The 72089-nt window shown below is 41.6% G+C and overlaps 1 long non-coding RNA gene across 2 annotated transcripts; it reads right to left on the bottom strand.

The window, feature by feature from the left end:
* Positions 1–25457: 25457 nt before the first annotated feature.
* LOC121135406 lies at positions 25458–55582 on the bottom strand. 2 transcript variants are annotated; one of them, XR_005872543.1, is made up of 3 exons: positions 55316–55582; positions 26781–26889; positions 25458–25882 (listed from the first exon to the last, which is right to left on the bottom strand). It is a non-coding gene; the product is annotated as an uncharacterized LOC121135406 (long non-coding RNA). The 2 variants fall into 2 exon arrangements; XR_005872544.1 differs by lacking the exon at positions 55316–55582 and adding an exon at positions 27580–27811.
* Positions 55583–72089: the final 16507 nt, after the last annotated feature.

Here is a 72089-nt window from a genome sequence, read left to right as displayed (position 1 = left end):
CAATAGCTTGGGGAAGTTGAAGGGTTCAATCCACAGAGGCATCTCTCAGAACATTTGGGACTGTTTCTATCACAAGACACTTGCTGACAATAACAGGTATTGTCAACAGGCCTGTCTATCAACTGTTTCCACTTGACTTTGACCCCTTCCACTTGATACCAGCCTGTCCAAACTAAACTAACTTTGAGACTCTGCTAGAAAAGGGATATCCTATCCTTTTTGTTCTCCGTAGTTCATGTTTTCCTATGCTTCTAAGTTATACTGTCTTTCTTCTCTCTTCTTTATAGAACTAGAGCAACAGTTGGTAAGTATCCCAGTGTGCCAAGGACAGGAGATGTTCAGTGTCAGCAAAAGAATGCTCTTAGCAAAAGCCAGAAGTTTGATCCATTCACTTGGAGACAATGCTCTATCCTTTGGTCTTCAGCCTATATGATAAATTGAGAACCAAGAATCTGTCTCTTCATGACTTCTGCTCAGCTATTTACATAATTGTTCTATTGCAGCTTGGAGCAGAGATTCTCACCCTTGACCTAGAGGATATACTTCAGTGTAACACAATAAATAAAAGACCCAGTGACTGATATTGGGGTTCAAGTTTCAAGATGAAGATCAGAAAAGCAAAGCATCTGGCCACTAGTTCTACCTCACACTGGAAGGCAATCCTGACTCCAGCAAACCACAGACTGCTATGGGTCTCCTCAACTTGGCTGGAGAATCCCGAGTCTGAATGCCAGTTATGAGACCTTGCTCCTGTCTAATGCTGGGATTAAGGACATGTTATCCCAGGTGCTAGGATCAAAGGAATGAGCTCTGTTACCCTTCACTCTTGTATAGGCCATGGTTGCCTTGAACTAACAGAGATCTGTCTACCTCTTAATCCTGAGTCCTGGGACTATAGGTGTGTACCACCACAGCCTGACCTCTATAGCTTGAGGCTGACTTTGCTTTCTGAATACTCAGGCAAGTTTTAATAAATCATAAATATTATATCATCACAGTTCCCCTTTTTGTCTAATACAAAAAGAAAGACTACTAACATAAGAAAAACTAGGTACAATAAATATATACAATATATACTGGCAAGGAGTTTGTCAACAATATCTCAACCATTTGCATTTGACAAATTCAGGGAAAATGTTTCATTATCTGTTCTATCTTGGTGAATCCAAAATCTTGTATGTAATTTTTTCTATTCTAATTTGTATTATCAAATTATATTTTGATGTCTCTCAACTTTCTATACTTTAAATTTCTTTAGTGAGTTTCCTTTCTGAGTCTGGTAAACAAAGAAAACTAAAACTATGTATTCTTCTACTCTCTCAGAGACCCAAGAAGGAAATAACAGTAGCTAAGTAAACAGGAAGTGCAAGCAATTGACTTCCAAAAAATGTGAGAAATGATAAAACAGTTTCCTGCCTGGAAAGTCACCCAAAGGTTCCTCTGCACTTCAGCAGCAAAACTTTCATGAAGGTAACTGCTTTAGCTACACTCTACAATGACTGCATCAGAGTCTCTTGGAGTAGGAACAGGCATTAATATTTATTGATTTTTCGAGACAGGGTTTCTCTTCATGCCTGTTCTGTAACTCACTTTGTAGACCAAGCTGCCTATGAATTTACAGAAAGATCCACCTGCCTCTGCCTCCTGGATACTGGGATTATAGGTGTATGCCTCTACCAACCCAGCTGCATCCATATTTCTTAAAATTTCAGTATACATATGTAATCAAGGCGAAAAAAACACTGGCTTAGAGCACCAGTAGTGTTTATAGCCAGTAGTCATTTACTGACACTAACTCATAAGCACTGTAATTTTATAACTTAGATGGTTCAAAACATAAGCCCCATAAGTAGGGTTATTATTTCTGCATTTTGTAAATAATTTGTAAATCAGAATCATCAAATCAAGTTAAAATGTAATAGACGTTAGACATAAGGCTCTTCTTCCTAACATCTAGAAGACCTTGGTGCTTGTCTTTTCAGTGTTTTGACAGAATCAAGGGAGTGGATATATTGGCTTGCAATTGGCTGAGTCAAGTGAGAAATTTGATTTAAATCAGCCCATTACACTCACAAAGAACAGTTCAGCACTATTCCCAGCTGGTGGACCCCTCTGGGGCTTTGTGAGTAATCTCTAATCATTTCCTCCCTACCCTTTCCTGTGGGTGGGATGGTGATCATGTGCAACTCCTGCCACTGAAATAAATTTTAGAAATGAATTAATTTACAGCTGAAGTGCAGATGCTTGGAAAAATACTAATTTTGAGAGTGGCTACAAAACATTACGTGGGCATTTCATTGAAGTGAATTGCACATTCTGAGCACCTTTCATAAAATCAACCTTCTTAACAATTTTATTGTTGCTGTTGTTATGATAATAGTCGCTATTATCTAGTGATAACCTAAAGTAAATTACAATGCAGTAACTTCAGTTCCTTCATGTTGTAAATATATGACATGAAGTTGAGTCTCACATAAGGCTAATTTTCAAAAGTTTTTATTAAAGGGCTTTACAGGGAAATAAAAATGATTGTGCTTTTTAAATAATTTTTATTGAAAGTTTCCATATAATCTACATATTCTGGTTATGGTTTCCCCCACCCTACTCCTCCCAGTTCCTCTTTACCTCCCCTCCCATCCAGATCCATATGTTGTTGTCTCTGATTAGAAAACAAACAAGCATCTAAGGAATAGTAATAACAGAAAACAAAAACAAACAAATTGGAATAGGACAAAACAAGCAAACAGAAGAAATAGAGCTTAAAGATCACAAGATGCATGCATAGATGCAGAGACACGCACATTCACATATATAGGGATCCAATAAAAATCCTAAAGTAGAAGTTATAATATATATGTAAAGTACCTAGAAGGTGAGAGAGAGAGAGACAGAGAGGATGCCCTGACTTAACATAATTATGGGACTAGAAACCTCCAAACAAACTATTGAATTTGTTCTGTGCTAACCATCTATTGCTGGACATGGGACCTACCCTTAAAGTGGTCTGTTTCCCTAGTGACAATCCCTTGGAGTCAACTGATTTTTCATTTGCAAGTGGTTACCTCTTGGAGATTGCTTCTGGGTTAGGGATGGGTGCATGTGTCCTCTTTTCCTTTCAACTCTAGGGCCTCATCTAGTACAGAGCCATGCAGGCCCTGTGCATGATGTGTCTGTTTCCTTGGTATTCTCCATCCACTGTGGCTCTTAGATTGCTTCTCCCTCCTCCACAGACCTCCCTGAGCTCGGGGGGGGAGGAAGGATTTGATGGAGACATCTCATTTAGAGTTGAATGGCCCAAGATTTATCACTCTCTGCATTTTTTTCTGGCTGTGGGTCTCTGTATTTATTTCTGTCTGACACTGGAGGGAAGCTTCTCTGATGATGGTTAAACAAGGCACTCATCTAATGAGTGTAGCAGAATGTCATTTTATTGTTGCATCCCTTTAGGAAAATAATAGTATTTGGTTTTCCCCTAGGTCTCTGGCCTATCTTGTCTTAGGTTCTTAGCCACACAAATAGCATTGGGGTATGGGCTCCATTTCATGTAGTGAGCCTTAAATAAAATCAGATAGTGGTTGGTAACACCCACAAGCTCTGTGCCATCATTGCACCAGCATGTCTTGAAGGCAGGTCACCATTGTAGACTAAAAGGTTTACAGTTGGGTTGGTGTCCTATTACTATTGCAGTGATAAAATGCCATGACTAGAAGCAACTTGTGGAGTAAAGTTTACTAGGTTTACTCTTCCTTATCACTGTTCATCATCTGAGGAAGTCAGAACAGAAACTAAAACAGAGCAGAAATCTGTAGGCAAGAACTGATGCAGAAGCCATGGAGGAGTGCTGCTTCCTGGCTTGTTCGGCAAGGCTTGCTCAACCTGCTTTCCTATTGGTCCAAGGACCACCTAAGGGAGACACCACCAAAATGGGCTTGGCCCTCCCCCTTTCATCAATCGCTAATTACAAATGTTCTACAAGCTTGCCTACAGCCTTATGTTATGGTGATATTTTCTCAATTTAGGTTCCCTGCTCCAGAATGGCTAGAGCTTATGTCAAGTTGACATAAAATTAGCCAGAATAGATGCCTCCTTGTCAACTTGACATGCAAACACGTCACTGTTAAGTCACAACCTTTCCTCTCTTGTTCATCCCCAAGGTCACACATTAATTGTAAGACATCACAATATCAAACATTTTACAAACTCAAAAATGCCACAACCTTAAATATTCAAACACCTTAAGTTTAACTCTTTAAAAATATCCCATCTCTTTCAAAACCCAAAGTCACTGTAAAACTCCAAAATCTCTTTTCAAAAATTTCAAGTCTTCCAACTGTGCTTGCCCCCTTTGAAGAAAGAAGTCAGGAGCCTCCTGTTATGGGATTTCACTTGACAGATGTTCAACCACTTCAGTTCTCTCTGGAATGGGGCTCTAACTTGCTGGTTTGTTTTATATGATCAGGACTAGAGACCTGGAATTATCATCTGTAATAAGAAGGGAGAACATATCTAAATATACCTACAAAAAGAAGTAGACATCCTATACCTGCTGATCATGGACCATGAGAAAGACAGTCAAGATGAGGCAAAGGTGCCTTGTTTTCATGCCCTTGGATGGGCCTGCATCTTGAGGGGAGTCAGAGCTAGGGAATATCCTAGTACAGTTACAATGTACAGTCTCCAGAACCCCATGGCCACTATCCATCCACTCAAAGGCCCAATGTGAGTCTTAGAAGACAGACATTGGGGTGAGACCAAGTGACCATTCAGTCTTGTCTTATGTGATTTTTTGGCTCATAGGAGTGGTTAGTTCTATTAATAGAAGCCATGTTGGTGATTGTAGGGTTTTGTCAAGACTGTCCTGTGAGATCTCTTTAGCCATTAGAGTATACTAATTCTAGACTAAGATCAAGAGTGATGTGGACAATGGAATGTGACCCTGGACCCTGTTTCACATAAAATAAGCTCAGGTGACAGGATACCCTACTAAGGTATCAGAAGTAACACGTAGAGACTGGCAGGACCAGGTGCAACATGGGGCCTATTTTCCAGCACAGAGACATGCATCCAATTTCTCTCTAGAAAACAAATCTTCTTGTTCATTCACTACAAGTTAATTCTGTCCAAAGCAGTAGAAGGGGGGGCGTATTTGAGAAGCCAAGAGATTATTTGAAAGAAAACCAAGTTTCCTGCATGACACTTCACCCAGGAAAGGTTGAGATGTAGAACAATTGGGTCAATGCACCTGACACAAAGTCTCTACCTGTCCCAAGATCATTTTCCTTCAAATCTCAGAGGGTTATGAGAAAAAATAGGTCACTCAGAAGAAATAAACCTATGTCTTTCACAGTATCTACAGAAAATAAATTCTTCTTCCCTAACTACCCGTGTATTGGCAGGCCACTATCTTATTCACAGATAGCCTGTTCTAAGTACCACAGCGAGCCCCTGGAATGAAGTATCAAAGAGCAGAGTACCTTCAGACAGGGATCCACTGTTCTAAGTACCACAGCGAACCCCTGGAATGAAGTATCAAAGAGCAGAGTACCTTCAAACAGGGATCCACTGTTCTTGTTTCCAAATGCAGAGTCTTCAGCTAATACATGTTTCTTACATCTTCTCCACCTCAAAATCATTTTTAAGTATCAAAGACATATAACGTGAAACACCATGCTCTGAGTGTGACAGTCTTTGCCTTTAGAATCAGAAAATCATGCTTGCTGCTGAAAACCTAGCCAGTTACCTGGGGCTAGTGAGGTCCTGAATCTTAGAGAAGAACCTACTAATGACTCTTTACTAAGTTAGTATAGTTCCTAACTTGTCTAAATATTCATACTTATATACACGGGGCACATTAAAGAAGAGGGACCAGAAAGATTCTAAAAGCCAGATGAAGACTGTCTCCAGAGATAGCAAGTTATACCCACAGTTTCTCAACAATATGGCTACCTAAACAAGATCAAACAATGAAACTGCCAATAGGTTCCCTCCCCCACTCCATCCCATACACACATGTACTCAACACACACATGTGAGGGATGATTGTGTGTGTGTGTGTAAAACAACAAACTAGAAAGTATATGATTTCTAGAGGGAGAAAAGCAGGGCACATGGGAGGTTTGGAAGAATAATAAGAAGCCTAAAGTCCCAGATGATGAACTCAGATGCCAGCATGTCCATTCTCCCAGGAATTCTTGGTTCTTACTCACTAGGGGTAGGGTGCTTGCATTCTCCTCTGTACTGTTTGGCTGGCTTCATCCCACCTTGTAGACTTCTCTGTCCCTGTGAGCCATTTATACATTTGCTGTAAGGCCCTTCGATTATAAAAGGATTCGAGATGCTGAGGCCAAAGCCCTATGGTACTTTCTGGGAGGCTTTACTGCCAATGGTAGCATCAAGAAGTCATGTGTTTAAAAATGAAGAGTAGAGGTTCAAGGAAGCCTTGATAGGGTCCAGAGGATGAACCATTCTTAGGCAAGAGATACTTGATGGCCTCTGAAACTGGGAACATCAGTCTGATTTTTCCTTAACCTCAAACTAAAATAACCCAAAGGCTCATTAAGAGGAAACTATGTAAACATACTTTGGTAAAAGGCCTACTATGGATTATTATTCAGCAATGAAAAATGAAGTATTGCTGTAATGATATAGATTAGTTCCCAATATGTCATGCAGAGTAAAGCAAGCAGACTTGAAAGAGATCACATAAAGTATGATTCTATTTTTCTGAAATGTTAGGAAGAAAAGTATCTCAACATTGCTAGAATTTGAAGATTAGTTGCTTGTATATTCTAGTCAACTTTCTACTGCTGAAATACAATATACAAGACAACTGCCTTTAAAAGAGGAAAAGCTTAATTGGCTCACAATTCACAGTTCCATTTGGGTCTGTGACAAGCCAAACCCTCAAGGAGAGAACACAGGTGACAGATGAGTGTGTGACTCATCATGGCAGCAAGACTATATAGGAGAAAGGAGGCAGTAGGAAGAGACAAATCACCTGAAGATTGAGACCCAGCAAAACCCAGCTATCTTGGAACACATGGAACTTCGGAACCAAGAGAAGCTATGCCTTAACACAAGGTGGAAACGGAACATTGACTCCCAAGTTTCTCTCTGTGTGTTCTCTCTCTCTCTCTCTCTCTCTCTCTCTCTCTCTCTCTCTCTCTCTCTCTCTCTCTCTCTCTCTCTCTCTGTGTGTGTGTGTATGTGTGTAGTGTGTGTGTGTAATACATTTTTAAAAAATCTTAAGGGTTCTACTCTTAAACTTCAGCTAAGAAATGGCATCCTAGTATCCCTCCTCAAATTAGAAAAACAAAGCCAGCCTGGGCATATCCTTTTCATCTATAATAGCCCCCCCACGCCCCATCCCCTACACTCCTCCCCCGAATCACACCCCCCCAATCACACACGCACCTATGCACACACACGCACTGCACAGAGGAGATGGGTAAGATCCCAACCAGGAGCCACACAGGTTGATATTGCTTTAGCCTTCTGGAGCTGAGACCTGGCAACAACAAGCAGAGGTCGGAACCTGGGGGCTTGTGCGCCTGGCTGAAAAGTCAGATAGATTTGCTGTAGTTGACAGGGACAGTGTTCACTCTTGTAGAAAGTAGCCCATAACTAATAAATCTATTCTTAATCCTGTGGCCCTGGCCTGGGGTTGAAGGTGAACCTTGGTTTTCCGACTCTTAAACAAAGGAAGGCTTCAAGGAGCTGAAAGGAAAGGCTCAGCAGCCAGGCAGGCAATGAGACTTTTGTTATGAATGCTTTTCCCACTTGTCTGTGAGATTTTCCAGAAGGAACTCTGTCACATTCTCTAACCATCAAAATGCACAAGTGTGAGAAAGAATCACCTTGGCTTTCCTTCTAATCTTGAGACTGACATCTACCTGTGGAGGAGGGTACAGCCACAGGAACCCCAGGGGAAAGGGGAAGGAGGCATCAGGCTGCATCCTCTCTGGGAACCGGAAGCTATGGGAGCCAATCAATGTGTTTTGTTCTTGTAATTATGAGTTGGTGTTTGCTTACTAGGGGGCCTAGAAACCCTACCTGCCTATATACTTTGTGGAAAACATTTATAAAAATTTTGTTCTAAAAAGTCAGGAGACATTAAAACTAACTGTTGTGAGCATATTATTCTGTATATTTCATGGAAAGGTGTTTGTTAAGCTGACAGATGATAGTCTTATGTTCAGAAAGGGCAGGAAAATGTGAGCATTAATTCCTAGGAGCTGACAGACATGTGACTTTGCCAGTTAGGTGGTCAGCATCACCTCCAATGGTATTAGTGCCACATATTAATCAAGAATTGCGGTGTTCTTGGGGAGGCCTGGTGTGTTACCTAAACTGGCCATTCAGTGACTGAAGCCACGCGGTCTCTCTTAGAGTAACAGTTGTTCATTTTGTTGAAGATGGCAGGGGGATCAGGAAAAGTCATCACCCCATGCATATGGAAGCCATCCCAGGCACTACAGAGCCTGTTTTACACAGCACAAGCTCACTTCCCTTAATCATACTTTATGCTCTCCAAAAATAATGTGAAGGAAACATACATTATGTACTTGGAGATAGGCCATCTGTTTTCTCTCTCTGCCAGGAGAGGAATTTCTTATTGAAATGAAAGCCCCGGGTCATCACAGGAAGCAGAAAGCTGAGATAAATGGCTTTCCCTTTCAACCTTCCCCCTCCAAACTCCATATGTACAGAACGTTTCCCATGACCACTCAGTAAAACAGGTGGATACACTCAGCGTTCACACGCAGGCCATTCACTGAAAGAAACTCACAACCAGAGATTCTCTACCAGAAAGGTAGTGTATCAGATAGAATGCTTGCCACAAATGCTGAGATTTAGACATCTCTGTCTTACAGCATTGAAATCACGAGGACTAAGGCGGCCTGTATTCATCTTGGTATCTCCCAAGCTTCTCGCTTCAGTCACAGACTCCTTCAATTCACGTGTCAAATGGATGCAATTGCCAAGAACCATGTCTTTTCTGTGAAACCTAAGGCCAGTGGTGTCTGCCACTGTACATTACAATCATCTTAAGTCTTTGCTAAAACACAAACGTGCCCAAGGTTCCCCCATGATGCCAGCCACCTGCTGTCTAACGAAGTAGCCTTTCTAGATGTTTAGCATATACTGAGGAAAGATGTTTAATAATTATAATTTTATACTCCATATCTGTAACAGTCCACCCATACAGCTATAGCAAAATAAAATAGAGACTGCGTCATTTGTAAGCAGTGGAGTTACATTCATTACAAGCCCCATGGGTAGAAAACTCAGGGCCAATTCTTCAGCAGGTTCTGAACCTGGTACAGGCTATGTTCATGCTTCCAAGATGGCAGGGAATACTAGTGCTGTGGCCTCACATGATGGAAAGCAGATGGGCCAAAGGTCAGAGGGCAAATGACATCACCACACCTGTCTATGAGGGAAGTAATCATGATCTACTCACCTTCCAGGTGGGTATAAGGCATGCTAAGACTACAGTGGTGTCCCTTCTAGTCCACAGAACACATATTAAGATACTTGGTCAAGGAACAGAAACAAATCTCAATTTAAATCAGTATTGGAATGGATGACAGAAATTTGGGGATGGTTTTGAACTTTGGGATTTTAAAACATTCTTTCCTAAATTAATTTTGGTGAAGGTTTCAGAGAAATTAATGAATGAGGTAAATATTTGACTTATTTACAGCCCTCTTAGATTAGACCAAATGTCAAGCAGATGATGTTCAATGTGTGTGTGTGTGTGTGATGTCTAGGATTTTCAGACCTAGAATGAATGACCTTAGAGACTTTGTAGGCCTTCAGATTGATGGGCTCCATTATCTTCAAAATCAGTCTTTTAATGACATCCCTAAGAACAACTGCTGGCTTGTCATGAGATACTAGATATGCATGTGTCAGTCAGAGCATCTCATTCTTTTCTCTTAAAATAACTTCAGCTCCTGGTAGTTGGTGCTGAGACACACTAACAGAACCAGGTCCTGCATTTTAACAAGATACCAAGTCTTCTGTGTGCTCATCTGGGCAAAAGCAACCCAACATGCAGGTCAGCTCCAGTGATGAACCTGCAGCCTGTGAATCCAAAGACTTTAAAATCTCCTCGAACTTACAACACTCATAGTTAAGAGTAAGCTTGCTGGACGAAACACCAATCCCCAATGTCATATCGCTTCCATGGAGAAAAAGAAATCCCTGTATCACCTTTGGCTTATGAAGGCCAGGATGTTTAGAGATGTAGCATGATGGGCCAAGCTGAGTGACACGTGTGCTCCCAGATGAACCACTGCAATGTTCTGGCTCTGAAAGGAGTAAAGAGAGAACTCAGGGGCTCCAGCTCTGTGCAAGGCGAACAAGAGTGCCAGTCATAAGAGCATTGCTCCCATCTTGTTCAAACTGTGCACTCCACCCCTAGACAGTCTTCTTCCAGCATAGCCAGCACCATCAAGAAACAGTCCACCATAGCCAGAAGTTAATAAATCCATCTCCTCTCCTCGTCTCACCCTCAGGTCCACTCTATTGGCAGACTTGGAGTTACTTCTCTTGCGTGCATCAATTTCTAGCTGACCCCCAAACCCACTCTAAAATTTTAGCAGCTCTCCACTGTTTGCAAAGCACATGCTCAGTACAGTTTTAGAATTTACCCTGCAAGCGATGCTGTCAATTCACTGGTGTCTCTAAGAAGGAATAGCTTGGAATAGGGACAGAATATTAGGAAAATTATATATTCTCAAATAGAAGATAAATTCATCCTTGAAATGTACCCAAATGGAGCTCACGAATGAATTCTTTCTAGTTATCTAGCTGTCTAGGCTTTTGAGAGATGATTTCCTTAGCAATCAGCCAGAATAGGGAGAATCGGCAAATGTGCTTTGAACCTGTAATATATGAATGTCTGTCACCCAGGAAAGGAATGGGTCTGTATGCTAGGAAGTTAGAACCTTTATAATTAGGATACTTTCAGTTCAAAGAATAAACTTTCTTCAATGCACCCTTTATTGTCTACTAGTTAGTATATGGGAAGAACTAAATTGATGTATTTTAAGGTATGCAAATCAGTGGGTGTATCCCTTCTCCATCCTGCTCCCATACCAAACATGGAAGACTGAGAAGAACTTCCTGTGGAAAGGAACATTTTAATAAACCGTAGAAAGAAAGAAAGGTCTGTCGCACTACAGAAGTGGGCATGGCTGGATTCCATGCTGGGTTAGAAGAAGCAAATTTAGTATGTTTGGAAGAAAGCAGAAACCAGGGGGCAGGAACCATGTGGCCGAATGCACTTAGAAGTGTACTGATGGATGTCTTATGGGAAAAAACCATGGCTTTGAAGAAATCAAGCTATGTGTTATGGTGATGGAGGTCAGTGAATATTTCAAACAATATACAGACTATTCTGAGTTTTTGTTTACACTATGACATTTTGTGCTTTGAGATTTCCACTCACTTGAGAAAATGGAGACCCAGCTTCTTGCTTTGACCACCTCATGTGAGCACACACACACACACACACACACACACACACACACACACACACCAAATGAAAAGTAGACTGTTAGAGGAAACATTTGCTACCAAAGGAAATGACAGTTGTCACATTGAAAGAAGAGGTGCCATAGGAAAATCTTTAAAAACCAAATAAAACCCAGACTTGATACCCCTGTTTTCTCATTGTAAAAGAGAATGGAAGGATCCTCCTGTCCCACTTTCTTTTATTCCTGTTGCTTCTCTTTGGAAATCACTGACTTAAGCATGCACAGCCCACGCCCCATCATTCTCCTCATGCCCAGCCAAGGATGCATCAGCTGCTAGCTCTTTCATCTGTCCATTCATCACACACATTTTGAGGGTTTCTCTGTATGCCAGGCATTATTCAAGATATGGGAGTGATGGAGATTCAAAGAAGTCCAGGCCATGACCTCAAGTTGCTGACAATTTTGGAGTGTGTGTGAATATAGCAGCAAACTACAACATCACTGGGTATGGTTCAATCCAGATCTGTCCAAAGGATGCTATGAGCTCAAAGGGATCCCTGCTGACACCTTGCCCAAGGGAGTCTTGCCTCTTGCATTAGCCATAGTGGTTTTCAAGAACACATGGTATCTGAGATGTTGCCAAAGTCAGTAACTTTATACACACAGACAGGAGGTAGCAGGGGAAAGGGCACCACAGCTGAGGACTGCCACTGGGTTGCTGTAGAGAGCCCCATTCACACTGACTGTTGTGTTTGTTAATGTTTGGAGTACAAATCCTAACACTGAAGCCAATTTCAAGGTATCAAAGTTCTGACAACATCATCTTGCAAAATTCCAGAATGATAGCGTCACCTCTCAAGAGTTGCTCCAACAGATAACTACTATACGGTCTCTGTCCCGTGAGAGTGTAATATCTCTATCCCAAACCTGTGACTAGCCTTGGGTGGGAAGCTGCATCATCTGCCCTGGCATAGACCCTTCTCAGGACCTTGAGTATTCGTATCTGCTTCATAACATCCCTCTTGGTTCCCCCCCCCCAACAGGTCTACCGTGCTTGCATTGGAGATTTGGGGTTCACATCACAAGAAAAGCAAATGACACAGAATTACACACTTTACCTTATTCTGTGCAAGTCCAACCACCAACCACGTGGTGTGGAGATAGGACCAGGCACTTATGCCACAGCCTCAGGGTTCATCCTCAGAGCTTCCCTGGTCCAGGCTCCTTGTCTGTCTGCTTAGACCCCATTCCTCGGGGCTGCCCAGTTTTCTACTTTCTGCTTCCCTGGTCAGGTGCCATTTCATCCCCTTGCCCACTGGGCATCTCCTGGCTACCTTTGCAGGCTCAGAAACCCAAGTGGAATTTTTGCTAAGCAGGAGGTTTTCTTTTGGCTCTCCACCAATCATTTATACAGAAGAAACACCAATTTGGAAAATGAAGTCTTCCCATCCTTATACCTCAGCCAAACTCTGCACAAGAAGGAGTGGGTTTGTTTATAAGGCAGTATTCCACTGATAAAGCAAAGCCTTACATCCCCTCTCAGAAGTCTGTCTTTATCTTTGTCAGCAGAAATTCGTAGGCATTACTGCAAAGGTAAGCTTATCATGTTGAAAACATCTATGGGAAAGTCTGCAGTTTACTAATCTACCACATGGTATGGTGCTGGTAGCTAATAAAGTAAATCAAAATTGCTAAGAGACTAGATGACAAATGTTCTTACTACTCACAAAGAGTGATGAGAAAGCGAGATAGCAGGTGAGTCAATTTACTTCTTCCACAATGTGCCTCATGCAATTATATAAAATGCTATTTCACATATGAAAACATTATCTATTTTCGTGAAACTGAGTCTCAAGACGTGACTCTGGCTGGCTTACAACTTGCTATGTAGATAAGGCTGGCCTTGAACTCAGAGGTCCACCTACTTCTGCCCCTGAGTGTTGGAATTAAAGGTGTGTGCCACCACATCTGACTTATCTGGGGTTTAAAAATATGTAAGATAATCAGACATTAGAAGTCACAGCAAAGTAAAAGAGGAAGCAGGACACCCACTTTAATAATGGCTGAATTTATCACCCAATACTGATTCCCAGAGAGGCTCATTCAGGTAAAGGAGGATTGCTTTTACCCCGTCCTTGCGGCATTAATAGATAAAGATATTTTCCATTCGGTTGTAGATGCTATCTGAAGGTATAAAAGACAGCTAATTAGAAAGGAATATTTTAACAAGTCTTTCATATGCTAGAACCTGCTCTCCAGTCAATAAAATCATCCTCTTGATTGCTTGCTTTGGAAAATGCTCCCATGGTATGAAAATGTGCCATGGCTCCAGGAGCATATCACTGCAGCCAACAGCTGTACAGTTTGCTTGGAAGCATATCTGTCAGTGACACAAGATCCGTCTGAATGCCAAGGAGCGTTTTACCTTTGCTCACAGAAAGATGGGATGTGATTGAAGGGAAAGAGCATTTTGTTGTAAGAAGACCTTTGTTAAAACACCACTTGGTTTCCATCGAAAATGTAACTGAACCATGGGTCTGTGCTTAGGCGGGGTGTTCCCCAGCCAGTGGTGCTATTTCAGAGGGGCTGGAGACCTTGTAGGGGGTCATGTCACTGGTGGCAGCTGCTGATCTGATCATATGGGCTCTGCTTCCTGGACGGCAATAAAGTGAGCATCCTCGGCCGTGGCTCCTGCTCCCATGGAATGAGCCCTCTGAAGCCATGAGCCTTTCCTATTGTAAGATGTTTTCTTCAGCATCATGGACACAATGAAGAGAAAGTGACTAAATACAAGCCCCTAAAGCAGTGCTCAATGAGGTGCCACCATGGCCTTGCACAATAACAGTGGCTCCCAGGCAAAGAGAGAGGATGGTTTCTCCATGACCTTTCACACTTTGCAAACATGGAGAGCGTCATGCATCCCGACCAGAGAGGAAGGCCTCCTTCTGCAGCTCGTAGTATGCAGTCTTTGCATCGTAGGTCTGAAAACTATTAGGAAGCTCTCTAAGATGAGGGCAATGCTTAGGACCTGAGCCAGGTGTACTTCATTCTCTCTCGCATGAGTGTTTGGTGCATGCCCCATAGAGCTGACAGTGGAAATTCACACATGTCAACACATACACATACATATGCACACACACTCGTAGTGAGCACTGGAGCACAACAACACAACACACCAGGCTTTCCTTCATCTCTCTGCTTGCTGTGAGTGCTCTGAGGTGCAGCCAGGACTCAAAGCGGGTCAGATGACTTTTCTGTCAGCTAGGAAAGCAATCCTTTTTAAATTAAACCCCAGGTGTGAGGCGAGTTTCCTTCTTTGTGCTCCTCCGCTGTGAGCGCACAGAAATTCCTGCACAAGTGCGAGATAATCCATGCATAATTCACTGGCTTCGCTGTCCAGATGTGCAGTCGCTCCTGGCTTCCCCTGACAGCTGGGCTTTGTTTTCTGAGACATAATATTGGCCACAGTCGGATCTGACTCCAGCATCCCAGCCTGCCTTGCAGTATGGCTGTGGCTGTCTGTCTCTTGTCTCCCTGCCCCATCCGGCAAGTCCCCCACTCCCATCCCGTCTTATGCTGCTGTCTGCTCTCCTCTGACTTTGCCTTACAGTGACTTTTCATACTTCACCCATTATACGTTAAAGACAAAATTGAATTTACCTTTACAAAGTAAACATTTCTTTTCCTGTGTGAAAGATTAATGGTTTCCTTTCTCTTGCCTGTGAGGGGTCTTTTCCAAGGCTGGGAAGAAACTTCTGGGGCATTTAAGATCATGGTTTACTTTTAAAGGGAGGGAAATACAGAGGAATAGTGGCTTGTCTGTCCCAACAGACAGATATTGGAGCTGGTACAGTGAGTTCCCATCCACCTCCCTGGTTTTGTAATACTGGGTACAGCCAGTAGGACTCATGTCACACATAGCCTTAAAGGAAGACAAGCAGGAAATGCCTACTCAAGCCCATTCTGTTAATCTACCAGAAAACGTACCTCAAGAAGAACCTGCATTATGCCCTTTATTGGAAGTTGCCTGGTTTATACTGGTGCCCCAAGGTTCACATGCTCTCTGACCTTAAGAGGTCACCTGGCCTGCTATTATTTGGTTTTTGGTTTCATTGTTGTTGATTGTTTTTATTCTCTCACTGAAACAGAATTGCTAGGGATTGCTATGAGTCAAATCAGTACATCATAAAATGCTTAACTTAGTATCAGGCAACAATAAATGTTCTCTATTACTACATTTTATTATTTATTGGCACTGCAGTTGCTGCTTGAACCCTTATTTTTAGCTATAAAAACACTGAAGCCTGGATGCATCCCATGTTGTAAAGTAGGGGCCCAGGAGCCCAGCTAAATTTATACGCAGAATGTCAGAATTCAAACTCCCAGACTCCACCCCAGTCTACACCACCCTTGTCTCCAGTTGGTTCCTCCTGGAAATTCGCCTTGGGATCCTGGAGTCCCAACCTCACAAATGAAGCAACAACAGGAACTGTGTTTACGATACACTTGTCATCACTGCAACATCTGTCCATTGGGACAGAACTTCCAGTATTCTAGAGTCTCGGCCATCCAAATTTTGTTTGGAAAAATCACTCCCATGCTTTTCCAAAGCAAGGTCAACCCTTGTCCAATTAAATTGTCTGGCTGGCCATGCTGCTCTTTATGCCAGCTGGGTACCCACATGCCATTTGCTAAGGGACTGTAGGCTCAGAAATGGTCAGTTCATCAATTCTGTTACTGTTAGCAGACCTGGTTTTGGAGTCACTCTCTGGATGACTGTTTGTAACCTTTAATGTCCCTTCTCCCGATCTGCAGTAGGCTGGACAGTCCCAGCTATATGCTATTTGTTTCAGACTTATCCTTTGATTTCTCTGGCAGCCAGTTTGCTCAAGGACGTTGCCTACATAGAGAAAATAATGGTACCCTGTCTCTTGACCTGGAGCTGACATGTTCTAATGCCTGCCTGAGTCTAGGTTCATCTTTCTTATGGGGGCAATGAAGGATCTTTTCATTCTAGAGCTTTCTGAGTCCTTGGCTCCTTGACTTTCCTTGCCTTACCAAGAGGTCACAGCCAAAGCCATTGCCCTTAGCTCATGCTTTATCAAGTCTTTGTCTTGACTGGATTTAAAGTAGGTTCCCATCTGAAGCTGCAGACTGGTTCAGAAGGAGTCTTCCTTCTGTCCTTTTGGCCTCCGCCTATCTCATGACCTTCCAGTGCCCGCTAATGTTGTTTCCAGGTACCCTCTCTTTATCTGCTGTGTATCTAATTCATCGCCTCAATATTAACATTGTCCTTGACACAAAATTTCAAGGGGATAAAACATAGAAGGAGGATGGGCAAAGGAGTGACATGACAAACTATATACAACCGACTTCTTGTTGAAAAGATGTCCCTAGGGGGAGGTTTTAGATAGAAATCTATATAGTCTGGCATTGCTGTGAGCATATATCATTTTGTAATTAATTCGGAGAGTTGAGAAGAAACATTAACTATTGATTCCAATTAGCTTTGGGCTCTAAATTAATTGTTTTCTTGCTTGAAAATTCCAGACTTAATGCCTGGGAGGGGTGGCGGGACAGCAGTGTTACAAGACTGCGTACCTATAGAACGGAATTATAGTGGCAGATGGGAAGATTTCTCTATCTAATTTTGCATCTACCTTTCAATTCTCATTTAATGCTATTTCCTTCAAAAGTGCAAAAGCTCCAGGGATCTTAAGCCATAGTTCAGCCACAATCCAAACGAAAGGCCAGCATTTTCAAAATCCTTTAGAGTTTTACAGGGGTTGTTACTTGTGGAAAATTACCAATAAAGGACAGTAATCATTGCAGTTAGGTGTTTAGGAAATACTCCTATTGCTTCACAGGCCCTGACAAGTGACATCAACTAGGCATGTATCATCACATCTTGAATCTTATGTTTTTAGGTTATTCTCATGGTTCCAAGCACAGCGTTCACCCTGCTCTCCAAATCCTTCACCGTTTTTCCTCATCCACATCTGCAACTATGTATTAAACTCATAGAGTCAACACTGACATTTAGCTTCTTCAACAAGGCTGTGGTGTATTCATTTCTCTTCCTCTGTATGCTAGTCAGAGATCTCTTATAACTAGCCCTTTGTGGTAAAGATGATACATTGTCGTAAGAGATAAAAATGACCAGATCATTTCCAGATACTTGGCTTTGTTGAGGGAAAATGGGGTCCCTTAGGGCTTCTAAGGCTGAACTTTTTATGTCAAAGCCCATGCCTAGCATGGTAAATCAAAATGTCTCCAGTGGTCAGGATTTGTCCATATTGGAAAGGAGCCTTCATAGTACCCAATGGATGGCTTGGGGTTAAGGAAGAAGGGAGCAAGGCAATAGTTCTGCACTGGCTTCTCCTTTAGCAAGAAGAATTTTATTTATGGGGGCATAGGCTACCAGTGGAAACAGAGACATCCAGAGAAGGCTCAGCTAAACCTCAAGAAGGATATGCCTTAGAATTATTACAATGGCTGGTGAAGTTTCTTGGGGTGATGATGGCTCTGAGGTAGTTGACACAGAATATTTTATTACAAAAAATAAGACCTCTGCAATTATTGAGAGCCAACGAAAACAGACGTGAAAATTGAGAAGGCTATGGCCATGAAGGGAACTGAGGTTGGTTCCAAAGGCCACTCAGAATGGGACCTCACTCCTAGAGCCACTTCCCAAAACAATAAGAACAGTTGCCATAGTTAGGACATGTACACATGATGTTCAACTGGATAGCAGCAGAAAAAACAGGACAATAGTTGTGACCAGAAATGAAGCATGGCATTTTCATGATAATTAGTCACTTGAGCCACACAGAACTAAAGAGCACAAAAAAGTAGGAACACCTGAACAACTATTTCTTTAAAACGACCCAAAATAAACATGTAGAGGCTAAGTGATGTATTTAAAATTTCTAAAGATTCAAGTTCACACTGGAATATGAGGTAAAATCCCAGTGCTAGAGAGGAAGGATGAAACAAAACGACCATAGGTTGAAGGCCAGCTTGGGTCATAGTGAGTTCTAATAGGGGAGGAAGAAGAGGAAGAAGGAGATGATTAGGTAGAAGAAGAGTAGCAGAAGGATGGGAATGGAGAAGGATAGGAGAGGGAGGAGTATGAAGAGGAGGAAAGGAAGATGGGAAAAGACATAACTAGGCCAGGACAGATGAATTCGTCTCATTGACAAACAGACTTTCAGGGACTGCCAAGCAGTGAGGTCCTCAGGCATCTGGAGATTTCCCAGGAAGCCACTAACGCTGAACTTTGACTCTGTTTCTTTCGTGTTTATCATTTTGTACTCTACTAAGATCAGACTCCTTGCTTCTGTTTACAGATACTAAAGAGCTGAGAAAGAAGAAAAACACCCCAGAGTTCCAGTGGGTCAATGGGATTCCCATTTTCTACCTAAATATGTCTCTGGGAGTTTCAAGTTGTCTTTGTTCCTAGGTCACATAAATGTTTGTCCAGGTATTCCCCTATTATTGTTTGCACAGTACACAGTTCCCAGCAGATGGTAGGGCCTCAGATGAGTTCTAAGTGAGAATTCAGCTTGAACAGAGCAGATGGCTATGACTTCTCAGAGCAGAACATGTGAAATCAGTGCTTTTAATGACATTTAGACACCAGGAGAAGCAGCATAAACCACAGTGGGTAGAGGGCGAAAGAATTCAAGGGTGGACATGAGTCAACCAAATGACCAGGATGAAAGGTTAAGAAGGCAAGGAAGGCACTCTCATCTATACCAGTAGAGCCCAAACAATGACCTATAAACACAAGAGGTGCCACTCCTCATCTCCCACCTCCTAGAGTTTGATGTGTCCAGAAAAGAGAATGGTTCAGAGACCGGCCACAACATGTGTCATCTCTAACATCTGCCCAAGTGGGAAATTAAGATACTATGAGAGGAACATCTTAAGACCCCTCTCTATATCTCTGTTTACATACACTACTTAGCTTTCAAGAAATTCATTATTTATTTCTTGTAGAAACAAATAAAAAAGACAAAATACTTAAAATGTGTTTTCAAAGTGAATTTTGTTTTCTTGGGGAAATAATGGATGTATCTAAAAATTAATATATGGCAGGTATGCATGCTTTTCTTAGTTATAATATGTAAAGGGAGGTTACATATTTCAAAAGACAAGTACTTAATTTTGCTGATGAATATTATACTGGAGATTCATCACACAGACAACGGAATTCCTTGAGTAGATACATACCTCAAAACCCTGTGAATTCAGACTTGCCACACATTACTGTTGTCAGAGCCTTTCCTTTTAGGGAAGTCCAGCTGTCCCTGCACGCAGATGCACAGTGTTCATATCCAGACCATCACATGGGAAGACGCAAGTAAGAGGAAACTCTACTCTTGAGGAGGATTTTCTCAAAAAGGAACAGGAACTCTTGCTCAAAACTTTAGTCTATGGAAGCCCTGGGAAATTAGAACTCATCCTCCATGCCTCCCAGTAGAGCCTGTCTCAGGAGGTCCCAGTTAATACTAAGATAGGGAATCATTTCCACCAGTCCAAGTGAGGGGAGTCTGGAGTGATCATGCTTGAAGTCTATGTGCCACAGCCAAGACAATTGTCCTGGTTTTGCTCTGAGGACTCGGGACAGTCATTTCTTTTTCTGGGAGGTAAAGAGTGATTGATAACTAATCTCTGTCCTCAGCATTATCAAATACCTCACCCGACAGAAGCTTTAAAACCTTCCATACCTAAATCTGCTTTTCAGTTTCATGTTTCTGTCACCTCAGTTTTGCTCGCAATTGAAAAGTAAAAGTCTTTATTACCAAGCATTTCTTTTTATAGCTATAAAAACAAACTATTTCAGAACCCACAGTATGAAGTTAAGCTTCCCAGGCAGTTTCCTAGCAATTGGTTTGGTCAAATCAGTATCTTAATGACAAGAAACTGTGTTTGCCGAGTGACTGAGAAACTCCTAAGTCCTGGTTGACAAAGGCAGCTTTGTACCCGAGATAAACAAGTACAGCAGGGTCACGCTGACTGAGAACCTCAAATAATAAAGCCTTCACCTCTTCCAATAATCCTGAGCTCCCTTACAACATGTTTTTATTCCTGATGTTACCTCTGCTGCTGCCTGAGGACTCATGGTACTTGCAGGAGCAAACTCTTTCCTCAGACTGACAAATATTCCTATTGCTTGGAAGCCTTGATGTTTTTCATGTCTTGCCTTCTTAACATCCAGTTGCATGGTCTATCTGGTGAGCTGCTTCTGAAATCGCATGGTTACCTTGTATCTTTCCTGCCTCTTTCTTCCCGAGTCTTCCTGCAACCAGCCACAAGTAAAGATTCAGTCTTTTTTTTTTTAAGATTTATTTATTATGTGTACAGTGATGTATTCCTGCAGGCCAGAAGAGGGCACCAGATCTTATTACAGATAGTTGTGAGCCATCATGTGGTTGCTGGGAATTGAACTCAGAACCTCTGGAAGAGCAGCCAGTACTCTTAACCTCTGAGCCATCTCTCCAGCCCAAGATTCAGTCTTTGGATGACTGTAAGTAGAATCCCAATCTTTATCCACCGTATAAAATAAGTGCCAATGCCATTACTCTTTTCGTACTGGCAAACCTTTTACTTCCCTGGTTACAGACATAATTCATATGCAATTTAAAACCGTAAGACAAAAATATAAAACCTACAAGCCACCTACTGCAAATACTCACTGTACAGATTCAACAAATCTGTAAGATGAAGGATTGTGTGCCGTTCAAGCATTTACTGGTGTAGTGTAGCATCTTAACTTGCACATGTGTGCATTTGTTGCATGTGTGACTTTTCAAACAGAGTTGTTTATTTTTATGTGTTTGAGTGTTTTGCCCAAATGTATGCACGTGCACCACTTGCATGCCTGGTGCCCACAGAGGGTAGAAGAGGGTGTGAGATTCCCTGGAACTAGAGTGCCAGGTAATTGGGAGCTGCATACGGATGCAAAGAATCGAACCTGGGTGGATCACAGAAATAGCATGGGCTCTTAACTGCTGAGTCATCTCTCCATCCCAGGACTCTGTCATTTTTTAAGCTAAGCCCTTGAGCAGAGGAATACAGAGACAGTGTTAATAGAGTTGAAGCATTAGAACCAAGGTGTCAAGTTGTCTAAGAATGCAGTCTGTAGAGATATATTTAATTTATGAAATACTATGTTTATCCTGTCATTTTCGTTATGAGCGCTTGAAATTTATTTTCCACAGTTGTATGGAAACTGTCTAAGTACATTGATTCTGACATGAACTATTTAATGCCAATATTTTTTAACCACATTGGAAACATTTAAATCCGTATTCATGTTACCTGTATTTCTATTGAAACTGATTACGAATCAGTTCTCACACACTGTTTACTGATATGGGCATTGAAAAATCTTGACATTTTAGTTGTCAAGCTTTATTCTTTCACATACCCTTAGAGAATTACAACACTTATTTTTACCGAAAAATAAAAAGCATATCTGCCAATAAGTGCGTTGTCATTGTGATTACCTTTTAAGGAAATAATTGCTTTTAGAAATGGAAGTTTTAATCAAAGACACATGTGTGGATTTGCCAACTGTTCTTTCCTGCTGGGTCTGCCAAACGACACTTGAGTTCTAGCTCTGACACGCATGAGGCCATGTGTATATTATGTGTGCAAATACACAAATCACAGTCATGGTAATACCTAGTCAATCCTGAATTTCAAGTCCCCCAGGATTCAGCTTTGCAGACAGGGTCCATATTTGTGTTAAAGGTCATGCAAGTTATGGAACTGAGCAATAAATACTAACTCAATTTCCTGGTCACCACACTTTTTCTAAAGGCCTGTTGATAGCTGGGCTCTGTTGTGGCATCTCACTGCTCCAGTATTTCAGTGAGGTGGGGTTCCTACTTTCTCGTCTCACTAACCCATGTAGCCTCCCTTAGAAGGAACCAGATGCGGAGCACAGAGCTAGGGGCTGGAAGCAGAGACCGTGCAACCTCGGGGTTCACTTCATAAAGATCCCACAGTACTGGAAGTGGTCGATTCATTTCCTCCTATTAGCCAACAAATACTATGAAACTCCAGGGACAATGGATGCTTCTTTACCCAGGGTATCTTACCCACATGTTCTTAAAAACACAACTTTAATTTTTAAAAATGCCATCATGACGAGAAGTCAGGACAACCACAGCAATCCATGTCCATCAGCGATCCAGCTAGAAATTAGGGTGGCTCATACTGTAGAACCATGTGTGTTTGGTGCAGCAGGAGAGGATGGCAAAGCCACGGGATTCTGTTTTACTGGTACTTAGATGGTTTTCAGTGTTTCCTGCTTTCCGAAAAAGATAACTCAGGTCACAAATTAAAATGGAAGAAGCACCCCAGAGCTGAATTAAAAAGTGACCCTTGAATATAAATGCTGTAGGCTGATTAACCAGGACATTCCAGTTTCAAAAACTAGGGGTTTCATTCCTAAGTGACATGTTTTTCCTTTTTCCTGTGTTTGCTGGACTCTTGATATGAAATAAATTCCCTCTAGTTTTTTAGAATCTTTTCTTTATACAAGGGATTAGTAAATATTTTTTTCTTGTTCTTTCGGTGTATGTTTTTATTTCTATATGCAATTGATGCATCAAATTTTTGTAAATATTCCAGGTTTCTGGCATGATGTTTTTATTTAAACATGCCTGTGCAGGGAGTCCCACAATGGAGCCTATTAGCATAGCATCATCTGGCATAGTTAGCCTTGTGTGTGCATATATGAATATCCAAGACCTATTCCATTCAGCAAGTTATAAGAATTTTCAACAATATGGATGAACTTAGAGGCTATTATGCTAAGTGAAATAAGCCAGATAAAGAGAGATAAATACTGTCTGATATTATGTATATGTGAAAGTGGAAGCATCACACTTATGGAGAAATAGTCAAATGTTTCCCAGGGACTGAGAGACAAGAGAAATGGGAAGATATTGGCCAAAGCACACAGACTTTCCTATGATAAGACAATAAATTCCAGGGTTCTAATGCACCACATCACACCTGTAGGTAATAGGAATGTATTGCATGTGTTTTCCTTTTAAAGATAATAGTTATCCTTGCTTCTTACCTATAGGAGTGGGGATTCTCTCCAACACTGCATCATTGTGTGTGCACATCCATGCACCATTTGATTCTTTTTCTTTATTGGCATGGAAAGCTCCAGACATGCTGTCCCTTCTGTATGTTCCACAAGACTTAATAAAAGCCTAAGACTGCATGAACTAGACCAACACTATGTGGGCTAAGGCACTTAGACTGACATCCAGATGTTTCATTGAGGGAAACCCTAGGTGTTTCCAGAAACGGTCTCATTGCACCACCAAACATGCAACTCTGAGACTCCTCATATACTCCTTGGCTTGTATCTACACAGATAATTGGAAAGTCACTCTTCTAGAACATTCTGTGATGCTTGGCCCTCTCAGAAGCCCAGGCTTCTGCTGCTGACTTTATTTCACTCTTGACTGAAATCATGACTTTCCCCTTCCCTGGCGCTTTCGGTCATTGTTCTTGTCATGATCCTGTCTCTCCACAGGGCACCCCTGCCCCTGCCCTGCCTTCTGCACTAGAGGTTTCAGAAATTCTCCAAATACTCAACTTGTTAGAGGTGTTTGCATTTCTAACTGAAGTCAGTGACAGGGAACACCAACTTCTCTGTCACACCCACCCAAGTCTCCCGTGGTGGCCTTCTGGTAAGTTGACTATTGGCAGTTCTGCTTCATGCCTCAGGACTCTGCATGCCTTTGTTTGTATGCTTCGATGGACTTGAAACATGATCTCAGAAAGTGCAGACAGCGCCTGCCATCTTTTCATGTCCAGTGCCAAACACAATGCTGTCACCTAAGCAAAAGTTGAGCCAAAAATATTTTTGCTCTCTTCCTGGAATCCTGTTACCTAAACATTCTGTCCCTGTTCTGGGGCTAAGACATGAATTTGAAATTATTTTTAGCACGTTTGCTTGCTTATTTATTTGTTTGGTGTGTGTGTGTGTGTGTGTGTGTGTGTGTGTGTGTGTGTGTGTACATACCATGATACAACTGTGGTCAGAGGACAACTTACAGGACTGTGTTCTCTCTTGCCACTATGGGGTTGTTAGGCTTGGAACTTAGGTCATCGTGTTTGATGGTGAGCAAGCACCTAGGCCCACCGACTCTGCTCACCAGTCAACTTTGGAATTCTTACTAGTCTCTCCGCATCTGCCTTGTAGTAGGCTTTATTGTACACATGTGGTGAGGAGAAAGCAAAGTCACTTTTACAAAGCTCACACGATGCCTTGCCTCGCTGGCATCAGGTAAGGACTCGCTTATAAAGTCATCAGTGAGAAATGAGCAGTACAATGTCAAACTACAGTGTTCATACTGAGAAGATGATGAGTACGTGGATACATTAAACAGCAATTACAGTGTTGATTAATTAAATAATTGATGAATGGTGAGATTGCTAATTATTCTTCAGAGAATCTTTATAAATCACTACTGGGAGTAATTACTGTGCTACTGTGCTTCCAGGAATTATTTGGATGACTTTTTTTTCAAACAGGAACGCTAAAGGTTGATATTATCATTTATTTGTTCAAAAGTTTTCCTTTCTCCTCTTTTTTTTCACTTAGGGACCAGTGTGTGTGAGTCACATGGAGCCCTACTCCTGGGCCAGAAAAGACAAGTTTGAAAACTGGGGCACTACAAGCAGGTGTAGCTAGATGCTGACAACAGAGAAAGATCCTAGACTTGGGTGGCGAGGAAGCGCAGCATTCAGGCAGAAGTGTCATCCTTAACAATATGAAAATCTGGTACTTAGAAGACAAAATCCAGGAAGGAGACATGGCCTGCTGGGTAAAGGCACTTGCTAACAAGACTGATGACCTGAGCTCAATACCCTGGACTCACATGGTGGAAAGAACATTCTAATATCCGCAAGTTGTCCTCTGACTAATACACACAACTCATGACACACACATACAATATATAGTTTTAAAGTCTTAAATTATTTAATGTTATCTTATATGTATTTTTTGCCTACACGTATGACTATGTACCACATGTGTCTGGTGCTCATAGAGACCTGAAGAAGGCATCATATTCCATAGAACTTGAGTAACAGATGCTTCTGATAAGACATGCAGGTGTTGAGAATCGAACCCAGGTCCTTAGGAAGAGCACCCAGTATTCTAACAACACATAATTTTTTTAAAGTTCAACTTTGTGGAAATCCTGGGTGGCAAACTGACTTCCGTGTGTCCCTTTGTGACTATACAGCATTTACTGAAGGGAACTGGATCAAATTTTCAAAAGAAATGAACTGCTTTCACACCTCACTTGGCTGCATGTGTCCTCTGGGTGTGTTGTACCACAATTACCATGCACCTTGAAGAAAGAAAGAAGAAAGATTATCTTAAGAAGAGTTGTCTGCAGTGGAATGCTGTTAGCATGCATGCCACTTGAATGCTTTTATTTATGTTATTTCACCCGGGTACTATGGCTGTCTCTTACCATTGTAACCTTGTATTAGACCACAGCAATGGTGACTAGTTGAATCAAGACCTATACAGAAGCCTGGCCAGGATAAAGACAGTGCCTCTAGTCTACACACCTTCTAGTTAATGGTAATCAAGATGCACTTGCTTACATTGAATGCACACTCAAGGATCAATTGCAGTAAATACATTTAGGACTTTTAAATACACATTTAATATTTACACAGTGTATTATAGAAACCTAATATTTTTGGTACTTTTCTTTATAATTGGTTAATTTGATTTTCAAAATGGTCCAATTACAGAAATGTTTGCAGTGAACCACTCAAACAGGGACACATACCACCTAAACCCAATTAAAATTTGAAATTTTTTGCAATAATCTATAAAGAAAAGTGTACTTGGGCTCTTAAAAAAAGAAAGGGGGGATCATCGTAGATCCAGAGAAATGTGGGACATACTGAAAAGAAAGGGTCCCTTTCACCTTCTCAGGATTCCACAGACTCCATGAAAAAATTAAATGAAGCACACTCTCCATGAATATTGATTTTTAAATTAACATTTGATTTGAGTCCGAGATCTATACTTTAGCACAACCTGAAAGTAATGGGCACATTATGCAAATGTGCGCTAAAATTCCATTTATAAATATTCTAATTCATGAAAGAATATCCTTTTACAAAATGTGTGTATGTGTTTGTGTGTGTGTTTGAGTGTATGCACAAATGCCAAGGCATGGGATGTGGGTAGAGGTCATCAGAGGACAACTTTGGGGAGTAAGTTCTTACCTTCCATCTTGTTGAGGCAAGGTCTCTTGTTGCTACTGCCAATGCATTGTGTACTTCATGCTAATGAGCCTGTTTGCTTCCAATCTCACTTCTGGAACGCTGGGTGCAACTACAGATACAAACCACACTATCAGGTTTCTTTGCATGAATTCTGAGGATAAAATCCAGGCCATCAGACTGACCCTACACGAACTTTTACCCTCTGATCCATCTGTGTAGCCTAAGAGAATATCTTTTCAAAAGACTAATTATTGCTTCTTATCAGGATTGAAGCAAACCAGGTAGTGGTGGCACACACCTTTGTTCTAGCACACAGGAAGCAGATGCAGAAGCAGAGGCAGATGAATCTCTGAGTTGTATACCAACCAGGTTGGCCTACAGAGTGAATACTAGAAAAACCAAAGCTGCATAGAGAAACCGTGTTTCAGAAAGAAAGAAAGAAAGAAAGAAAGAAAGAAAGAAAGAAAGAAAGAGAGAGAAAGAGAGAGGAAGGAAGGAAGAAGGGAAAGAGGGAGGGAAGGAAAGAGGGAGGAAGGGGGGAGGAAGGAAGGAAGGAAGGAAGAAAGAAAGAAAGAAAGCAGACAAAAAATATTGAAGCCAGTTCCACAGATGACACCTGCCTTTCTCCCTCAGAATGTTTCTTCCCTTGGCAACAGGATTGCAGGTCGCAGCCCATATCTGCTGTCACAGACCCTTGCAAGTAATAAAGGGCTTGCATTATCTACTTCCCTCCAGTGCAGGCTTAGCTATCAAGATTTGCAGGCATGAGCTGTAAATCTTCAACATGAGGCAGCCTTACCCAATTTCCAGGCTCCATCACTACTGATGGTATCCTTCAGGGGAGGAGACTTGTCCTGTTGCTTAAGGAATGGGATCGTCAAAGCTCCTCCTGCTCCCTCTACCTCCAAGTGCAGTATCACAGAGACTATGGAGTGGCTCTCATGCTTAGTACACTTACAGCCATCTCCAGACTTGCCCAACTCCATCCATACTATCTCTGTGGAAAGAGCTACCCTTCAGAGAACCCACGCCTTGCCTGGGTTGCCTCTGTAAGGGAACATCTACCCCGCTCTGAAACTCACTAAATCCACCTGACTCTGACCCTCAAGAGCTGCTGACCTTCCTCTTGTGCCAAGTGCTATTCATTAATGCTGACTTAATTAGAAAGAAAAGTGATCTGAAAAACAAATCTCTAGTTTGCTCAGCTTTATTTTTTCAGTGTGTGCTAGAGTCAAGCATAAAACTGACATTTTTTAATTGGGTACTTTTTTTAGAAACCCAAAACATCTTAACTTTTCCAAGTAAAAATATTTAGCTTCATTATACTGGAGCAACTCAAAAGGCAGCTTATTATTAAAGATTGCATTCTTTGAGGTCGTTAGAGCAAATTTGACTTGAAGTTTGGTGGTCTTGGTCTGGGAGCATGAATTCAGTAAGTCTCAAATTGTCATCTTTTAAATAAAACAATACCCACTGCATACATTTTTGTGCCAAAGAAGTCATACTGTGTTTAGCACAGTTCCACACAAGTATTCTTTATGAGTTGACATATTCAAAATCAAATTTTCAGTTTGGCATTTATGACATTCCAGAACATTTTCTCAATTTGTACCTCTAGCATCCTTTCCATTATTCTTTAACCATAGCTATTTGTATCTATAAATAGATAGTTTTTAAACTATATATTGAACATCTTCTAAGTGTTATTTGTTCCAAAATGAATTTTGGAATACTAAAGTAGAGCATATGATCACTGCCCTGAACAATGTTCTTTGTTTGGTAAAGAGAAGTGTACACATGGAAACAATAGTGTTGGATAAAGCATTATATCTACCTTACAAATATGCAGTCAGTGTGTATGTATTTTTATGGTGCATATATATATATGAGTAGATACTGCATGTCCAAATAGAAGTACCACGTTTCTAAAAGTGTAGGGCAGCGCTCCAAGAAGAGTAGAGCCCATATTAATGCTGGATAAGGAAAACACAGAACACTAGATCCTGAACTTCACAACAATTTCCGATGTAATTATTATACCTAATCATGAGGTATAATTTTCATATAATTTGATGCATACATGTTCTATTTTCAGAAACTGGGCCCATGTGTCGCCATCCCTTACTCTCAACAGGCACCTGAAGCTTTAATAGCCATAACAGAGGTGCAAGTACAGCATATGACAGAGCTGTCTATAGAAAAAGACTAAGGTCAGAAGGGTAGCGAGGCCAGAGTTTGTGGGCCTTGTGTGCTCAGCTGAGACATTCTCCCCCTGGACTCCAGTTTTTATCTCTAACTGACTTCCCATAGCATCCATCCTTCCCATGTTTCTTTTGCCTGGAACACTGTCCTCTCCACACATTGTCCATATGTAAACATGTCATCTATGTACAAAAACTTTTATCAAAGGCAGATTTTGAATGTGAAGTAGAATGGGAGGGAACTATGAAAGGATGAAAAACATTGCATCCTTAATTCTAAAGGAAAGATAGTTAAAGTCACACCTAAGAAAAACGATACAAATTAAAACTACATTAAGATTCCACTTTCCATCTACTAGGTCAAATCACTAAAAGTTTAGGAGTTTGGCAGCATGCCTTTTAGCCTGTCTGTGGGGAAACTAGAACTCTTACATGTGGTTGAAAGGAATGTAATGCAGTATAGCCCTCTATGGTGCAAACTGGGTGATGTTTAACCCACTTATGTTAGCAAGATTTTAGAAACATGCACCCTTTGACACAGATACCCACTTTCTGGGATTGCACCCCAGAAGGGCACTGCCAAGACTGTGAAAAGAAATATACACATGGGTATTCAACCTAGCGTATTTATAGTAACAAAAGACTGGGACCTTCTTCAGTGTTTATCTACTGGGAGCCATAAACCATGCTTGCAGCCACACAGGGGATGCTACGTCACCATAAAATGGAGTGAAGGTGGTCTTGATACCCTTGAAGAAAGCACCCTCTGAGATCTACTGCTAAAGAGAAAGGCAAGACAAAGAAAAAGTGTTATGTTATCCTTTGAAACCATTCACATGAAAGAGGAAACACTAAGGAATGTGTGCTTGGGTTGGGAATGATGACTCAGCAGTCAAGGACACTTTCTGCTCTTGGGAAGAACCCAAGTTCGGTTCCACATAGGACATCTCAATACGGCCTTTAACGCCAGTCCCAGGGGATCTGACATTCTTGCCTGCCCTCCTCCAGAACACACATGCACATGCCCACACATTTACACACATCCAAACAAAAACAAAAACTAAGTCTAAAAAGAATGCACACACAAACACAAACACTCTTATTACCTACATTCTCCCACAGTAAGCATAAGATGCACATCTTCTATATAATAATATGAAACATACTCTCTTATTTTAAATACAAAAAGTAAATGGAAACGAATATTGACAAAGTGCTAAGGAAGGAAAAAATGCATAAAGGGGCCCAGAGAGGAACTGGAAGAAACTGGACTTCTTTCTCTGAATGTAGCGTGCTTTATACCTGCATGGGAATCCTTTTTTATTTTGTTCTGTGTGCATTTTGCATGTTTACAAAAACAAGAAAACAAGGTGGGTAGTAGTGCTGATGTTGTGTTTTTGCGACCCCTGTTGGTATTTCTTTAAATAAAGCAGTCATGAAATCATGCAGATTTCTCTATTAGTGGGGGCCGCTTGCATGCACCTCAGCAGATCTCCAACTGGAGCGTGTAGTTCTGATTCTGAATGGCTGGCACGTTCTGAGCTTGGTTAGGAGAAATGACTGCTAATATTTAATTCCAGAGTAACTGTGGCTGACAATTAATTATAGGTTTCAAACTGGCTACTAGAAGAATTGCAAACCCACTTGGGAAATATTATAGTTCAGACAGTTTTTCTTAATTTAGATCTCAATTGTCCCCCAAAGGCTCATGTATTAAAAAGCCTCATCCCCAGAGCCGCCTCTGGGAGATTGTGGAACCTGAAGGAAGTATGGCCTAACAGGAGGAAATTAACTCATGGGAAGAATGTCCTTAAAGGGAATGTTGGCACTACCCCCATACCTCTTCCTGCCACTTGATGGCTTCCAGGCTACCAGAAGGTGAGCAGCTTGTTCCACCATGCAGTCTCTGTCATGATGGGCTATCTCACTCTCACTCCAGGCCCCTTAACAGTGGGCCTATCTGACCACAGCTAAAGCCTCCAAAACTGTGAGCAAAAATATAAATGATTCAAGCAAAAATGGTAAGTGTTTGAACTGAAATATATACACCAGATACCTTAGTCTGATCACTACATATCATCCATATATACTGATGTCACCTTGTTAGTATGAACTATTTTTTGCATCCAGAAATATGTCTCCAAGCTCAATTTACTAAAAGGGAAAAATTACAAAGTAGCAAAGCTTAGCTTGACAAATGGCTCTTGTTTGTTAGCTTTGAATCAGGGTCTCATACAACCCAAGTTGTTCTCAAGTTTGCTAAGTAGCCGAGGATGGTCTTGAAGTCCTGATTCTCCAGCCTCTACCTGCCAAGTGCTGAGATTGCAAAAGGGCTATCAAATGCAGTCTTGACTAAGACATCAGTACCCCCCAAACAAGCATTTCACTGACAATAATACAGTCAAAGAGAGTAAACCACGTAAGTACACACCATGGGGGGGAAGATGATTCATAACTACACATAAAGGGATGCTTCCAAAACACCAGGAAAGAAAAGAGGAGAGGGGACTCTGTGGTTAAGAGCACATGCTGCTCTTGCAAAGGAGCTGCGTTAGGTGAACAGTGCTCACCTGGCAGCTTACAACCATCTGTGATTCTAGTTCCAGGGGTTCTGATTGCCTCTTCTGCTCCTCTTGGCCACAAATACAGTGCACTCACACACAGGCAAGGCAGAACACTGGCACATACAAAATAAAAGTAAATATACCTTTAAAACACCCGGAGATGATACCTTGAATAATTAGGAAAAGTCAACTCAATTACAAAACAATATGGGGGACTGGAGAATCGGCTTAGTGGTTAAGAATACCTGTTGTTCTTGCAGAAGACACACATATCTAGTTCCTAGCACCTACATGGGTTAGCTCACAGCAGCCTGTAACTCCAGTTCTAGGGTATCTGATGTCATTTTGGGGTCTTCACCAGCATCTGCACACACGCACACACACACACACACACACACACACACACACACACACACACACGCACACACACCAAACATTATAAAAGAAAGTGTGCCAAAAGATAGATTTTTAAAAATACATTTTATGTAGTCAAAATCTAGCAAATTAATTCAAAGTCATGATTAGCTCTTAACATTTCGGAAAAGAGCAGAGTCGGGGCTGGAAGGTTAGCTCAGGGGGACAAAATGTTCACTGTGAAATAATGAGGATCAGGGCTAGGATGGTGAGCCCCCCCCAAAAAAGTCTGGGTGTAGTGGCACACATCCACCACTCCAGAACCAGGAGACAGAAGGAGCCTCATGACTTTTGGTGTCATGGTTTACCCAATTGAGAAGACCCAAGCTCAGGGGGAAAGCCTGTCTCAAAAGACAAGCTGAGGAGCAGCAGAGGAAGGTGCTCAGTATTGACCTCTGACCTCCATATGTGCATGGTCACACATGCATACATGCACTTAACACAGACACACACACACACACAAAATTTAGGTAAAGTGAAAGATACATCATTTTTGAAAACTTGGCCCTAAATTTAATTTAGTCCCTATTTGTTCTCAGCTGACATGACAGGAACAGCCCATCCATGACAAAGGATATTGTTTTCAAGTTCTCACTGACAGGATGATCCTGATTCACCCAAGGGATTGGGAACTCTTCTTGCCATAGGTACCCTTCTGCTGTACGTGGACAGCCCTCTGTCTCATTGGTCACTGCCTCCATTACCACAGTGCCCCTCACAAGGGAGAGCTGTTCTCCCACACCCTGAAGAGAAGCAGCCCTCCCATCTCTACTCAATCTCAGCATGGGATCTCGGCCCAGGGGCTCACATGTCTAAGCCCTAATTTCTACATCTTTAAAAGGACAGCAATCCACTATGAAGGTTGCAAAGAGTTCTCATAGCAGGCACTGAGCGCAGCATACAGAACTCCTTCTTTCGCTGTATTGTCTTGTGCAGCCACGATCCAAGTATACTAACTGGAAAAATACAGAAAGAAAAAAATCTGTAAGCTCTAAATGATTGAAATCTCAGTATAGTCATATAATCTTTTTTTCTCTAGCCCCTATTTTATTTTATTTTTATTCTTTTTTTATTTCAATGAAGATTGTCATTGAAACTGTCATGGGGATTACACTGAGTCTGTGAATCTCTTTTGGTAATATAACCATTTCCAAAATATTCAATATTTCACTCAGTTGAAATGTATTTTTTCCAGGCTCTCTATGTAGCCATATAATCCTATCATTAGATATTGCTGTGAATTCCTTATTGTGCCTGGTTTATAGACTAACCATAGGCATGTATATGTTGAGAAACACTGTAAACACAGGTTTAGTACTATCTAAGACTTCAGGTATCCATTGGAATTCTCAAAACAGGAACCCCAGGAATGAGAGGACTACTGGGGTTCATCTCATTCTGGGACCACCATTCTCTGACCAGACAGTAGCTGAGTCACGTGTCCCAAGTGTGAAAATGAAAGCCAGTGACACATCCCGGAGCTGGGGGAATCTTCCTTGTCTCTTAAGGACTGCTGTGGAACTTCACTCTATTGCCAACAGTGCACGGGGGCCACACAGTGTGTCTCTGTACGAGTGTGCGGATGCCCCACACAGTGTGTCTCTGCACGAGTGTGTGGATGCCTAGATGCAATGTTCCTTTCTGTCTGAAGCTGTTTCTACACTTCTCATCAGAGTTGGGATAATGCACAGAGAAAACAGTGAAGGCCAGTGCAAAGGAGAAGGATCATTTGCATTAGAACCATTTTACCCCATCACTGAAGCAGCACAAAGGGAACGGACACCCTTCCATCTGGAGCTCCCACCAGTTTTTATCCCAGTAGAAAAAAAAAAACCTTGAAAGCATGTTTCCAAATAATGATTGCCCAGAAAGGCCGTTCCTTCATAATAATCTTATTAAGGGAAGAGAGTATATGTTTTTGTCTCCCCTTTGTGAACAGCAATTTATTTTTATGGATAGTAAAGGAAATAAATTCTCCTGAAATGGTTCCTTGGTGGATCGGGGTCCACGCGGCTCATTCGGCGTTTATAGATAAGCTAAAGGTCAATTGAATGTTATGTGTTTATGGTGTGGGCATGCTTAGGCCTGCACAGCGTGGTGTCAGAGGGAGCAAGCAAGCTCATTCAACTGCTCCTCTAGCTACCCCTGGAGACTGGTGTGAGGGGAGATTTCTGTGCCAGAGGCTGTCAGGGGAAATAGCTATCAATCATCTGTCATGAGGCATTTGCTTTGCTGGTGGGGTTTAATACACCATAGGAGACTCAAATGTGTTGCTTTTGTCACTGTGGAAAACATACCATCTTTCAGATGCCGATTTGACAGCTCCTAAAGGAATGGCATATGTGTCCCTGCATATTATCTTACTCTTCTCTTCTTGAGGCAATTCACACACACACAAACGCACGCGTGCGCGCGCACGCAAATGTGTATGTGCCTATTGGATTAGTATGTTTGCATGTGTGTGCATGTCTATGACAACCAGAGGACAACTTCAGCTGGCTTTTCTTAGTTACTATCTACGTCTTTTCTTTTGTTACTCTTTTTCATGTTTATTCTTTTATTCATATGTTTGCATGTGATTATTTTTCTTTGCGTGCTCTCAAGCACATATGGAAGGCAGAGGATGACTTCAGGAGTTGCTTTTCTCCTTTGACCATGAGGTTCCCAGGGATAAATTCCTGGTCCTCAGATTTGGCGGCAAGTGCCTTTACCTGCTGAGCCATCATCTCACTGCCCCAGTGCCAATCTCCTTCAACCAAGCAGGCTAGGCTGACTGGCTGGTGAGCCCCAGGGGTCTCTCTATGCCTCTCCAGCACTGAAACTGTAAGCATGGACCACTAGGCCCATGGTTTTCATGCATGGGTTCCAAGGACTGAACTCAGATCCTTATGAATTTTATCAGTTGAGCTACCTTCTGATCTCCACTTTATTATATATAAAAGCAGGTACTTTGGGAAAATGAAGAGAATCCAGCCCAACGTCTATTCTAGACAAAAGATAGTCTTTAATCTCAAATCCGTCCTAGTCACATATGATGTAAAAATCACAGCCTGCTCTCTGTTGGGTATGCCTTTATGTTCCCAACCACATTTCCTATTCATTGAATAAATAATGAATTAACAGACACTATACACATGACAGCACATGCTAGAGGCAGAGAGGACCCTGTACTGAAAACTTTAGTGTTTACTAGGGCAGGAAAGAGAAGAAGCTGCTGGTCATTGAGTCTAATAGTAGAAGAAACCAGAGGGATCTGTTTTACTGAATGAGCACCTATGACAGCCCAGGCAATGCATTGGACATCGCACAAGATTTTTCTCATTTACCCTAAACAATATCCTTGTCTCCACTTTTCCTGGTGAGAAAGCCAACAAAGCTACCTTGTTAATCAGAACTGGGTCACCGGTACCGAGCAGTTGTATGAATGTGTTGACTCACCCAGGGTTCTAAAACCAGGGCACATCCTCCTTCCTGCCTCCACCCCAGCCCCTCTGACTGCAGTAGAGAAGGGACGGGTCCCTCGGAAGCTCACTACCTGAGAAGGGGAATCCTTCTGGAAGTATGTTTTATCTTCAACCACTTCTTTCTCGCCAGGGAAGATTAACTCATGGGGGGAAAGGCTAGAATTAAGCCCACACTCAGAACCTGGGAAACTTTGTCATGGCCAACTGCCTAAATTGCAACCACAAAGAGGGGGCCCAAGCCAGGATAAAGTGTGCTCACTCCATTTTCATTCTCAATGTCACCTGCCTTGACCTGCCCTTCATATAATGAATTTGTGTCCCCTTTTCTCTGGTTGATCTATTGGCAGTTTATGTCTACAGACTTGGTTTTGTAGCTTCCAGAGAGTGGAAGAGAATTCCATTTCCCCCCCTATAAAGTGACACGAGAATCTATTCAGTCTTGGATTCCAAACACTGGGAACTTTTTAACTGCCACATTCTACATTGAAAAGAAAGAGGGGATGGGGCAGTAAAGAGAGATACTGCATGACCAAAGCTGTGCACATCGTTCATTACATAGGGAGACACAGTGTTTGTAGAGCATACGTTAGAGAAGCTCAGTGAGAGAGACAGCTATGGCAGGGTTACGGTGGAAGCCAGGAACTGGATGGGGGTTGGAGATGGGAAGATAGGATAATGTGGGGTTGGGTAGGGACAGAGTGGGTAGGAGCAGAATGGGATGGGAAGCACATGATGTGAGAATCATAAAGATACATATATTTATATTTATCAATTTATTAGGAGATGCTATGGGGAAAATGGACTCACAAAGCTGGGGCCGAGGGAGCTGGGGACCAAGCACATGCTACTTCATGCTGCCTGACCTGGTCTGTACAACCCAAGAGAGAGCATGACATCTGTCTCTCTCCTTTTATGAGATCAAGTCCTCAAACAAGAAGCTGTGCCCTAGGGCCAGCACCCCAAAGTTAATGGTGGAATGAATTCACACAACAAGCACAAGCAGAATGGAGCAGGATGAGGAGGCTGTGTGAGATTTTCTCAGAGGAGACTGGGGCACCAAAGAGAAAGGATGTCAAAGCCAGCACAGGTACGTGGGAGGTAGGAATAACGAAGTGCATCTGTAGATCACCAGTGGTCCTGTGCAGCCCAGCCTGCTCTCTTCAGTGCGGTAGAGAAACTCGTGAGAATGAAAGCTTCACCACCATCACCGCGTCCCAGCCTAGGAAGGCACAGGGCTACAGCAGCTGCCACTAATGAATGCTCCGTGTCATCCATTACTCTCCACTGATCACCCCTCTCCTGACCTCTCTCTCCTTGGTTCCCGTGTTTGGCACATTTCCCTATGTTCCTCTCCTTCCTAAGTCCTTCTGCCTTTGCTCTCAGGACCCTCTGACTTTGTTCTTGGTGGTTATCTTAGCAGTTTCAGTAACTGCCCTGCTTACCTTTTCTCTCCCAAGCTTGACAACACCCCTTCCCGACTTCTTCCAAACCAACATCCATCTTTTTACCAAAATGACCACTCCTAGGAATTTTCCTTTAATCTATTCCCATGTTCCTACCTGAGTTCTTGTCAAAATCTCACACAGCCTGGCCTGTAATGGTCCCAGTAGCTCTTTATCTTGTATATTCTTTAAGCCTGCGCCACAGGAAGTGAGCCTTTCTCTATGCTTTTCTTGGTATCTGCCAATTCCTCTGGACAAGAAGCTGGTTTGGTTCACATCTGTATTCCAAGACTCTGATTCTTTCAACTTAGGCGAATTAAAAAAAAAAGAAATAAAAGGAGGATATGATATGCTCCTAGGTATGGTGAAGAAGAGGGTTTATTGTAAGCAAAAGGGACAGCACAGCTAGAGGCATCTGGAAGGATCCAGACTGAACCTGGCCAAACTATTGTATCTGACCATGTAAAAAGAGGGAGAGGACAGCGAGAGAGGGGCCACTGACCAAAAGAGGTGGTCTGGACCAAAAGACTAGCCCGGAGACTAGCATAGTCAAGATGGTTGAGCTATATGGGAGCCAGAGAATAGGAGGAAGGGGCAGTCCAGCACCTGGGCTGAAGAGTTCAGGATAGGAACTCTAGCTAGGAGGACCCTGTAACACTTATGAACTAAGGGATTCTGGGAAAACCAGGTGGCCAGAGTCTGCTTTGATACGTTAATGGACATCTCAGTCATCAGTCCCAGGTTTGAGACCTAACAATAGGTGATATCTGTTAGATGAGCAACTGATCCTTCCACCCCCAGTGTTAGGAACAGAATGGAACCTTCCATGTGAAGACACAAACTGGCCCCTGCTAATCCTTCTATCTCCCTCCACTCTCCAGAAACATTCATCACTCTAGAAAGTTCAGCTCCAGACTGCCCTATCACACCAGCACTTCCTCTCTCTTCTTTTCATGCCCTCATAATCTTATAAAGTAAAAACTCAATCTCATGGCATTCATGAGACTTTCCAGATGTCCTGAACCTTAAATCTTCAGAGCCCCAAGACCACCGAAGGACCAAAACACCCATATCTTTTTTACCAGCTTCTTGAGAGACACCCACTCTGGGATTCCAGCCTTTTGTTTCTCTCACAAGCTTCTAAACTCCATGAGAATCAGGTCCCTAGTCCACAGGGTATCTTGATGTACCTACAATGTTCTCTGCCTGGCAGGGTATTATATAAAGCTATTGTTTTATACAGAACCAAGAGAAAAGAGAGAGTTCTAAACACACCCTATGTTTCTGGCAGGTATCAGATCCTGGTCATTGTTTACAAGGTAGGCTCAGTGCAAGTCAACTCAGATCCCACACACCAAGCTTTTGTGAGACTCCTTCCCAGGTGGCCATGTCTGCAGGGTGGATACCTGCCCTGATTGGCAAACAGGCTACCAAATGCCATTGCAATAGCAGGTTCAGTTGGGGACTGTGATTCAAATCCAGCACCTGATACCTGTAATAGGAGCCACTTGTTCTTCTGAGAGAATTTTTGAAAAATAGCCTTCTTGTTATCAGAAGGTGTTGCTGGGTCAGCCTGCAGCCCACTTGCCATTTATGCCATTACTCTTCACCCTAAAACTCATTTCATACTTCTGATCCTCAATGGCCCGGATTGTAAATGGTGTCTGCTCGAACATGCTGCCTTCCTCGATGACTTAACTAAATACCTACCTGGAGGGATTACAGTCCACCAATGGCTGAAACTTGAAATCCTACCCACTCGTTTATGCATACTTCATGCACCTGAATGGCTCCACTCTAATGCCCCAAAGAAAGAAGGCTGTTGTGTGAAGAGGTTGCGTTACCTGTCCATCCAGTGGGATGGATTTTCATCATGTTGAAAACCTTCAACTGAGAAAGACCGAAGCACTCTTGTAAGGGGAGAGAGGTGGGTGGGGAGTTCTGGCTGAGTTTGAAAACTCATCCATGCCCTGAACTCTAATGTTGGGCAAGTTTTCCCTTCTTCATTGTTTTAAAAACACTCATAAATTACAGAAAGAGTGGGATTTACATCTCACCCTCTTTTAACTCTTCAAGTGCCTGTGTGGTTTCCTCCAGATGACCCCTTTGTGTTTTAGAGCCTTGCATTAGCATGAAATTGCTCTTAACCACTTCCAGATAAGTATAAAGTGATGACTAGCACTATTAAATTACTCACAATTTCCCCCCAAAAATGAGGATACAATAGAGGGAAGAGACCGTTAAACAACCCAAGCATCCATTATATATGTAATCTTCTGAACTGTGTGCTGGAAACTTCTCTTTTATAGCCTGCCTTCCTTGGCAATAGAATTCTAAGAAAGAAAATCTGTACACAAGAACATCAAAAGTGGTCATCTCTTGTTTGGAGAATTGAGAGATTTCTGATAATACATCTCCTGTCACATAGAGCACCCTCATCTCTAGATGCTAGACCCTTTGGTACATTATCTAACCCTGGCTTAATCTCTTGAGTCCATAAATTCCTTGATTAGGGATTCTCTATAGAGCATAATTAAGCCTATTGACCCTTTAGGCTAACCTATTGTTTCACACACAGTGAGCCTTCAGAATATATATCTGGATGGATGGATGGACAGATGAATGGATGGATGGATGGATGGATGGATGGATGATTATAACTCATCTGGACAAGAGTCAAGACCAGATTGTTTAACATACTTGCTCATTTACAATGCTGAAATACTTTGGTTACTTGGTTTGAAAAACATATCAAAATATTTAAAATAGTTTCACCCCAATTTGTTTATTGGCAATAAGCACTTAGGCTTTGGAGATAAGCATTAATATGCAAGGTTGCTATTTTTATATATCAAAATGGTCACATGCTGGTGATTTCATGTTGTTGAGCCTGGCTAGTTTAGAAGTTATTTTTCCATTCCTCAGACTCTTCCTGTAGATTTTAAACCAGTGGTTCTGATGTTTGGCCCAGGAGCTGATTCTAATCTATAGAAAAGCCCAGAAAAAGTCAGAACAGAATGCATGTTAGAGATAATTTACACTTGATGTCTAAGACATAACTTCTGATGTCAGTATTTCCTCAACTAGGTGCAAAAGGGACCACCCTTCCCAGGAGCAAATTTATGATACCATGAAACAATGGGAGCTGATAGAATCTCTGCCTTGGAGAATATGTGTCTTTTGTATGCCTTCTCTGAAATTCAGGTTATTCCTTGCACAAATGAAACTAGAGAGCCCACTCCTAATGGGGGATGCCTTTCTGTATGCTGTAAATATGTGTTTCTCTTATTGGTTGATGAATAAATCCATTTCAGTCAATGAACAGGAAGGATGTAGCCAGGCAGGAGGTATAGGCGGGGCTACCAGACTAGGAGAATTCTGGGAAGAGGAACTCAGAGAGTGAGTCACCAGGGGTGAGCGCGGCATAGACTACAGGCTTTCAAACTGGGAGGTTGAATGTCTTGATTAGGAACTTTCAACATGGTGGTCAGCACATCTTTAACTCTGCCATCATCTCTCACTGAGCAAGCTCTTCTGAGCATCCAGGGTGATTTCTACAACACTAAGGGCAGTCTGTCTTTGTTTCCTTTCTGTATAAGAAGTTGAATCCTAAATGTGACAGGCAGCATTACCATGGTGACATCCTAGGAGCTTACCATCTTATGGTGCTGCAGTTAAGATCAGTGATAGAGGCCCATTTGCAAAACAAGGGTATTATTTCTAAATGAAAATAATTTCACTTCAAATTACTAATTCTGATATGCGAGTCTAAAATAAATATATCCATGTCCCATATCTAACTTTTCTGGTAACTCATTGATAACTTTGTCAATGCCTTTGAGACTCACAATCATATGAACTTGAACTCAAATCCTAGACATGAGGTGTTTGGGGATGTCCTTGGTTTTTCTGAGACATTTGTTTTTGCTTCTGTATAATGGGGAATAATGGGCTACGGGGTGGCGAGGATCCAGGAAGACAAGGGCTTCAAAGTGCCTTGCGCCATTCCTTGAACTCAGTAGGCACTGAATAAACACACTTATATTTCCCCCTTTTTTTTTCAAGGAGGGAATTAGCTCCACATCATAGGTAAGGAACTTGCTGCTATGGCTTGCAAACACTGCAACAATGTACTATATGTATTTAGCAATGGCCTAGCTGTATCTAATGCAGGTGATTCAGAGTATGCTCAATGCAACAATGCCTGGATGAGGCTCCTGTATCAAAAAAGCAGTCATACCACATTTGCTAAACAAATGTGAAGGCCTGGCTAGATGGCTTAGCAGGTAAAAGCCCTTTCCACCAAACATGATGACCTGAGTTCAAGTCCTGGGTCACACTTGGTGAATGAAGTAAACCAGCTAGTTACCCAGGTTCTTACCTCCAGATGTGCACCACAGCACATACACATAAATGCACACATGTGCACATGCACACACAAACAAATAAGCAAGGAAGTAATACAAATACAGGCTGAAGAAGTAAGGGAGGTTGCTAAATTTTTTAGAGGGTATGACATTTAGTTTCAAGAAAACTGTTTCACCATGGTAGCAAACAACAAACAATGAAAAAGACATTAAATGTATTTCTCTGGCATATGGAAATTTGTAAATGTCATCTGTGTTTGTATACCATGTGAGGAGAAACATGAAAGCCATGTGGACCCAGTGGGAAAGGTCACCCCAACACTGCCAGGAGCTGAGTGAGCAGTGCCCACCAGGAGCTGAGTGAGCAGTGCCCACCAGGAGCTGAGTAACCAGTGCCCACCAGGAGCTGAGTGAGCAGTGCCCACCAGGAGGAGCTGAGTGACCAGTGCCCACCAGGAGCTGAGTGAGCAGTGCCCACCAGGAGGAGCTGAGTGAGCAGTGCCCACCAGGAGCTGAGTGACCAGTGCCCACCAGGAGCTGAGTGACCAATGCCCACCAGGAGCTGAGTGACCAGTGCCCACCAGGAGCTGAGTGAGCAGTGCCCACCAGGAGGAGCTGAGTGACCAGTGCCCACCAGTGAGCTGAGCTGCTTTGACCTCCTCTTCTCAGCCGAGTGGTCCTATCAAGTGTGGTGATTCCCCCATTGTACTGTAGACCCCACGTTTATTTGACACACATGGAAGTTAGCTCCAGGGGTCACCACTCTCCCGGATTAGCATTGCTCTCACTTCCGAGCACATGAGGCATGACACAGCAAGTGTGTCCCCACGACTTTTCTCTTTCCCAGCTGTGATGTAAATTGAGGACAGTTCCATGGGTTGCAGTGGAGGCAATTGTGCTCACTCTGGGCTGCTGCACTCTCAGTTTGAGGCCAGTGATAGCAGAATGATGTTGACTGCACATGCCGAAAGAAATCACACACAGACACACACAAACACACACACACACACACACACACACAAATGCTCACCCTTTTGGAAGTGATAACAGCTCAGAAAGGACAAGGGGTGGACCCCGCATTTATAGACCATTTTCTTCCTAGCTTTTCACAGGCCCTTGAAAATCTTTCTGAACAACCTGACTTGTTCAGTGACAATTCAAAATAGACAGCAAGGTGAAATTTTGTGAGGCAAATAAAACTGCGCTGCATCCAAAGAGGAATTCTCCAATTCTAGGGAACCATCCAGGACAGTCTCAGAAATGTCAATAGTACAAAGGCTTGCGTAAAGGCCACAGGCTTATTAATGCATCAAAAGTCAGTATTCTGTATATTTTATATACAATGAGGCCCAGTTTTTGTCTTTTTAGGTGAATTGCAAACTTTCAAATGCTCCCCTTTCCAAAGAAGTGTTTCATCAGCATCATGATTATGAAATGAATGTATATATCTCTCCAAAATGATGCTGATGCTGTAGCCATTAGTAGGATATTTGGGAATTCTGTCTCTGGGAAGTAATTATGCTAAAAGAAAGGCTCTCTGTGTGATGCAGAAAGAAAGCCCACACTAGGGCCTAGCGACACATCTGCAATCCAAAAAAAGAAAGTCTTTACCAAGAACCTATACCTGTAACCTTGCTCTCGGACTTTTAGCATCCAGAAATAAATCACTATTGTTTAAGGTTCCCAGGTTATGATATTTTTAAATGGTAGTCCAAGCTAACCAATGCAATAAAAAAAACTAATTAACTGATACTATCAACTACAAATAAAAACTTGTAGACTGGGTAGAGTTTATTTCCCAGGTTGGGAAAGGTTACTTGCCACCTAATCAGAACAGAGCCTCTAAAAGTGGTTCTTATATCCACCCTCAATTACACTAGTATTCCATGGGGACAAACACAGCAGGGTCTCTTTGCGGTGAAAGTGTTTACTACATCTGTATTTCACAAAGGCAAGCTCAGAACACCTGGCCAGACAATGTGTTTCTGGGAAACTAAATCTGGGAGAACACACGGCTATTGTAATTATTAGGCATGAACAGCCTCTGAGCTTTTCTTCCAAAATGTGTGAATGGAAAAGCGTCCTCGGCACTCTTTAGGGTGTAAGTGAGTATAATCCATCTTAAAGTTGCCATAGAGTGGCAAGAGTGGCTTCGGGCAGGCATTGGCTCTGGGTGGTTGGAATCTTGCCATTGGAGGGCTGTGCTCTTCAGCGCTTGGTTTCAATGCCTCTGGATTGGCTTCCAGTTCCTCAGGCAGCTTCTTCTCAGCTAGGTGAGGAGGAGGATACTGGCATTGAGAGTCCCATGGTTTACAATCCAGCTACTAGGAATCCAGAGAATGGAAACTGATAGTCTCAGAGCCAGAGTCGCAGGTACCCTTGACTCAGTCCTGAAAAAGCAAGGCACAAATAGAGGATCTGCACACACACCCCTGAGCCTAGAGTTTTACGAGAGCCAACCAGACCTCACAGCATGAGCCTGATGGGGGAAGTCCTTCTGTGTATATGTTGTTCTATTGGTTGATAAATAAATCATTTTTGGCCAATCGGGAAGCAAGATAGGTGGGACCAGGAGTCAAGGAGGATTATAGGAAATGTGGCCAAGAGTAGAGAGTCACCATGTGATCCCGGGAAGAGAGGATGCATGAGGTTGCATCCTTGGTAAGACAAGACAGTATAAAAATGTATATTAGCAATTATGGGTTAATAAGTCAGAGGTAGCCATTAAGAAACCCTAGCAAATGGCCAACAGCTTCACAATTAACATGTATATATACATATATATACATATATATGTATATATATATGTATAGTGTCTCGTGTGTTATTTGGGGGCTGAGACAGTAGCAGGACCCAGGCAGCTGGCAGGAAAGAATACATGGTACATGAGCTCCATGAAAGGCTCGCATTGTTCTGTGTAGGGAGAAGACACAGACGCAGCAACTGGCAACCAGTTCCATGGCAGCTCTGCTTCCACTGGCCTGGGTATCCTATACCCACTGAGTCTCTGCCTCCTTCTATCACTAAATGCGCCATGTAAGAAGGTATGGCGCACTACAAACTGCATCCCAAATACATTAGGACCGGCCATAAAGGACACTCTGAGCTTACTTTCTCTTTATGTATGTTGTGCATGTGTGTGTGTGTGTGCGCACCTGTGTGGTTGCTCATGCCTGCCCATGAACATGAGGAGGTCAGAAATCAACACCAGATGTCTTTCTTCAATTGTTCTCCACCTTAGTTTTTATACCATTTAGACAGGATCTCTAAATGAACCTGGAGATCACTTTTTCAGCAAGACTAGTTGGCCAGGGAATTCCCAGGATCTCTGCACCTAGGCTCCATCTCCCAGCACTGCTGTTACAAATACACACCACCACACCCAAATTTTATTTAGGTGAGAGAGATTTGAATTCCGGCCCTCTTGTTCATGCAACAGACAATTTGCGCATTGAGCGAACTCCCAAGCTCTGAATTACTTATTCCATATTTTCAATGTACACATTTATCATTAAACTTTCCTATGTAAAACTTTGAATCAGAGAGATCCGTTTCTACACTCATGTAGCTAGCTCCGTAGGGATAAAGATGAGGTATAGGAAAATAAGGCTCCCGAGGGTCATCACCCATGCTAAGTGATTAAAACTGTGCCTTTGGGATTTTAAGGAAGGCAAGATCTTGCTAATGGCTGAGGTCCCTGCTGGCTGCCAGAGTTACCACCCTTTGCCAGAAGCCCTTGTCTGACTGTCTAGATTAGTTCTCCAGCAGCCAAGGAAACATCTACAATTTGGGAAGGTTTGGGGCAACCTGGACACTGCACTCTGGTCCTGTTCCACTCTAGACTTACTCTTCCCAGCCACCTTCTGCCATTTCTTGTAAATACACACACTTCAGGTTACCCATTATCGTATGTACCTACTCAGGAAGTGACAGTATTCTGTTGAGAGAGCAACGATCCTGGCTGAGTTAGTCCCATGTTATGGTTAAACTTCACGATTCTTCACCACTCACATTCCAAAACAATCCTATGAAATGTGTTCTGTGTCTCTCTTGGCATCCAAATACACCTCCATATTGGTTGTCACTTAGATCAACCAATAACACTGACACTATGAATGTAACTAAGTGATGTGTTCATGAGTCCATAAACCTTGGGTGTGTTGTGGTGGTGGGTTTTATTTTGTTTTGTTTTGCCATGACTGAGTTCCAGTACCACAGATGAGACTTCACATGTACTGATACACATCTGTATCTACAAATGAGATTTCGCACGCACTGATACCCATCTGTGGAGTGAATGGTATTCACAAAGTCCTCTGAAATGACGTTTAGCCGTTCAGCTCAGAGCCCTCGCCCTGTCCATTTTCCTTCCATGTGGTCCTCACAATTTCCTACTCCCTAATTGAAAGGCAGCTTCCAGTTTCTCCAGTTCCCACAGACTCCAGGTCACAAAGCCCTTCCTTCAGTGAATCCATAAAAATTTGAAAAAGTGTATAAATAGAAATCCACCAATACATCTGAAATCCCCCTTCCGTGTTTGCACATAATGCCGTATAGCCTATAATGCCGCAAAGAACCGTTTCTGAGGGTTTCTTGTCTCAGTACATTGTGTCATTACATCTTAATCTCCAGTAAGGATTCAGCCTATCAGGGAGGGGGCTATAAGGTGGCGTGGGCCTCAGAACCCTGCAAGGCTCCCTGTGTGTGATTGTCCCACATGGCCTTAGTGAGCAGCTAAGCCGTTATCAATTGCTTTTTCAGGTTGCTGCAGCCCGAGCATAATCCCTTTGGAATGTTCTCAGCCTTACCCTCCACATGACCTTGTAAGAAACCAGAGTATGTAGAGTAGCGATGAAATGCTGGAAGTACTGAGAAACCCGTTTCAAAGCACGGAATAGACAGCTGTGGGGTTAAAGGGAGCAGTGACTTACGTCATGCCTGCCTCTGGACCTCTGAAACTGGTGCGAGAAAACAAACCCATCTCCATCACTTTTCCAAAAAGGAAAATAAAAAACTCCGAGTGAAAACCTCCCCATGCTTCCTTGCTCTCTATCTATCCGAACCCCAAGGGGCAGTCCATCTCTGGGGCCCACCTAAAACTAAGCTACACAAGCCTCTGTGCCAGCAGAGAGAATTTAGCCCAGTAGCTGGCACACCCTCTCACGCCTTCAGCCTTCTTGTTAGTAAACAGAGATAAAGGCACCACTCATGGTGTAGACCTTCAGGGCTCAAGGGGGGAGTTCACAAAAGAGGGCTTTGGCACGTAGCGAGCCTACAGATGGCACCCAGTAGGTGCTCAGCAAGTATAAGTGTTTGTATTAACAACTGCAATGAAGATCTTCCCTCTTCTCACAGAAACTCGGTGCAGGGCTTGGGATAAGGAAACAAAGGGCTTGTTATGCAGAAGATAATCTGCACATTGGAAGGGATTAGAGGTCTGAAGGTAATAACGCGCCACTGAAATTATTCCAGCTATGTGTCGAGAGATCTGGGTTTCCCTCTGGCTGGAACTCCCCCGAATTCTATGACTTCTGCTGAACAAATATTTTCTGGGCACCTAGCACTTGCCAGGTACTGAGGACTCAGAGTTTAGTGAAGTACGGTCCCCATTCCACAGACATTCACAGACTTGCAAAAGGGGAAAACGTGTGAACATAGGAACATTATGTGGTATACACAGGAACACAATTATGGAAAAGGGAATCCTTTGAATTTTCTATGTGGTCACAGAAAGAATTGCTGAGGCCCTTCTAGAGTGAGGACGGGAGTTAGCAGACATGAGCACACTAAGTAGGTGGGGGCGGTCAGACAGATTAGTGCCTTAGACAGAACTGAACTGGGTGCTATTTATCGTGCCTCAGGCCTCAGTTTCCCCTTCTGTGAAGCATTTATGCTGTTGGATTTGTAGATGGATTGGGACCAAAGCACGTGAACCCCCAAGCAGGGGTGCTTCGTGTGCGGAGTGGCTGGCTCGCAGTAGAAACGCAGCTGTGCAGCCACGCCCTCTGAAGCCACAGTCAACCCTCCTGCTCTTAGCTGCTCTGTGTCAGACCCAGAAGAATGTGTCTTGTCACCTCCTTCTGTGGCTTTCGAGGCTGCCATGAACTTTACTGGAGCTGCAAGTTTAATGTGGAAAGTTTCACGAATAGCTAGCTGTTGGTTCAGGTAGAGTGCCGGGGGAATAGACAGAGCCGTGTTTCTAAATTTCACCAGCTTCTTTTCTGGGAAGACAAGGTAAAGGCTTGCCATTCATTCTGACTTCTCCTTCTCATTTCTGTGGGATAGCACTGTAACTGGCCAATTATCACCAGTCCTATTCTTTCCTTCCTGGTGGGTTAGACAGCTGGCCAGCACTAAACCCAAAAGAAAACATCTCTAGAAAGAAAATCCAAGTCTCTCACTCTACCCAAACCAAAAAAAGAAAAAGAAAAAAGAGACACTCTTCCCTGGATGGAAAACCCTAATTCACACTGAAGTCTTACTCACAAGCCAGGGTGGAAAAGGCAACTGTATTATAGCAGTGAATACACACTCAACCAACGTAGAGCTCTAAGGGAAGAGAGGAAGTCCAGAAATCCTTTCTTTCTGGTTAGCCTTACAAATGAGGGAACCCACACTGCAAGAGGTGCATTGACTCACCACAGCGCACAGTGTTTTAGCTCAGGCTTTCCAAACAATCACCATGTTAATGTGCTCACAATGGCCCAAAATAACCAGCCTGTCTAGACCTAGACATCCAATGGAATGAATCTTTCAGAATCTTGATGCTAGGTGTTGGGACACACCTCAGTAATTCTAGCTCTCAGGAGATGGAGACAGGAGGGTGGAGTTCAAAGCCAGTGGCATCACATATAAAAACCATGCCAAATAAATACATGGGTGAATGAACAGACGAAGAAGATGGAAAGAGGAGAAAAAAGAATGAACTGGAAACCCTTGAAAAGAAGGAGACATAAGGACAGCTAAGGAGATGGCTCGGTGGATAAAGCATCTGTCATGAGGTAGGGACCTGGTTCATGGATGTTTTAGAGAAAGAACCAGAAGTAAAGCCATGTTTACTGTGTTAGGGTGCCTACCCTTAAAGTACCATACTGCCATTGATACTGACGTCACTAAGAGGGAGTGTTCATCAGATTTCTGCACTGTGAAGTCACTTCTTGCCCATGCTTTTTACACAGGGCTGTTTGCAAAAAGTGACTGTGTAGAGCCCACTTAAGGAATGGGAAGTCTGCTAGACACATTCTACATAATAGTCATATATTATTTTCTATTTATTTATGCAATCTTTACAGGGCTGAGTTATAAATATTTGCTTGACCATTTGGCTTATAACAAATACTGCTCTATTTTGTTGCTTATATTATTGCAACTCTTGTCGTGGGTAGCATGTAGTGTTTAATTGCATATTCTTCTCACATGGTCCTAAAATTATGTGGTCCTGTTTGTTCCTGAATGTGCTCCTACTTCCTGGCTTTATCGGACGTTGGCCCTGAGGTTTTAAAAGGCACACACCATTCCCAGTTTGCTCTATGCTTCCTGCTTGTGGTTTAAGACATGAACTCCCATCTTGCTGCTCCAGTTACCTGGCCTGTGTGCTGATAGACTTACTTGCTATGAGGGTGTTTGACTCTGAACCCTCTGGAACCATAAGCCCAAACATATCCTTCCTTGGTCATGATGTTTGATCAATACAGCAGTAGAAAAGCAATATACCACCTATGTAGATTAGGCTAAATCTGCGCTCATTTGGATGCGCCAACACTAACTCAATATAACACGTCTTCCTCTAGCGTGTTTGCCTTGCTCATCTGTGAACTCTCAGCTGAGAGATGAGAAAGAGGCTTCTCACTACCCACTATTGATGGCTTAATGGTTTCATCCCAGGATGTTTGTGTATTGGTATCAACATTGTTAATGCCTACTCATATGGGTTCTTTTATAAACTTGGAATTTTATTTGCCTTTTGTCTTTATGGCTCCACTCATTTCCTGTTTTATTTCAGCCCACGATTTCTAGTGCATGACCCTAAGTGACACTCTTTAGAGGGATGCTGCTGATTGTGCTTGCAGTTCAGTTGTAATCTTCTGTACTATCTGCATCGCACTCTGTGGTCCACAGTGCACATTGGCTTGTGTACATAAAGGTTCATCCTTGTACTCTAAAACTCTACAGTTCTGGACCACCATATATGCACTTTTTATCTACTAACCCAACAAAACTCTGTGTCATCCATCCACCACTCTACCTTACTCTGCTGAACTTCCCAAACCACCAGTCTTTGTAAAAATCACAGAGAATTCACGTTCTCCAAATGGCCATAGGATTGGATCATATAATACAGAAATTTTCATATTGGCACATTTTGCTTGGAAATGGGCAAGTAAGTCTTCTCACGTGACCCTTTTGGAATTGAGATTTTTATCTTTTACTGATGAATAATATTCCATTGTAAGAATGTTACTCAGTTTTTATGTTCATTCATTTATCAAAGACAAATTCTCATGATCTCAGTTTGGGGACAGTTATAAATACTCCTGCCATAAATATTCGTAAAGAAGTTTCTGTGTGAGCATATGTCTTCATATCAGTTGGACAGGTATTAAGGAACAAGACACTAGATGATGCTTATCAAACTACAGAGCATCTTAATAAGTAGGTATGTCATTTCACATGCCCATCACAGTGAACGCTACTTCCTTTGCTCTGTCTTTGCTACAGCAATAGGTCTTGTCAGTCTTTCGGTTTTATCCATTAGCTTATGCAGTCCTTGTCAGGATTGAGACATAGGCATTTGTTTACAGTTCCAGCTATAAAAACACTGCTTTTCTTCTGTCACTTAGGTTATCCACTCCAGTTTTTGTCATGTGAAGCAAACAGTCTACACACACACATTTTTCTCATGTGCTCCTAAAATTGTGGGGCTGTGCTTCTTTCATGTCTTCTGTTTCACTCACCATTGCTTTCATTTGCCATTTCCTGGTGCTGAGTGATGATTTGAGTATTGATTTCTACTTTAATTTTGTTCTTATCTGAGAATTTTGCAAGATATGTATTTTTAAAGAACACTATTACATGTCATGTGTAGAAGGGGGTCTATGTGGTCAGTGTGCCATGTGAGTGTGCAAGAATAGAATGTTTATCTTGTTGTTAGATGAAATAGCCTATAGAGGGCAATTTTGTGAGGTTGATTGATAGTTCAGCTCAGGCCAACTCTATCCTTATTGATTTTCTGCCTGTTTCGTATATCAGTTGTTGAGAGAAGACTGTTTAGTTCTTCAATTATAATCATGAATTTCTCCTCACAGTTTTAGCTGGACATATTTAGAAGCTCTAGTGGCACAAACATATTTAGGATTCTTTTTCAACCTTAGAGACCTAGCCCCTTATTTCAATATTATGTCCCTCTTTACCCCTGATGGCTTTCTTGAATCCTAAATTCATATTTTTGGAGATTTTAACACAGCATCTCTGGCTTTTTTTTAGACTCACATTACCATGATATACTGGATATATTTTCTCTTTACTTTTAGCCTAACATCAGTGGTCTGTATTCACCACTATGGTGGCTTTCCTGTAGATAATATATAGCTGAATTTTGCTCTTTAATTCACTATAAAAATCTGTCTAATAAATATATTTGATAATTCACTTTTGATCTCTGTGTGTGTGTATGTGGGGAGGGTCAAAGGACAGTCTCAAATATTGGTCCATGTCTTTCACTTTGTTTGAGACAGGGTCTTTTGTTCACTAACATATATATGCATATTCCAGGCTAGTAATTAGCTGACAAATTTGTGAGGCTATTCCTATTTCCCCCTCAACCTCACATGTCACCATAGAAGCACCTGGACTATAGACCTGCCCTACATCATAGCTCTACATGGGTTCTGGGAATCTGAACTTAGGTCCTCAAGCTTGTATAAGCTTTTAATATCTCCAGTCCCACTAGCTTTTAAAATAATCATTGATATACTTTAAATAATATCTCCCATGTAACTTTATATTAACTGCATTCATTTGTTAATCTTTTTTAGTTTCCTACTTTCTTTGATTTTACTTGAGATTTTATGATTTTACTTTTACTCTTCTGTTACAACAGCAATTGCACATTTGAAAATTAGTGATATCCCAGAACTTCTAATATACATTTTATGTTAATAAAATGCTACCTTTTAATAACACTATTTTACTTTCCTTGTAATATGTTTTTTAATTACAATGAATTCTCAGTTCTTCCCTATCATCCCCTGTAACATCTCTAACATTGTTATGATTAAATGCACATTTAAGAATAATTATCAAATACATACTTATTATCACCTCACACCATTAACTTTTACATCATTTAAGAGTAAGAAAATTCCCAAAGTGTGCTGGCCTAAGAATTGTTTTTATGTTCTGCCTCTGAACTATAGTTGTTGTTTCACATTGAATCTGTTAACCACAATATTTAAGGCAATTGAACTCACTGCCTGACTCTACATCTCAATATGCTTGTCCTTCTTCTTTTGTAATCCTAGTTCTCTCCATCACAGAACATAATCCCTGTGATCTAAACAAGCCCAAAGTACTTTCAAAGGGATCAAATTGTTCAATCCAGGATTGAAAATCCCAAACAAACAGCTATCCAATAAATTGCCTCTGATGAATACTACCATGACATGTAAGATATAATTTAAAAATATTTAGATAATGAAGTCTCACCAACATGGCTGCCTAAATATGACCTGAGCAAGGATGACACAAATAAAGCCACTAATATGGAAGAGAGAAAGCCTAGGAAGCCTCAATCACAGACAAGGAACCACAGGCAACTAAGGAATTCTATTTCTAATCTTTCTGGAGTCTATTTTTAATTAATTTTTAAAATATTATTTTTCATTTTACATACCAATCCCGACTTCTCCTCCCTTTCCTCCTCTCTCCCCTGCTTCCCCCCTCTGCACCGCATCCATTCCTTAGTGGGGGCTATGTTCTTCCTTGGCGAGTCCAAAATCTGACATACCAAGTTGAGGTATGACCAAGTCTCTCCCCTCTGTATCAAGGCTGAGTATGATATCCTAGCATAGGGAATGGGCTCCAAAAAAACAGCTAATGAATTCTAAGAACAGCAGAAATAATCTCATGGAAAAACATACCAATTAGTTATCATATACGTATCGAATGATCAGGCTTGAAAACAAAGACATACAAGTAACATTGCATGAACTGAGAACATTGTATTTGTATATTTAGGAGTGTGTGTGTATGTGTCTGTGGTGTGTGTGTATGTGTGTTTGTGGTGCGATATGTGTGTGGTGTGGTGTGTGAGGTGTGATCTGTGTGTGTGTGTGTGTGTGTGTGTGTGTGTGTGTGTGTGTGTGTGTGTTAGCATTAAAGAAAAGGGCCATGAATCTGAAAGAGTTGGGAGCAGGGACAATACATGGAAGGGTTTGGAAGGAGTAAAGGGAAAGGGGATACAATTATAATCTCAATAGTATATTTTAAAATATTTGGATGAGCATGATCATTGAACAGACGGAAGGGTTTTTTTTTTTTGGTTTTTTGTTTTTTTGTTTTTTTGGTTTTTTGAGACAGGCTTTCTCTGTGGCTTTGGAGGCTGTCCTGAAACTCGCTTGGTAGTCCAGGCTGGTCTCGAACTCACAGAGATCCGCCTGCCTCTGCCTCCCGAGTGCTGGGATTAAAAGCGTGCGCCACCAACGCCCGGCCAGACGGAAATTTTAAACTGCCTGGAGTCAAAGTAGAACAACAAAAATGTCCTGAAAGTCACCGCCATTTTGAGTGTAAGCCCTGTGATCGGCACAGTTCAACTTCCTGAAGGACTGAACATGAGACCCACAGTCAGTGAAACATCATAGCATGAAATGCCTTAGAGCTAGTACCTGGTCAGTAAAATCCAGGGTTTGAAACCATTTTCATACTGAATGGCAAAAGGGAAAATTAAGTTTCTCCAGTGCAGTCCCACTTCAGGGCAACTACTTCAGAGCAGACCCCATGCCTAGGATAAGTCGGCCAGCACAAAACAAATATTTTGTAGACTTCTTGTTATGCTTTGCTTTCTTTGAGCATTTCTGTCTTATGGGTCTCTTGTTTATTTGCTTTGAGTTTTGTTTCTGTTTGGGGAATTTTTTATGTTTCTTGTTTTTTTTCTTGTTTGTATTTTGAAAAGAGATAAAGAACATAAAGTTGGGTGGGTAGCTAGATGTGGATAATCTGGGTGGAACTGGGGGAAGAGAAAAAAAGAAAGATCAAATATATTACATGAAAAAATTTTCAGTATAAAGAAAAAAACTTGGTAAATGACAAAAACTGCTAAATTAGACTTCATCATCATTTTAAAATTCTGATCTTTGAAGACACCATCAAGAAAATGAAGACAGATGAGCCTGGTGCCTGTAACTACAGTCTCAGCATTCAGGAAGAAAGAGAAGAATATGGCAAGTGTGAGGCTATTGTGGAGCTATATGGTGAGTTTGAGGCCACACCCTGAGACGTCATTCCCCAGCCCTGCTCTAGAAGGAAAAAAGGAAAATAGAGAAAAGAAAACCCAATACTATAACACAGCAATAAAAAAGAACAAACCACTGTTACACACAACGTGGTTGAATCTTAACATGTTACTGCATCTAAAAGAAAATGGACACAAAAGTCTGTATTCAGTATAATTCTATAATGACCTTCTACAGGAGGCGAACTATAAAGATGGTGGTTTGATACTTTAAAGGGATAGGCGTATTCAATGCTTGGAGTGTAGTTATAGGGAGGTGACTGTATATATGTATATTTCAAAACTCACTGAACTGTAATAAAAGGGTAGATTTTACTGAATGTAAACCATGATTAAAAAACTCTGAACCCTCAGTTTGACCCCTCAGAAAAAAGTCTCATAGGTAAGTAGAATACAATGAACGCAAAATATATTTCAGATTTACTCTGATTTTTCCTGCTTTGTTACTGTTTGGTGGGATTTAACCATCCACCCCACTCATTATCCATTCATCTAAGTAACGGAAACCAAATATACTCTACATGCTAGCAATAGTTAATGAGATGAGAGGACAGAGGAATTAAGTGTATTGGAACCAAGGCCTGAATACAGGAGGTAAGACTGGAGGTTGCTATGGACTGGATGATTATCCCCCAGCCCCAATTCATATGTTAAACACGTTGTGTGGTACTTAGAGGAGGTAATGGAACCTCTCACAAGGTAAGCAGGTCTGCAGGTTATCGACAGTATACTGTTCAGGATTGTGGTGCCCCAGAATCTTTTTCTTTCCTCTTTTTGCTTTCTGTAAAGGAAGTAAGCAGCTTTAATTTACAATGTGTTCCCACCATGAGATACAGTCATCACAAACACCAAATCAGGGAGCTATTTGATCATGTATTAAAACCTCCAAAACTGTGAGCTAAAATGAACCTTTTTCATTTTAAGAGCTAGTTGTCTCAGATGTTTTCTCATAGCAATGGAAAGCTAACTAATATGGTAGATCATGGAGAAGGAGATGATCCTTTCTCTTTTCTCTAAGGTAGAACCAATAATACACATTTCACAGCTCTGTCGAGATTAGTTGTAATAAGAGTAGTGATGCAAAGTCTGACCCCAATAAAGAACTTAGAAATTATTTGCTGATTCTCCCTTCACCAACATTTTACTGATAAGAATATGGGGGGTACCCCTCTGTACCCCAGAAAGCAATAGCTCCCCCTCTCCCCCACTGTTTTCATCACTGTCAGGGTCCAGCATCTCTTTCCCTGTTGTTCATAGGACTTTACATCATCTTATTTGGAAACTAGCAAGTAAAAACCGACTGGAGCATAGAGACTGACCCTAAGTAGGGCTTCAGGAGTGAAATGTCACAAATTTGGATTCAGAGATGGGAGTATAGCTTCAAGAAGAGTTAACTCATGCACCCCACTTTCCACATGGGGCATATTAAACTGGAAGGTTAGCTCTAGTATCTAAATATTGCACAAAGTGGCAAATTAAATTTGATATGTGGCAAAAATTAGTAACTAAATATCATCAATGTATTACAAGACAAATTTTCCCCAGGAAAATACTCCAGTTTCAAAGAATACTTACACTTTCTTTTCAAAACAAAATTTCATTCCATAGAACCTTAATCAAGCTCGGATAATTTTATTTTCTGTGTAATAGCCTCATATTGATGATGGAGGGCTTCCCAATTTCGTTCCGACATGCTTGATTTACTTCCTAAATTCTCTGAAGCAACAGATGTCTTCAGTAATTTTCTCCACATTTATTCACTCGTTGCTGTAATCCTGCTTCTCCTTACAGGTTATTTCTGAGGGTCAGAAAAATGATACATAGGATGTTGGGATCAGTAAGTCCTGGGGTGGCAAATGGATAGAATACATGCTGTACTGTATGAGTTGACTAGGTAAAAAATACATTGATTTAAAAATACATATTTAATATATATTCAAAGAGATCATGCCATATTAAAAGTAGTAAAAAAATTAAACAATAGAGATTTTTTAAAATGTGGGATAAGGTGAGGCATACCATTGTGTCTGTAAAGGGAATTACAGAGAAGAAAATTATATTGGAAGAAATCACAGCCAAAACTTTCCAAATCTAAAGAAATATATCCACCCACACATCTAAAATGCTTAAGAAACTCCAAGTAAGATAAATACAAAGAGTAAGACAAATAAACCATGGAGCAATAAAGTGTTAAAGTCAAAGGCAAAGACAAAGCCTTGGAAACCAGAGAAAAATACATCACACAAAAAGGAATTCCAGCAAAATTAATGCCTGACTTTCATTGAAAAGCACAGAAATAAGAAAGCAGAGGGATTGCAAAGACCTAAGGGAGACAGAGTTCCTCACCAATATAATTTCCAGGAAAATAATACTATTAAAATTTAAATAAAGATAGTATATAAAAAGTTAAAATCTTAGAAAAGCCCCCCATAACACACCTATCCTACATGAGATGCTAAGAGAAAATATTCTGGTGCAGATATACTTCTGATCTGAGAAGCCTACACCAAGAAAATTTAACTTACATGAAGAAAAAAAATAGTACATCAGCTAAGCTATCTACTTGGCAATTGTAAAATACATCATAATAGCATACACATTTTCTTTTTCCTTATCTAATTTAATAAATAATTACCTGGGACAATATACATAATTGTACTTTTGACCTGCTCACATATGTAATTAATTTATTAGCAGAACTATGAAGGATGCAGCTGAGAACAAATTCGTTTGGAGTTCTATATGCATGTGAACACCTCTGTGGAGCCTAGAGAACAGCCTATTGACACTAGGCCTCTATGTTGTTTTGCTCCCTCACAGACAGCTTAGCTGGTCCATGAGCTTCATGGCCAGCCTCCTGGTTCTCCAAAGGCTCCCCAGATCGCAGGCTCACTATGGCACGAGATTTTTATGGGTTCCGGGAACCCGAATTCCTTGCAGGCCAAACCGTTATGGATCGAATCATTTCCTCGATAAAAGGTTGGGAGGCGAAATGGATTTTGAAAAGTTAGAAAACACATTTCCAAAGTAGCTCAAATAATAAGTCACGAAGGGAATTAGAAGGACGAAGAATGGCTGCCTTAGTCAGACAACTAACAACACAGTGTGACTCGCCTGCAAGTGATGGACCACATGGGCGATGTCCAGACTCAGGTCTAAATCCCATGGGTGTGTCCAAGGAAAAGCGGGTGCTTCCCAGAGGGAACCTGGAAGAGTCACAACAGGACTGCAGAAGTTGTTTCCCTGTTCCCAGAATCAAGATGGAAAGAGCCAGGGCTTGGCCCTGGCATCTACCCTTCCTGACTGCTCAAAGTAGCCTTATTATAGTGGGGGCAGGACAGAGGAGCCTGCGTCCCGACCCGCTCTTGTTTCCGTGACTTTTTCCAGATGTGTGTGTTTCCTGCAGCCTGATGTATATGTTGTTTGACCAATAATTACATGACAAATATGCATTTAAAGTCTGTGGGATAAGAGTGAATTCAATAGTTAAAGGAAAATCAATCACTTGAGTAGGCTGTATTAAAAGAAAGCTAAATAAATGATTTAGACAAAGAGATAAAAAATTAGAAGAAAAGGAAACAAACAGAAAAAGAATGGAAAAGAAAATAAGATGAGAGAAAAAATGTAAAGAAATACAATATATAGGTCTGCCAATGACAAATTTCCTTCTTTGTGGAGAAAAAATATAAATAAAATGATAAGATAATACTAAGTTAAAGCACCCTGTGTAAAACTGACAAAACAGGAGGACTTTGGTCTGGGGCAAAATTCAGTGCTAGAAAGTATACATACATGTGAGGGGAACTTGTTCAATTCGCACCATGAAAAAGAAAAAATAGAAATAAAAATAAAATAGAAAAAAATAGTATTCACAGGAGTATTAGAAATTATTTACAGGAGAGCATTTTTAAAACTCCACAGCAACAAAATTGGCACTGGTATAAATAGAAAGTACCCTTGGCGCTATACTTTTATAAAAATCAATGCATTAGTTACTCTTCTACTGTTGTGCTAAAACACCATAACCAAGGCAGTTTACAGAAGCCTGGGAGACCAGCTGCCAGGACTGCACCCAGGGCAGCAACAAGAATGCCTTAAGAGCAGTGAAGACTTGAGAAAATTTCTTCTCTGTCTGAGGCCTAGACTTTTTCTATCTGAGGGTAAATATAGACACACACACTTTCTGATGGTATCTTGAGAACAAATGAATAAGGACATGCTTTCCTGATGGTAACCTTTTATTTTACTTCATCTTGTATAATCTCTCTTTCTGGACAACCTCTCTACACAGCCATACATCTCTATACATAGTTACATCTATTTTCACACAGTTACATTCTCCACACATCCATATACTTCTTCCTTCTCTTACGTCTCTCCTGCATACACATCTCTCGTCTATACAGCTACATCTTCTATATCTCTTTACCCACTCAGCTACATCTCTTCAGACTTCTCTCATACTTGTTACATCTCTCACACTTCTCTATGAACACACACACACACACACACATACACACCCCTCACATTTCTCTACTACTTCTACTGCAAAATCTCTGGAAAAATATGAATCATAGATTCAGGGTCACACAGCACTTCTTGAGTAAACAATAAGAAACAGAACCAAACTAATCACACGGTATTTCTCAGTCTAGGGAGGTCATGTTGACTGGGCATGGTGAGTAAAGTAAGGATGTAGCTCTGAGTGTAAGTAGAAGCCATCTCCCTGACCATCTGCAGCTATATATGTGTCCAGTAGATGTGTCCAGTTTATTTTCAAGAAATAAACACACATGCAGTGGGAAAAATACCCATAGTGGCACATGAGAACAACTACAGGCATAAAAAACAAGTCATCTACATCCAGTGACTCCCAGGGTCCTTGCCAAGCACAGCTCCCCATCAGAGAGTTATTTGTCTGGTGGGTCGGCCTGTTGAATACTAATTGTCACCTGCTCTATATTCTCAGTGGCCTCTTTTAAAGCATTGCTTCCAGGAGCTCTCAGCAGCAGTTGATAAATGGACATGTATATTTGGGGCTCATGGTTCCAGAGGATTAGAACCCATGTTGGTGGAGCAGAGGCAACAGGCAGCAGAAAGGATAGCCAGAGATGAAAACTCAGAGCTGAGGGCTGCACATCTCCAGCCACAAGAGAGAAAACTGGGAATGAAGAGTAACATTTGAAATCTCAAAGCCCACCTCCAGCAAGGCCACACATCCTGAGCCTCCCAACCAGGGACCAAGTATTCATATTCAGGAGACCATAATGTGTGTGTGTGTTGGGGGGGAGTTCATTTCAATCAAACCAGCACACTCATTTAAGAAAAATATTTAAAAGTTGAGTGGCATCAGAGACATCTAATAATGTGTTTACTCATCATAGATTTTATGTAATAGACCAAGAGCGGGACATTTGAGAATTCGTTTTTTAAAAAATGAATATTCAGAGAATTCTGACGAATACCTTAGGTAAATTGTATAAATATTGTATGAAATCCTTCAGGAAAACTTAAAACAGAAAAGATGACTCAACCTCAGGTATAAAAACAGCATTTGTTCACATCCAATAACCACTGAAGACAACACTCTGAACCAACAGGAACAGAAGGGACTGTGTGACAATTGCACAGCAAATGAAACTAAGACAAGAATGAAACACTTTCCATTCATACAAAACCAGTGGCTGGGAGCACTCCCTGCATTCCAAAAAAACCTCTGGAAACTCTAGATGACACAATAAGACAAGAAACAGCAAAGCATCCAAGATGGAAACACAGAAAGTGCAGGTGTGGTCATGGGAACAGGTGTGATCACGTAGGTAGGAAACCCTGCTTTAAAAAGGTGGAAGTACAAATTATGAAAATTCTTAAGACTCTGGGAAGGTTGCCTGGTATGAAGTCAGAGGCATTTGAACAGCAAATATAATCATCAAATTCAATTTAAATAAGGCAGTGAGTGTCAGAATGACACAGGACAAGTAAGTGAAGCATCAATCCAACGTAAGATATGCAAGGTCTTCTGAAGGAAATTGCAAATGTATTTAAATGACAGCTGTGGTACATAGAAATAGGTAGAGATGCTTGGCTTATAGCAGAAAGCCATAATGCCGTAGAAATGTCAGTCCTCTTCTATTGAATTTAATGCAATTCCAACTTATAAGCTGATTTTCTTCATGAGCCTTGACAAATTTCAAACGTTTATCAAGGAGTACAGAGATAGGATTAGCATGATATATGCATGCATGCATGTATGCATATATATACACACATGCAAAAGAAGGTTGAGAAACTTCATTATAGCAATCAAGACTCATCAAAGAAAGAATATAAGAAATGCATTCTCTATGCAGAAATACAGAAACCAGATCATGCAAAACAACAGCTACAAACACACCCATGTGCAGAAACTGATTTATGGTACAAAGAACTAACTGTAATCAATAAAAATGGATTTCTTAATGAAAATGCTGAGATGATTGAATCGTTCATATGAAGAAATAAAATTGAGTTCCTACTTTACACCATATAAAATTATGGATTTCTGTCTGAATTGTAGTACTTAATATATATTAGCTTATTTTATACTCGAGTATACAATTATAGAGTTGCATTTAAAGTGAACTTAGTTTACAGACAATGAAGGCCAAATGTAAAGATAAGTGGCTTATTCAGGCTGTAATTTATCCAGGGAAAGATTCAACAACAACAAAAAATAAAAAAATAAAAACAGTAAGGTTTGAAATTTAAAGTTCAGATCTTGCCTTTAAAATCCTTACTCTTAAATACTGCCTAGACTGGTTTTTATTAAATTCTAGATAGATTAAAGAGTTAAGTGAAAAATATAGCTTTATAACTTTTAGGAGATAGGTATATGGAAAATAACCTTCTTGGTGTTGAAGTAGCAGAGAAATTTTCAAAAGACTGAAAGAACACATACTATCAAGAAAAGATACACTTCATTCTATCATAGACACTTGAAAAACATGCACATTAGAGTTAGAAAACTGGGAGGTGATAGATGAACATTCAAAACCAAGAAAATTTGATATTCAGAATTTTTACTGAGATAATAATGAAAAGCTTTCAATATTACATTTCATAAGCAAATATTTCACAAATTTTCTGTACAACTAGTTTATATAAAGGAAGCAAGAATTGTTAGAACACCCAAATCCCATATGTTCCAACTCATTCCAAGTCAGGAAAATGCAAAAATAAAACCGAAATTAGATTCTATTTCCTACATATTTTATTGACAAAAGTCAAAAATGTCTGTGATACCAGCTGCTGATGAGACCAAAAAATGTCCAAAGCCTCTATAAGATGGTTCTCAGAATGAGAGTGTAGTCAACCAGTTTAGATGCTTCATTCCCTCCCTAAGGAGAAAATATATAAATCTGGCACAGCAGATTTACCCTTAGCCCACATACACACATATTCTTGATAGGTACATATAAAAAAATTAAGTCTCATAACAATGGAAGAGACATATACATTTAAATGTATTTGTTCTAGAAAATGTGTCATGTATTAATGGAAATAAATAAAATAGGTCAACACATCAAATGAGTAGATCCTGGGAAATCAAATAGAATACATTCCTTGATCAATGATGAAAGATGGGTAATATTAACCAATACATTCAGTGCTAGGAGGCACAGAGAGAGCAAAGATACATAGCCATACAAGAAATAGTGAAAAAGAAAAAAAAAACTAGTAGAGAAGACTGCAAAAGAAAGAGGGATATATATGAACTAGAACTCTTCAGGTTATCAGGTGGTCTTTTTAACATTGTGGTTCCAAATATATCTTTAAAGGTCTTCTTTTAAGGAGTTGTATAAAATAAAATGGGGTAAAGAAATCTTCTCAGAGCTTCATCTGCCTTTGCGTGTGTCTGAGGATCACTCAAGAACATCTATATTTTGTTTCTTCCTTTTATACTGTTCACTTTGGGGTGAAGAGGGTTGCTTTTGTTGTGTTTCTCGCAATCACATATTACTTGATCATTTTTAAATGTATTAGCCACACTCCAGGGCAGACCCCATGTCCAGAAAACACAAAATGGACTACATGGGGGGATGGTTTTTTTGTCTTGTTTTGTTTGAGTATTTTTTTGTCTTTACTGAATTCTTTGTGTTTGTTTTTATTTTTGCTTTTTCTTTTTTGAGTGAGAGAGAAAATGAAGTTGTTTATGTTTGGTGGTAGGGGAGGATCAGCGAGAAGTTGGGGGAGGGGAAGATTACAATTAAAATACATTAAAAAGTCTTAAAATATTTTAATTAAAATTAAAGAATATTTTTCAGTAAAGATTTTTATGTATGGTTATGATAGTGTCCTTTGATGGGTAAATCAATTAAAAGCAATGGTCCGTCCACATGGGATTTTATTAGTCAGTGAATAGGAAAGTGTAGTTCGAAAGTACTGATACACCTTCTGCCTAAGGGCAGTGTACTAGATTTGCAAAGCCAGTCCCAAAGGGTTGCACATTGATTCCATTTTTATGACATCACCAAAAGGACAAAACTAACACAACACAGGGTAAGGAAGGACACATCAGAATTCACCAAGGGGTGTGGACAGACGAGATTTCTGTATGCTGATCACAGTGGTGGTTTCATAAATCAGTAACTCCTGTAAATCATGCAGGTCTATGGCATGCCTATCGACATTCATGTCAGATTTACTATATCACAGAAAAGGGAAAGGAGGGAGTAGAGGAAGAAAGAAAGGAGTTCTGTGTTGGTCAGGAAGGCCTGTCTATTGTTCAGTGCAGGATCCTTAGTTGAATACCAGAAGAGAAAATGAACTTTAGTGAGAAAAGCCTAAACTGCCTAATTGAAATCTGTACTTTCCTTAATAGTACTGTGCTGATTTGCATATCTAAATTTGGTAAATGTGCTGTGTAGTAACATGGCATATTAATATTAAGAAAACCAAGGAGGAGATATGAAAATACTTCCATATAAATATTTTCTTATGAGAAAAATATGCAAATATTCACAATTTTCTGTAAATCTCAAATTATTCCAACAAAATCTTGACATAAAATATCCAAAGACAACTGTAGATACTATTATTTTCATTTTGGAGAAGGGGTATCAGGGGGAATTAGCAAGACGGTTCAGTGGGTAAAATTGCTTGCTGTGCAACCAAGAGGACCTGAGTTTGATTCCCTAGCACCCAAGTAAAAGGCAAGGATGACCACATGTGTTTGTAACCTCAGCTAAGGGAGCAAAGGAAGGCAGATCCTGAGAGATCACTGCCCATCCAGCATACTTGAAAGGTCAGCTTCTAGTTCAGTTTCTGTCTCTAGGGATACCTGGAATCCTTCAGTTCTTGGAATGCCTCCAACAGCTCCTAACCCTTCAACTCTGTACCACCATCCACCTAGAACCTCTCTGGCCAGTTCTGCCCTATCTACTCCGGCACATATTAACACTAGGAAAACGAGTACGGGAATGGGAACTGTTCTAGATCTATAATTTTCTGTAAATCTGGTTATTCCACCAAAAATGTTTATATAAAATATCCAAAGGCAGTGTCTGCAGATGTTACAGTTTTCACATGGAATTCTCCTGAAAAGGTCTCACTGAGTTGTGACAAGAGGGGCCCCAAGGGGACTGTCCCTGGAGGTAGAATGAGGAGCATGTATCCGAAGGAAGGCTGGTTTCATTGACAAGCAGCACCCACCCTCCTCACTAACTCTGAAAACTCTGGATTCCTGCAGAGCACCCAGAGACAGAGTGCCCAATGGAAAAGCCTAACCTGCATTCAATCAGCGGGGTTTCTGCTGCACGTGGATGGAGAAAATTGCTCTCCTGCTGCACAGATCATTGGTCTTCCCTGTACCTGTGAAATGAATCCATCTCAGAAAAAAAGAGAGGGGGCAAATTACTGGTAGTTATCTTGTAAAGTGGGTTTATTATTCATTCTTGAAATCTTCACTTTTGACAGAGCCTTCCATAAGTTTCAAGGACTAGAAGAGAGGGACTAAATAGCCTTTAAATACTTCTTCCTTATCTTGGAAAGTAGAATCCAAATGAGACATTTCCTCACTGCCTGGGAGGCAGCCCATTTTCTCCTTGTGTAGGAATTAATTGCACACCTGCAGAGGTTTTACTGAAAGGCACCAGGGAATGGTCCCTCCAATTCTAATCTTCTGTGCTTTTCATGTTCCTCATGTCTGGGGTTGCTGCTAGGACCTGGACTGGTTTTAGACTTAGAAGTCTCAAGGTGGGGAACTTTACAAAGAGCGGAAGCTGAGCAGTGACACCAAAAGCTGTGGGTAAAGACATCCCTATTGCCTGTGCTCATTATCTGAGAACAAACACGAAGGTGATCACGGAGTGCCATCTAGGTCTTGAGTCCTGTTGTGCATCATAGAGATGGACAAAGAAGCCAACACAGACCTAGGCAACCAGAGTGATCACTCTGGGAACGGGAACATGATCAGAGACCCAACCCAACACAGCCTATCTTCCTTCTGCTTTGATTTCTGTCAAAGGTTGCACACCTGACACACATTTTCTCACTCTACTTTTGGGACTCCCAATACTGAAGCCACAAAATAACTATCACTCTGGTTAATCCACTGTTCCTAAAAATCAAGATGTACCTAGCTTACCACAAATATCTTTTGTGATCCACACTGAACAGACTTCTCTTCCAGTACCAGAGGAATATATACATTAATAGCAACATGGAAAGTGAACAGAGCCTTACTAATGGCTTGCATCTCACTAGAGTCATTCACAGGGGTGTGAGACAAATGAAAGAACTTTTGTAAAGACATAAAACCCATCTTAATTTGCCTGAAGATTGGAGAAAACACAGCTCATAATTACCAGGGGGGAATCTGTCTACATTGAACACTTTTTCTTTGTCATTGTTTCTTAAACCATAGTGTACCAACCATTGGCATGGCATTGCCATTGCATTTGTATGAGAACTAATTTAGAGGTTTCAAGTGTGTGGAAGGATAGTTACAAACATTACACGAGAGAAGAAAGTAAAGCAAGAAATGTTTATTCCAACTCCCAGGAAGGATGCTATGAGCCAGAGCCCTGTTTGTTAATGAATCTCAGACCAAAGACTTGTAAATTGTTCTGACAATGCAGGCCTACTGCATTTTTTAGCAGTGGATTGAAGGATGACAGATGGAGTGGAGATAAAGACTTGGGGCTGTTGGCAGAGATGCAGATAATGTGGGTCCTGGTAGCTCAGGGAGCAGAGAACTTCAGGGTTACCCAAGTGTCATGTCCCACCAGACAATTAAATCACCTGCTCCCTTGTGGGCCTTTATCTCCCACGTGGAATTTCTTAATTCCTTTCACATTCAGGGTGAATTCTTCTGTGAGTCTTCAAGCAGATAGGCCTGCCAAACATCCAGCTTGGAGATTTGGAGATGTCATATTTGTGACTTCTCTCTCTCTCTCTTTCTCTCTCTCTCTCTCTCTCTCTCTCTCTCTCTCTCTCTCTCTCTCTCTCTCTCTCTCTCTCTCCCTCCTTCCCTCTCTCTCTCTTTCTCTGTGCGTGCGTGCGCTCTTGTGCGTGCGTGTGTACGTGCGCGCGCGCGTGTGTGTGTGTGTGTGTGTGTGTGTGTGACTGTCAGCCTCCTATGGGATCCCTGTTGTATTAGATGTACCTAGTCCTTTGAATACATTCACTTTATATAAATCATATTTTTTTGTTTCAAAGTAACTAGAAGAGAAATGCAGTTAGGATTTTCATAGTAATGCGGACATTGCTCTTGGTGTAGATTGCAGTCACAGCACAGCTGCCACTGGGCTTCCTGGGTTAAAACCCTGTGTTGTTTGTTACCTTCAGGGAGTGGGGCGTGGGGACATGTTGGGGAAGGGAGGTGAACAAGCCTGCAAAGAGCAGACCGAACAAAGCTCCGTTTCCTCTGCTTTTCTCCCAAAGAATGAGGCACTGACAGTAAGGTTTCACCTGCCCACAGTAAACTGCCATTGCTTCTTCACAGCATTCAGATTTCAGAAACTGGCATGCTCCTGGGTGACACCTCCCTGGGGCTGGGGAAGAAGCCTGTTCTGAATACTAAAGCGCTGACTGGCAGCATGCATTATTCATCCTCATCATCCTTTTGTTGTTAATGGCCTGTGAATAGTTGCTTCTGACAAGAACATTTAACACCAGCACCTAGGGGGAGTGGGGAGGGGAGAGAATACACATCAGGAGAGATGAGGCTTGGGAACATTCTGGAGCCAAGGATGACAGAGGGGTGCTGCGCTGGGAAGGCAGCCTACCAGCCTAACACCCAGCTAGGGGTCTATGAAGCACTGGGGAGTCAAGTCTTGGGGTAGCAGGCAAGACTGTAGCGGTGCATTGTGGGATGCTAGCATGTGGACCTCTAAAGTCCTCCAAAGTTCCATAAGCTAAGGGCTTACTCCCCAGCTGTGGTTCTACTGGGAGGTGGTGAGTGTGCTCCTGACAAACCTGTTCCTACTCTCCCTTCCTCCTTCACTCTCCCACAGTGCTCCTCCCTTTGTCCTTTCTCTCCTCCCTCTTTCTCTCTCCTCTCTCCTCCCTTCTTTCTTCCCTTCCCCCTCCCCACCTCTCTTGTTTGCCTCCCCTCTATATCCCCGCTTTCTTCTCCTTCCCACTCTATCTCCCTCCCACTCCTGCCTTTCTCTCCCTCTGTCCCCCTCCTTTCCTCCTTCCTCCCTTTCCCTGCCTCTGTCCCCCTCCTTCCCTCCTTCCCCACTGCAGTGCCATGAGAGGAAGAGCTTTGTTCTTCTAAATATTCTCACCAGGATACCCTGCCTCACCATAGTCCCAAAGCCATAGGGATAAGACCATGCACTGAAACCTCCAACTCAGTGAGCCAAAATAACCTGTATTCTCTTTAAAGTTACTTTGTCTGGTATTTTTGTTACAGTTACAGGAATATAACTTATGGTTAGCAGAGATAAACTGCAAGGCATGCCTAGGATGCTGGGTGGAGATACCCAGTCTGCCTGCAGTTTTATTCAGCCCAGCCCCCGCCCCCGCCTCACTTCACCCAGCCTCTCTTGAGCTCCAGAGAAATGGATATCTCATTTTGTTTCCTATAGTCTTCAATATCCATCACCATTTGTGTATCTGGGCCTCCTTCTAGTTTTGCAATGTTCCTGAGAATTAAATGGAAAACTTTGGGTCAAATCCATGATAAATACTCAGAAGATATACGATAAGGAAAGTTCATATCCTGCCCATTTCCCTTAACTGTGAGTCAAAAATGACACCTGTATGAAAGGTGCACAGTGAAGGGCACAGAGGGTGTTTGAAAGAGCAAGCTAGGGTACGCTTAGATGAAGAAAGCTGTTTGTCATGCCCAGATCAGATGTCCACTAAGCCCAGTTTACTACGTTTCTGTCGTTAAAATTGGGGTGGTGGAGGACCATCACAAGAAGAGGAATTAACATGTAGTATTAAAAAGCCCTGCCTTAAAGGCAGGAAAGTAAGCCAGGCTTGGTGGTGCAGGCATATAGTCCTGTCTACCTGAGAGGCTAACAGGAGGATCACACATTCAAGGCATGCCTCGGCTATCCAAAGAGTTCAAGCCCAGACTGGACAGCTAAGTGAGACCTTGACTCAAAGAAAAAAAGAAGGTTGAGGCTATAGCCCAATGACAGTACACTTGAGTAGCAAATGCGGGGCCCTAGGTGTCACCCCACTCTGTAGGGTGTGTTCGAATGGAATCATTCATGCTCCTAGGGTGTGGCTCCTGCTTACAGCTGCTGGTCCCTTCTCTTTCTTCCTGGGCAGTTTCCTGTGCTTTTAACCCTTTCTGTTCTTCCCGAAGCTCCTTGCTGATTTCAATCTTAATACCTAAAGTCTCGCTTAAGAAATTTAACAAGCTCTTTGGTTTCACATAGTCACCAGTTGAAACAGCGCTCAGTTCCTTCAGGTCACCCAGTGTCAAGGACCGTATCCTTGTTCCTTACCAACCCCATGGTTCATTATCCAGAGAGGTCACAGGTCTCCGTGGTTACTAGGAAAAGGTGCTACACCTCAGTCTCCTGCTAGCCTTACCACCATCTGAAAGAATCAATTCCTTTCTATATGTTTTTGAAAACATCTTCAGTGTCTGTCTACACACTCAGGCACAGTCCTACTCTACCCCCACACATTTCTCACAGAACACTTTAGAATGAAGCTCCTTGTGGGGCCTCAGTCCCTTCCCCTGCCACACTGTCACTGGACAAAACATTCCCCTGGGTCATGTTTCCTCCCACAAAATAAAGGCTGGGTGTGCCAGATGGGACCATGCTACTTAGTGTCCCTCACTATTGGCTAAGTGACTCAGTCTCTGGAACTCACACCCAGGTCAACATGTGGCCGCGGGCCCTGCCAGGCCTGCAGTATACAACCGGTGTGTTTTCCAGATTATCCATGTCTTCAGTTAAGCCAATAGAATTCGACCTTGGTGCCTAATTGAACAAGATTTCTCTACACAGCCCTGTAAGCCAAAATCAGTGGAAGCTGAATAGTCTACCTTGAGATTAAACCAAGGGAAAGTAAGAAAGCAAAAAACAGAAGTATGTCCAGCTTCTCAACCACCACTCGTCACTATTGGGTGCCCGTAAGAAAAAGCCACACCCAGCTTCTCAACCACCACTCCTCACTATTGGGTGCCTGTAAGTAAAAGCCACGCCCAGCTTCTCAACCACCACCCCTCACTATTGGGTGCCCGCGTCACCTGCCCTGCTTTCTGGTATGTCCTGCAGTACCTCCCTTCTCCGTATCCCTCGTTTCTTGGCAATGCACATTCCTTGAGACGGTCTGCGCTCTGGCTTCTTTCCCTCCATCATATCACTAGGATGAAATCGAGTTACAGCTCTGCCCTGCTCATTTCTTTTCCTCTGAGCAAGGCATGCTTTGGTCTTTGTAACACTCTCGGCTTAAATAATTGGAGGATAAACAGTTCTTTTCTAAAAAGGGAGGCTCTTCGAGAGCTTTCTAAAGAGGGGGTTGTCTCTGAAAGGCTTTTACTATAAAGATAATAGAATAACAAGATCTAAGGTAGGAGAGATAAATGTGTCTATTTGGTCCCTGTCTCTGAAGCAAAAGGCTCTCAGTTTCCACTCACCCAAATGCTATAAGTTGAGTCCCTGGCCTTCATAAGCAACTTCTTTGTTTGCCAGTGAACCCACACAGAAAAAAAAACTGACTTGTTATTGAGGTAAAGTGTATGTAATGTATAATTTATCAACTGAAATATTATTTTTAAATTTCATAAAATCCGGGTGTTGGTGGCACACGCCTTTAATCCCAGCACTTGGGAGGCAGAGGCAGGTGGATCTCTGTGAGTTTGAGGCCAGCCTGGTCTACCAAGCAAGTTACAGGACAGGCTCCAAGACAATACAGAGAAACCCTGTCTCGAAAAACCAAAAAAAATTTTTCATATATAAGTGCTGCATTTACATCATTTCTCCCTCTCTCTCCTTCCCCAACTCCTTCCAAAGCTCCCACCACTAGTACATTTCTCAAGTTCATGGTGCTTCATTTATTACTGTTGCATATCATAAACACACACACACACACACACACACACATATATATATATATATATATGCACTGATTCAATGTAGCTCATTTGGATATATATTGAAGGCTGACCACCTGGTATTAGATAACCTCTAAGGCTGATTCTCACATCCTCAACTATAATTTTTGCCTATAGCTCTTCATCTAGACATCTACTAGCATTATCGTTGTTCAGGTATTATTTAGGCAACCATATTGTTGAGATTTCCTGGTTACAGCTTCCCTCTCATACAAAGAAGATTCAATATGAAGGCAGATGCCCTGGTCCTCTGGCTCTTACAATCTTTCCACCGCCTCTTCTCTGATGTTCCTCAAACATTAGGTATAGGGATTGTATCGCAGATGTATTGATTGTATCTGGGCGCCTCCCAGTTTATTTTTCTCTGAGGCTTTTTGCAATGGTCTCAGTCTGCTGCTAAAAGACATTTCCTTGATGACTAGTCAGGTCTACACTCATCTGTGGGTATTTAGATGAGTAACTCCCTTTAAGAAGGCAGTTAGAGATTATTTTGGTTTGGGAAAGAGGCAATAGGAGATGCTTCTCTAGGGTCCATGGGCTTACCAGCAATGGGTGGTTAGGATGTCTAGGTTTCCAGTATCGGGCATGAATTCCCTCCTATTGAGTGAGTCTTAAGTCAATTAGACAGTTGTTGATTACTGACAAGATGTAAGTGCCACTGAAGCACTGTTGGGAATATCTTGCCATAACGGTCATTATTATGGTTGTAGGCATCACATCTAAGGATTGATTGTTTTGTTGTTGTTGTTGTTGTCCCTTGACAGCTTGCATAGTGCCTCTAATACTATGAAAGCTAGTCCGAGGGATAGGCTTCAGGATCATAGCTAGCTGGATTCTTGCAAGTCCTATGTCCAAAGTGTGTTGTCTTCTTCAGCAATATTTTAAATCATGAGAAGCAACAGAGGGCAACAGTAGAGCTTATTTTGTTTTGTGAGTCACTTGGTGCCCCCTCCCATCCCTGACCAACTACTCAAAAAGGGATTTCCCATGCCTGGTGCCTTCCAACCATTTTTAAGTGCACTGCTCCATAGTTTTTGGTCTCCCCTTCCATCTCTATAGCCTTTTCTTCTCCCCAAAGTGACTGGAGACCTCTGCCAATCGTTTTTCCATTTTCTATATGGATTGGACACTGGAGGAACTTCATATAATAGAATCATAAACTTATATTTCTAGGTCTGAACTATTTTAAAAGCATTATATTTATTTATTTTCCAAAGTTTTACTCTTTAAATGTATTTGTTTTGTTCTGTGCATATATACTCTGTATTGAGTGTATTCTTTCTTCTGCTTCCATACCTGCCCTGGTCTGTCCTTCTCCACTAACATATTTCTGTTTTGTTCTCCGAAACAGTTTTATTTATATGTTCATGTTGTACACACAGGCACAATTCATGTGTCTACACAAAATCTTGGAACCACAGTGAGGGAAGACATTTTTTTTGAGATTGTCTAAATACGCTTACTGTAATTATTTACTGAAAACAAAATGTCTTCATGCTTTTCCTTAACTGGAAAATTCCGTGTGTGTGTGTGTGTGTGTGTGTGTGTGTGTGTGTGTGTGTGTGTGTTACATGTTCCTTATCCATGTCTCTGTTATTGAACACTTAGGTCTATTCCATAATTTAGGTATTGTAAATAGTGCTTCAATAAACACTGACGTACTAGTATCCCTGTTCTGGGTTGGCATGGAGTCCATTAGTAAATACCCAGGTATGGTATAGTTAGGTCATATGGAATTCTTTTATTAGTTTTAAAATGAAGATATTTAAATCAAAGGCCAGACAAATGAGAGATGGTTTATATTTTGGGAGTTCAAACCCCACCTCTGGCGTTGACTACTTAGTAATCACAGGGACAATTATGTAAACAAGCTCCCATGCCAGTCTCACATGACAACATCTATGAATCTCAGTTGAATGTCTTTCCTGAGGATTATATGTTCTCAGCATGGCATGAGATATGGAATCGATGTTGACTGGGTATATCCTACCAATATGCTTAAGGAATCTGAGGTAAATACTTGCCTGTCACTTTTGTCTTACGTTGCTATGTGGATGCTTATCTGATATGAACTGCAAACTTCTTTCTCTTTAAGATGAGATCAAATATTTCAGGTGACCCTGTTCCCTTTAGGGATGGGGGTAAGAAGATGCAGCACCAAGGACTCAGGCACTTGGAGTCAGTGAGTAGCAGAGCATGCTGTAGACTGGTTTATTAAGGCAGTCAAGCCTGTCTTTATACCCCCCTCCCAAGGTCCTATTGGCTCAGGTGGCTGACTGTTGCACTGTCCTGTTCTCATTGGTGTCTTTGGTCAGGTGTCTCTTTGCCAACACTCTCTGGGCATAGAGGCAGGCTTGGTTCAGGGAAGAAATGCCTGTCACGCATGCTCATGCAGGCTGGCCTGGACACGGGTAGACTGGCTGGCAGTTTCCCCTACAACCAAATACGAATATCTCCCTCAAAGATTTACTGTGGTAAAACAATAAGATGAAATGAGAGAGAGAGAGAGAGAGAGAGAGAGAGAGAGGGAGGGAGGGAGGGAGGGAGGGAGGGAGGGAGGGAGGGAGGGAGGGAGGGAGGGAGGGAGGGAGGTTCTATAGTAGTTATTTCTATCCCAGGGATTCTAGTCTGAATCTGACGTGGGATTCTCCTGACAAAGATGTTACAGTTACCATCATCCCCAAGACAATGACCTGGAGCCACTGAATGAAAGGTGAGGAATATGAAATCATAACAGTTTGTGTTCTTGTAGTGAAAAGAAAATTGAATAGAAACATATGT

The sequence above is a fragment of the Mesocricetus auratus genome, unplaced genomic scaffold (genome assembly GCF_017639785.1).
Source record: "Mesocricetus auratus isolate SY011 unplaced genomic scaffold, BCM_Maur_2.0 Super-Scaffold_4256, whole genome shotgun sequence".
NCBI classification, from domain to species: Eukaryota; Metazoa; Chordata; class Mammalia; order Rodentia; family Cricetidae; genus Mesocricetus; species Mesocricetus auratus.
Note: the sequence above shows the minus strand (reverse complement) of the source record. Positions and strands in the feature narration are given on the sequence as shown.